Source organism: Vicia villosa, linkage group LG4 (assembly GCF_029867415.1).
Source record: "Vicia villosa cultivar HV-30 ecotype Madison, WI linkage group LG4, Vvil1.0, whole genome shotgun sequence".
NCBI lineage: Eukaryota > Viridiplantae > Streptophyta > Magnoliopsida > Fabales > Fabaceae > Vicia > Vicia villosa.
Genome location: NC_081183.1, coordinates 87,051,147 through 87,123,235, shown reverse-complemented (window position 1 = coordinate 87,123,235; position 72,089 = coordinate 87,051,147). Strand labels below are relative to the sequence as shown.

The 72,089-nt window shown below is 36.0% G+C and overlaps 2 protein-coding genes across 2 annotated transcripts; one reads left to right on the top strand and one right to left on the bottom strand.

Annotated features, from left to right (window-relative positions):
* Positions 1-28,281: 28,281 nt before the first annotated feature.
* Positions 28,282-39,302, bottom strand: LOC131597474 (uncharacterized). Its single transcript, XM_058870171.1, has 3 exons — positions 38,876-39,302; positions 38,244-38,782; positions 28,282-28,485 (listed from the first exon to the last, which is right to left on the bottom strand). Exons 1-3 carry the CDS (start codon positions 39,300-39,302, stop codon positions 28,282-28,284), a joined length of 1,170 nt encoding a protein of 389 aa, XP_058726154.1.
* A 26,920-nt stretch (positions 39,303-66,222) lies between these two features.
* Positions 66,223-67,861, top strand: LOC131597473 (uncharacterized). Its single transcript, XM_058870169.1, has 3 exons — positions 66,223-67,007; positions 67,164-67,518; positions 67,784-67,861. The coding sequence occupies exons 1-3, from the start codon at positions 66,223-66,225 to the stop codon at positions 67,859-67,861; spliced, it is 1,218 nt and encodes a 405-aa protein (XP_058726152.1).
* Positions 67,862-72,089: the final 4,228 nt, after the last annotated feature.

Here is a 72,089-nt window from a genome sequence, read left to right as displayed (position 1 = left end):
TGCCCAGAAATGCTTATCCATATTGGTTTCATTGATCATGGTTCTGGCCATTTCTTGTAGAGTCCTATTCTTTCGCTCTACAACTCCATTTTGCTATGGAGTTCTAGGGCAAGAGAAATCATGGGCAATACCATTTTCTTTGAAATAAATCTCAAAGAACTTGTTCTCAAATTCGCCACCATGATCACTTCTGACCTTTATGATTTTGCATTCCTTCTCAGATTGAATCTAAGTGCAGAAGTCAAAGAACAAAGTATGAGACTCATCCTTGTGTTTCAAGAATTTTACCCACGTCCATCTGCTATAGTCGTCTACGATGACTAATCCATATTTCTTCCCTCTGACAGATTGTGTTTTGACTAGGCAAAACAGGTCAATGTGCAGAAGTTCGAGCGGCCTAGAGGAAGAGACAACATTCTTAGACTTGAATACAGGTTTTGAAAACTTCCCTTTTTGACATGCTTCGCAAAGAGCATCTGATTTGTATTTCATATTAGGGAGTCCTCTGACCAGATTAAGTTTGTTAATATGAGAAATATTTCTCAATCTAGCATGACCTAATCTTCTGTGCCAGACCCACTACTCTTCACTAACAGACATAAGGCAAGTAACCTTCTGATTCTTAAGATCTTGAAGATCAATCTTGTAAATGTTGTTCTTTCTCTTACCTGTAAATAGGATAGAGCCATCCTTCTGACTAATAGCTTTGCAGGACTTTTGATTAAAGATAATGTCATAACCATTGTCACTTAATTGACTTATGGACAATAAGTTATGAGTTAATCCATCTACTAAAAGTACATTAGTTATAGAGGGAGAGTTACCAATACAAATGGTTCCAGAAACAATGATCTTGCCTTTTTGGTTCCCTCCAAACTTGACTTCACCAGCAGATTTAAGCTCCTGGTCTTGGAACATGGACCTTTTTCCTGTCATGTGTCGCGAGCACCCAGAGTCTAGGTACCATGACATGTTTTCCTTTATCTTTTTGGAATCCAAGGATATCTGCAACAGGGATAATCTCTTCCTTAGGTACCCACAATTTATTGGGTCCTCTTGGGTTAGTTCTCCTCAAGTTCTGAATGAACTGAGGGTTAGCATGAAGATTAATAGGAGGTACAATCTGATATTCCTTATTCTGAATAGCATGATGTTTTCTAGGATGTGCAATATACTTATTAGTGTGTGTTAAATGAAAACTCTTAGAATTAGATGTGAGCTTTTATATAATGAGAATGGCCAAACTTGAATTGATCATACAGAGGTTTGTATGTGATTTTCATCTCATCAACCGGTTCAAGTTTGTATGGGGTTTCACCCTCATAGCCTATGCCTATTCTCTTGTTTCCACTAACTCCATATATCATAGAGGCAAGCTGACTTCTGCCAATACCTCTAGATAGGAACTTCTTGAAAATCAAGTCATATTCCTTAATAATATTGTTCACACTTGGAATAGACTTTTCTGAACTAGAAGATGACTCAGCATCTTTAGATAGTTTTAAAACTTTTTCTTTAAGTTCACCATTTTCTATTTCAAGCTTCTTAGTTTCATATGCAAAGAGCTTTCTCAACTTTTTGTATTTGATACTAAGTTTAGCCTTGATTTCCAGAAGTTTTGTTAAGCTGGTAACTAGCTCATCTATAGAAAGTTCAGAAAATACCTCTTTAGAGTCTGAGTCTGATGTAGATTCTGATTCCTCATCAACAGTGGCCATCAGTGCTATATTTGCCTGCTCATCTTCAGAGTCTGACTCTTGATCAGAAGAATCTGAGTCATCCCAAGTAGCCATAAGACCTTTCTTCTTTTCAAACTTTTTCTTGGGCTTTTCCCTCTGAAGCTTTGGACACTCATTCTTGTAATGTCCAGGTTCCTTGCATTCATAGCATGTCACTTCTTCTTGTCAGATCTTCTGTGTCTATAAGATTCTCCTCTTTCAGGCCTTTTGAAGTTCATGAAGTTCTTGAACTTTCTTTGTTTGCTTTTCCAGAGTTGATTTACTCTTCTGGAGATCATGGAAAGTTCATCGTCATCATCTTTTTCTTCGGATTCTGAATCTTCAGAATCTTCTGCTTCAGCCTGAAAAACGTTAGTGCATTTTTTATTATTGGATTTTAATGCAATTGACTTACCTTTCTTCTGAGGTTCATTTGCATCAAACTCTATTTCATGACTTCTCAGGGCGCTGATCAGCTCTTCAAGAGACACTTCATTCAAGTTCTTGGCAATCTTTAATGCAGTCACCATAGGACCCCATCTTCTGGGAAAGCTTCTGATGATCTTCTTGACATGATCAGCTTTGGTGTAGCCTTTATCTAACACCCTTAATCCAGCAGTCAGAGTCTGGAATCTTGAGAACATTGCTTCAATGTTTTCATCTTCCTCCATCTTGAATGCTTCATACTTCTAGATTAATGCTAAGGCTTTTGTCTCTTTTACTTGGGCATTACCTTCATGAGTCATCTTTAATGATTCAAATATGTCATGAGCAGTTTATTTGTTTATTATTTTCTCATATTCATCATGAGAAATAGCATTCAGCAATATAGTTCTAGACCTGTGATGATTCTTGAAGTCTTTCTTTTGAGCATCACTCATGGCTTGTCTTGAAACTTTGACACCTTGAGCATTAACGGGAGGTGTGTAACCATCCAACACTAGATCCCATAAGTCACCATCTTGACAAAGAAAGTAACTTTCGAGTCTATCTTTCCAGTACTCAAAGTTTTCACCATCAAAAACTGGTGGTCTATTACAGCCAATAAAACTATTGCTTCCATTACCATTGTTGTTTTGTTCAGGTGTAGGAGTAGATGAAGTTGTTTCAACCATATTGACTTTGTGTTTTTCTCCTTTAATCTTTTATCTAACATGGTTAAGTGCTTGCACCAAGAACCGGCACTCTGATGCCAATTAAAGGATAGAAAAACACTTAGAAAGGGGGGTTTGAATAAGTGTGACTTCAAAAACTTGTAAGACAAAAACAATTAACACAATTATTTTTATCCTGGTTCGTTGTTAACGAAACTACTCCAGTCTACCCCTTTAGAGTGATTTACCTCAACTGAGGATTTAATCCACTAATCCAACTGATTACAATGGTTATCCACTTAGAAAACTTCTAAGTCTTCTAGAGTATACAGATCACAACTTGATCACTCTAGGAATTCTTCACTTAGAAACCTTTTAGAGTCTACTGATCACAACTTGATCACTCTAGGAACCATTTACAAACAATTTAAAATATTATTTACAAGAGTTTAGATTGCTTCTAATAAAGCAGTAATCACAACAGTGATATTTCTCTTAAGTTCTAAGCTTAACACTCACTAAATATTACAAGAGTTTGTGAGGTTGAAGATGAAGTTCATGAGATTTGATTTTGACAGCATTTCAGTATTTTGCACAAGTGTTCTACTTTACTTCTGATTAGAACTTCTATTTATAGGCGTTAAGAGGAAATGTTTCACACTTTTATAAACTACCTCGAGCCTTGCTTTTCCTGCTTTTACTGACCTTGCCTTTTGTAGCTTCTAACGTTCCTTTTGTCAGTCAGAGATTTGACGTTTCAGTCTTTCATCTTGTACTTTCTTCTGGACTCAGATTTTGAATAACAATGTTTGAATATCAGAGTCAACATCTTGGTGCAAAGCATCTTCTTGTCTTCTTAATTTGAAGAGCTTAAGCGGGATACCAATCCGAACTTCAGTGCTTCTGCTTCTGACTTCGTTCTTCTTATGCTTTCATTTCATGTTCTGATTCTGCTTGACCATCTTATGATGTCTTGCCAGAGCATGTTCTGATGAAGACATCCAGAACTTCCAGAGTTAGTTGCTTCTGAGCGCTGATTTGTGCATGCTCTTTATGAAGGATAGAAAAACACTTAGAAAGGGGGGGTTTTAATAAGTGTAGCTTTAAAACTTGTAAGATAAAAACAATTTGCACAATGATTTTTATCCTGGTTCTTTGTTAACTAAACTACTCCAGTTCACCCCCTTGGAGTGATTTACCTCACCTGAGGATTTAATCCATTAATCTCACGAGATTACAATGGTTTTCCACTTAGACAACTTCTAAGTCTTCTAGATTATACTGATCACAACCTGATCACTCTAGGAACAATTTGCTTAGATACCCTCTAAGACTTTCTAGAGTATACTGATCAACAACCTGATCACTCTAGTTCTTACAACTTAATGTAAACAAATTATTTTAAGAGTTACAATGCTTCTTAGAAAGCTATTATCACAACTGTGATTTTCTCTTAAGTTTAAGCTTAATCTCACTAAGATATTACAACAGTAATGTAGTGAGTTTGATGATGAAGTTTGAGAGCTTTTTGAATTTGACAACGTTTTTGTATAATTGCGCAAGTGTGTTATCCAGCTTCTCATCAGCACTTCATATATATAGGCGTTTGAGAAGATGACTGTTGGGATCATTTAATGCATTGCATAATCCGTACAACATTACATTTAATGTTTCACTCTTTTGTCAACTACCTCGAGCCTTGAAGTTCTCATGGTCTATTGAAGCATCAGAAGAACTTGAGATCAGAAGCAGAAGCACTGAAGTTCTCATGGTATCACGCTAAGAAGCACTTCAAGGTCAGAAGACAAGAAGATGCTCTGCACCAAGCTGTTTGACTCTGATATATTCAAACGTTGTATCTACAAAGATCAGATCAGAAACAAGTACAAGATGGCAGGCTACGCAGACTGACAAAAGGATTGTTAGAAACTATTGAAGACAAAGTCAGTTAAAGCAGGAAAAGCAAGGCTTGAGGTAGTTGACAAAAGAGTGAAACATTAAATGCAATGCTGTACAGATCACGCAACGCATTAAATGCTCCCAACGGTCATCTTCTCAAAACGCCTATAAATAGAAGTTCTGATGAGAAACTGCATACAACACTCTACGCAAACATACAGAAACGTTGTCAAAGTGAAAATCTCTCAAAACTTCATCTTCAACCTCACTTTATTACTGTTGTAATATCTTAGTGAGATTAAGCTTAAACTTAAGAGAAAAATCATAGTTGTGATTATAGCTTATTAAGAAGCATTGTAACTCTTGTAAGAATTTGTTTACATTCATTTGTAAAGAACTAGAGGAGATCAAGTTGTGATCGGATTCTCTAGAAGTCTTAGAGGGTATCTAAGCATTGTGTTCCTAGAGTGATCAAGGTGTGATCAGAATACTCTAGAAGACTTAGAAGGTATCTAAGTGGAAATCCATTGTATTCAAGATTGATTAGTGGATTAAATCCTCGGGTGAGGTAAATCACTCTAAGGGGGTGGAGTGGAGTAGTTTTGTTAATAACGAACCATGATAAAAATTATTGTGCAATTGTTTTTATCTTAAGAGTTTTTAAAGTCACACTTATTCAACCCCCCCCCCTTTCTAAGTGTTTTTCTATCCTTCAATTGGTATCAGAGCACCAGTTCTAAGGTGCAAGCACTTAACCGTGTTTAGAAAAGATTCAGGAAGAGAAAAACGCTAAGTCAAGATGGTTGAAACTTCACCACCTACATCTACATCTGGCTCTGCTGGGCAACACAATGGAAATGGTAACAATGGTTACAGTAGACCACCAGTATTCGATGGTGAAAACTTTGAATATTGGAAAGATAAACTTGAAAGTTACTTTATTGGTTTATATGGTGACTTATAGGATCTTCTGGATCCAATGAAAGCTAGAGGAGTAAAGCTGACAAGACAAGAAATGAGTGATGATGAAAAGAAAGAATTCAAAAATCATCACAAGTGTAGGATTGTTTTGCTGAATGCTATCTCTCATGCTGAATATGAGAAGATATCTAACAGGGAAACTTCCTATGACATATATGAATCATTGAAAATGACTCATGAAGGAAATGCTCAATTCAAGGATACTAAAGCTCTTGCCTTGATCCAGAAATATGAAGCCTTCAAGATGGAGGATGATGAAAACATTGAGAAGATGTTCTCAAGATATATTGAGAGGATGATGAAAACATCCAGAAATATCAAACGCTAACGGCTGGATTAAGAGTTCTTGACAAGCTGATCAGCGCTTTCAGAAGCCATGAAATAGAGTTGGATGCAAATGAACCTCAGAAGAAAGGTAAGTCTATTGCATTAAAATCTAATTATAAAAATGCACTAACGCTTTTCAGGCTGAAGAAGAAGATTATGAAGAATCAGAATCAGAAGAAGAAGATGAATTGTCCATGATCTCCAGAAGGGTAAACCAACTCTGGAAGAGCAAGCATAGGAAGTTCAAGAAATTCAAAAGTTCTAAGAAGCTTGAAAAAGGAGAATCTTCTGGAAGCAGAAGATATGACAAGAAGAAGGTCACTTGCTTTGAGTGCAATGAGCCAGGTCACTCTAAGAGTGAGTGTCCAAAACTTTAGAAGGAGAAGCCCAAGAAGAATTTTTCATAAGAAGAAAGGTCTTATGGAAACATGGGATTATTCTGATTCATTAGAATCAGAATCAGACTCTGAAGGCGAGCAGGCAAACATTGCACTGATGGCCACAGTTGATGATGGATCAGAATCTATCTAGAGAAGAGTTAGTTTCCAGTTTAACAGAACTTCTAGAACTCAAGGCTCATCTTAGTATCAAATACAAAAAGCTGAAAAAGCTATTTGATTCTAAAACTAAGAAGCTGGAAGTGGAAAATTTTGAACTGAAGGAAAAAGTTTTAAAATTATCCAAAGATATTGGATCTCCTTCTGAATCAGAAAAGTCCATTCCTAGTCTGAACCATATTCTAAAAGAATATGACTTGAGCTTTAGAAAGTTCATATTTAGAAGTATTGGCAGAAGTCATCTTGCTTCTATGATATATGTTGTTTCTGGAAACAATAGAGTTGGCATTGGCTATGAGGGTGATACCCCACACAAACTTGAACCTGTAGATGATATGAAAATCACATACAAGCTATTGTATGATCAGTTCAAGTATGGAAACTCCCATGATATTAGGCTCACTTCACATGCCAAACGCTTCCATGTTACACACACTAAGAAGCATGTGACTCAACCTAGAAAATATCATGCTGCTAAACCTAAGGAATATCATGTTGTACCTCCTGTTGTTTATTATGCTAAACCCAAGTTCAATCAGAACTTGAGGAAAACTAACAAGAAAGGATCTAAGAAATTGTGGGCACCTAAGGAGAAGATAATTTCTGTTGTATATATCCTTGGCAGTAAAGAAGACAAAGCAAAGCATGTCATGGCACCTGGACTCTGGTGATCGCGGAACATAACGGGAACGAGGTCTATGTTCAAAGACCTGGTGCTTAAGTCCGCTGGAGAAGTAAAGTTTGGAGGAGATCAGAAAGTCAAGATTATTGGATCTGGAACCATAAGTACTGGTAACTCTCCTTCCATATCTAATGTACTTCTTGAAGAAGGATTAGCGCATAACTAATTGTCCATAAGTCAATTAAGTGACAATGGTTATGACATAATCTTCAATCAAAAGTCTTGCAAGGCTGTAAGTCAGAAGGATGGCCCAATCCTATTTACAGGCAAGATAAAGAACAACATTTACAAGATTGATCTTCAAGATCTTAAGAATCAGAAGGTAACTTGTCTTATGTCTGCTAGTGAAGAGCAATGGGTCTGGCATAGAAGATTAGGCCATGCTAGTTTGAGAAAGATTTCCCAGATTAACAAACTAAATTTGGTCAGAGGTCTCCCAAATCTGAAATATAAATCAGATGGTCTTTGCGAAGCTTGTTAGAAAGGCAAGTTCTCCAAACCTGCATTCAAATATAAGAATGTTGTTTCTTCCTCTAGGCCGCTAGAACTTCTACACATTGATATGTTTGGCCCAGTCAAAACAGCATACGTTAGAGGGAAGAAATATGGATTAGTCATTGTAGATGATTATAGTTGCTGGACATGGTTAAAGTTCTTAAAACACAAGGATGAGTCTCATTCAGTGTTCTTTGAATTCTACACTCATATTCAATATGAGAAGGAGTGCAAAATCGTAAAGGTCAGAAGTGATCATGGTGGCGAATTTGAGAACAGATTCTTTGAGGAGTTCTTCAAAGAAAATGGTATTGCCTATGATTTCTCTTGCCCTAGAACTCTACAGCAAAATGGAGTTGTAGAGCGAAAGAATAGGACTCTACAAGAAATGGCCAGAACCATGATCAATGAAACCAATATGGCTAAGCATTTCTGGGCAGAAGAAATAAATACTGCATGTTATATTCAGAATAGAATCTCTATAAGACCTATTCTAAATAAGACTCCTTATGAATTGTGGAAGAACAGAAAGCCTAACATTTTTTATTTTCATCCTTTTGGATGTGTTTGTTTCATTCTGAATACTAAAGATCATCTTGGTAAGTTTGATTCTAAGGCACAAAAGTGTTTCCTTCTTGGATATTCTGAATGCTCTAAAGGCTACAGAGTATACAATACTGAAGCAAAGGATCAGAAGATCAAGTTGCTGCACCTTAAGAATAATGCAGAATGTCAATTAGGTCTTGTTTCTTTGATCGAGCCAACTTCTGTTGATCAAGCTCTAGAAGATGCAGACTGGATAATTGCCATGCAAGAAGAACTAAATCAGTTTACAAGGAATGATGTATGGGATCTTGTTCCTAGACCAAAAGGATTTAACATCATTGGTACAAAGTGGGTCTTTAGAAACAAGCTAAGCGAAAAGGGAGAAGTTGTAAGAAACAAAGCCAGACTGGTTGCTCAGGGTTATAGTCCGCAAGAAGGTATAGACTATACAGAAACCTTTGCACTAGTGGATAGGTTAGAATCTATTCGCTTATTGATTTATTCTGCCACTCAACATAACATCACTCTATATCATATGGATGTTAAGAGTGCCTTCTTAAATGGTTATTTAGAAGAAGAAGTTTATGTCCACCAACCTCCTGGTTTTGAAGACTCTAAGTCTCTAGAACATGTTTTCAAATTAAAGAAATCATTGTATGGATTGAAGCAAGCTCCTAGAGCTTGGTATGAAAGATTAAGTTCTTTCCTTCTGAATAATGGTTTCACTAGAGGACAAGTGGATACTACTCTCTTCTGTAAAACCTTTAAGAAAGATATTTTAATTTTTCAAATTTATGTTGATGATATTATCTTTGGAACATCTAATGCTACACTTGGAAAGGAGTTTCCTAAGTCTATGCAGGCTGAGTTCGAGATGAGCATGATGGGAGAACTCAAGTACTTCCTTGGGATTCAAATCAATCAAACTTCTGATGGAACATATGTTCATCAAACGAAGTATGTGAAAGAACTTCTAAAGAAGTTTAATCTTTCTGAAAGCAAAGAAGCCAAAACTCATGCATCCAACGTGTATCCTAGGTAAGGATGAGGTAAGTAAGAAGGTTGATCAGAAGTTGTACAGAGGTATGATTGGCTCTCTTCTATATCTCACTGCTTCTAGACCTGATATTTTATTCAGTGTTTGTCTGTGTGCAAGATTCCAATAAGATCCTAGAGAATCTCACTTAACAGCTGTTAAGAGAATTCTGAGGTATCTGAAAGGTACTACTAATGTTGGTTTAGTCTACAGAAGATCTAAAGAGTACAACTTAGTAGGATATTATAATGTTGGTTACGCTGGAGATAGAATTGAAAGAAAGAGTACTTCTGGAAGTTATCAATTTCTTGGAAGTCATTTGATCTCTTGGTACAGCAAGAATCAAGCTACCATTGCCCTTTCAACAACAGAAACAGAATATGTTGCTGCTGCTGGTTGTAGTACACAGATGCTCTGGATGAAAAGTCAGCTAGAAGATTATTAGATTTATGAGAGTAACATTCCTATCTTCTGTGATAATACTTATGTTATATGTTTATCTAAGAATCCTATCTTACATTCCAAAGCTAAACATATTGAGATCAAACATCATTTCATTAGGGACTATGTTCAGAAGGGTGTTCTATCTTTGAACTTTGTTGATACAGACCATCAATGGGCTGATATCTTTACAAAACCCTTGCTGAAGATAGGTTTAAGTTCATTCTGAAGAATATCAGTATGGATTTATGCCCAGAATGAGAAGATGAGAAGTTCTGACGTATGGATTAGTTCTGAAATGATTCTGTTTTATCTTCTTATAAGAAGTTCTGATACTAATCAATTAGAAGTTCTGATTCTGTTATTATTAACGTTTCATTATCTAAGTTGATTCAGAAGTTCTTTTAAAGTAAAACAGTTGTCACCAGCTTTCCAGATGTTGAACACGTGTTCACTCTATTTGGACAAGCACGCGTGCAGTTGAGGAGACGCCTCCCTAGGTAACTGTTCAAATCATTTCAAATTTTACATTATCTCTCCTAACATCATTTCTCATTAAATGCAATTGATTCTATGTTTTTCCGTAATCATATTCATTCAAACACACATTGCATTTCATTTCAAATCCGCTTCTATTTAAACTCATCTTCATATCCATTCATCTCTTTACGTTCTCTATCCTCATTCATTGTCTCTTTCGTTCATCTCTCTCTTTCTCCTTGTTTGCATAAAACCTAGTTCTAAACCGAATCTCACAAGTTATTCATGCTTTCATCTTCAAGTACTCAAAAGAAAATGTCTTCTGCTCATCTTGTTCAACACAAATATGGCTACGCTCCATTGAAGACTTGTTCTATTCAATCAAATGAATTGGAAGTTCTATGCGAAACAATGGTTGACTTTGAAAATCTGTGGGAACATGATTTCAAAGCAAAAGAAGCAATGATGGCACAAGGTTGGTCGAACTACTTTGAAAGACTGATTGGACCAGTGTATCCTCTTTTGGTTAAGGATTTCTGGGTTCATGCAAAGGTTACTCCAACTGCTATCATCTCCTTCGTATTAGGGTATGAAGTTGTGGTAATTGAGAAGATGATTAGGAAGCTGTACAGTCTTGATGATTCTAAAGGAGTCACATGTGGTCTTCCTGGTAGAGTTGACTGGGAAACAGTTGATAAATAAGTGTATACTACTTCTGGTTATGCGTCTCATCAAACTACTTCGTTGAAACCGTTCTACAGAGTTTGGGCTGAGATTATTCTAGGATCTCTTTATCATAGAAAGCGACCCCTTACCTCTATGTATGTGAATCAAGATCAGAAGTATGTTCTCTTTTGCATTAGAAAAGGTACTGAGGCTAATCTCTCAAGCATTCTATTTCAACATTTAAAGACAAATATTGAAGAATCTCGAGATGAAGAACGCAAGAAGTTTATAGATTTCAAGAAGAACACCATTCCTCTTGCCAGAATGATCTCAGACATTCTGATAGAAAGTGACTTGCCGGAAATTTTGAGAACTGTTGGTACGCCCAAGTTCTTAATTGTCATTCAAGGACACATTCTGAATGCTTTTGATCTTCAAAGGATGCTTCTGATTGAGAAGGTAACTTCTGTTCCAAAAATGTTTCTAGATATTCTGACTAGAAGAGCTCCTGTTGAGGATTTTTCACAACTGTTCAAAGAAGAGCTTGACAAATCTGTTAAGCGTTATTTGAAGAACTGTTCCATTGCTCAATCTTCTGTTGATCCTGCGTGGATCAGAGGACGAACTCTTCCATCTCTGGCTGAGTTAAAGAAGAAAGAACAGAAGAAGAAAGAAAAGAGTTTAAAGAGAAAAGCTTTAGAAGAAGCAGCTAAGCTAGCTAAGAAGCAGAAGATTACCTATGATCCTCTCAAGGTATATTCCAAAGAATATTAAGAGAAGCGCATCAGGGAATCTTTCCGTGCATTGAATGCTACTCGTTCCTCTCAGAAAAAGCCTCAATCTTCTGAACCCCAAAATTCGCCCCCCTCCTCAAACAGTTTTCAACCACCTCCTTCTACTCATATTCTTAACCCTAAACCACTAAATGCCATTCCCCCAACACATTCTGATATTCCATATTCATCCACTTTCACAACAGATTATACTCCTTCTCTAACTCATTCTTTACCCTCCAGAAAATCCAAACCCTACTGCCTTCTGTATCCTGACTACAAATTCACCTTCAACCCTCCTGAACCACCTATTGATGTTGATTTTAAGCTGTTTAAGCTTATTTTCAAAAAGAGGATGGAAACCTTGAGAGCTGCTTATAACTTCAAGCTGGATCAAGCTGCTACTTGGAGATTATGGAGAATCTTTAGAAGGGATTTTCAGGTTGATGCTATGAACATCCAGAGGAGATGCATGGCTGAAGCATCTAGTTCTACTGGTTGTCTGTTGGAAGCTGATGATGGTAGGTACTATCATCCCATCAGAAATTGGAGATCTCTTAAGGAGAAGAAGTTTGTAGATGAGTTGGAAGATGAACCATGCGTAACAATGGTCGTATGGAAGCCCCCATATTCTATTCTGACTGGAGACTTCAAATGGCTATTCAACTGGCTACGGGAGAATCCCTATGAGGAAGCACCAGACATGGTCATTCCTGAGGTTGTCTACCCTTCAGAAGTTGCTGCTCCCATTCCTCCAAAGAATCTGGCTGAGATTCTTAAGGCTCTGGAGAACGGAGATTCCGAGATCCCTGCTCCAGAATATTCTGAAGATGCTTCTATGGTAGAAGCTGATATTGAGAAACAAGCTAATGAGAATCATCTTGCTGAGGAAAATCAAGATGAGATTCTCATGATAGATGCTTCTGTTGGATATGCTATCCCATTGAATGATAGTTGTGCATCTTCTTCTGCTGAACCCTCCGTTCTGGTGAACGCTATCAAGGCTCTTCAACAAAACCAAGATGTTCTAGCTTCTCGCTTGGATAAGCATGATGAAACGCATGAGGAATTCAGAACCTTCATGAAGAAGCAGACTGAAAGCACCTCTGAGATTCAAGACCTTCTGGCCAAGATAGTATCTAAACTAGACTAGTCGTACTCCTTTGGTCTTAGTTGTCTCTTTATTCTTGCATCTGTTTTCTTGCATCTCCTTCTGTATCTTCTGATATTTTTTTGAATCAATGCAATATTATCTTCTTCTCTCATATTGTTTGTTTTTCATCTGAATCTTTTATGCTTTTTGATGTTATGACAAAAAGGGGGAGAAAACGTGATAATTGATTTGATTTATTATATCAGTTGCTGGGAGTAAGTCTCAACATTCCTAACAATATTTGCAAGTTCTATGTCTTTGAGATTTTTTGCAGGATTGAAGTCATTCTGAAAAAGCTCAACATGAGAAGCAAAGACATGGGGAAAAGCAATTCTATAAAGAAACATGCTCATGGAAATTGAAGCAAGCTTAGTGTTGTGAAGCTTCAAGATCAGAAGCAAGAAGGAAGAATGTTATGATATTCTTGTGGCAGAATATGATCTAACACATTCTTATTCCTTATATGTTCTGATATATATTTATTTTAAGAACTTACCAGAGTTACTACTCTGATATATGTTCTTCTTAAAAGAATGTTTCTGATTCATTCATGCTCTGACTTTTGTCGTTTAGTTTGTTCTGAAACATTTCAGGATGTAGAGATGCTCTGATGACGCTCTGGTACATTCAAGAATGTTCTGAAACAATCAAAGCATGCAATGATTCAAGAATAAATTCAAAGCTCTGAAGTTGTCCTATGGAAGCAAGAAGTAGAAGCTCTGAATGTTATGATGTTTAAGCAAATGTGAACGTCTCAACTGAAATGGAAAATACTCAGGGAAGTCTTTTATTTTTAAATTCTTCCAGTATTTATTTCAGGGGGAGATTTTTAATCTCAGGGGGAGATTGTTGATCTCCGGGGGAGACATATTCACACACTATGTTTATATGCTTATGCTATAACTGTATAATTGTCTTTGGTCATCTGTGATTCTGATTGCAAATTCATATCAATTATATATGTTTTTGTCATCATCAAAAAGGGGGAGATTGTTAGAACAAGAATTGTTCTGATCAATATCATAAGTTTTGATGATAACAATGTATATGAATTTTGCTTAAGACAATGTGGTACTCTAATCATATGCAATTTCCATTTCAGGAAACATATAAAGAGTATGCACAAAATCAGCGCAAGAAGCACTGACTCATAAGGTTCATCATGTAACATCACAACATGCTCTCGCAAGACATCAGAAGATGGTCAAGCAGAATCAGAACATGGTCTATTGAAACATCAGAAGAACTTGAGATTAGAAGCACTGAAGTTCTCATGGTATCACGCTAAGAATCACTTCAAGGTCAGAAGACAAGAAGATGCTCTGCACCAAGTTGTTTGACTCTGATATATTCAAACGTTGTATCTACAAAGATCATATCAGAAGCAAGTACAAAATGGCAGGCTACGCTGACTGACAAAAGGAACGTTAGAAGCTATTAAAGGCAAAGTCAGTTAAAGCAGAAAAAGCATGGCTTCAGGTAGTTGACAAAAGAGTGAAACATTAAATGCAATGCTGTACGGATCATGCAACGCATTAAATGCTCCCAGCGGTCATCTTCTCAAAACGCCTATAAATAGAAGTTCTAATGAGAAGCTGCATACAACACTCTACACAAACATACAGAAACGTTGTCAAAGTGAAAAGCTCTCAAAACTCCATCTTCAACCTCACTTCATTACTGTTGTAATATCTTAGTGAGATTAAGCTTAAACTTAAGAGAAAAATCACAGTTGTGATTATAGCTTATTAAGAAGCATTGTAACTATTGAAAGAATTTGTTTACATTCATTTGTAAAGAACTAGAAGAGATCAAGTTGTGATCGGATTCTCTAGAAGTCTTAGAGGGTATCTAAGCATTGTGTTCCTAGAGTGATCAAGGTGTGATCAGAATACTCTAGAAGACTTAGAAGGTATTGTTAAGTTCCAAATTGTAGTTATTTTGTGTATGTAAATAGTGGCACTTATCGACGCTTTTTGTTAATACCGTTTGAATAATCCCCCGTTTTTGTGTAATTACGTTTACTTTACGAAAACTTGTATTTTCATACACTTTTATACCATTTGATAGTTTTGTTGTATTTTTGTGTTTTCTTGTGTTTCCGGAGCCTTGAGGAATAAAGGGTCGAAGACACGGCTGCGAGAGCAAAGAGGAAATAATTATGTTTAGGCAAGTTTTTGTTTCGATTAGCTTTAGGACTTATCACTTGTTTGTTAACCGAGCCACATTACAACCTTGAAAGCCCTTGTGATTCGTTTCGTTGCATTTTCGATACTATATTTGGATGAATGCATAATTTTGTCTTTTGTTTGCAAGTTTGTCGGGTGTGTGTCAAAGTCCTCACCTTTCGGTGTTTTTCATCTACCGATGAGTTTTTGCTAGGCGTGATTCATTATTGAGCTTGTTGTTGTTTAGAATGTTTTGTATGATTTGTGTACTTAGGAATCGTTTCATTTTCATGTTGTCGTTGTAGGATAGTGGTAAGTATTTACTTTGTTCGTACGTTTTTGTTTGAACCGTACAATTGTTTCGTTTTTCCAAATCTTGTTGATTCTTGATTCTTTGGATTTTTACTTTTGCGATTTGAGTGTTTGGCCTTGTTTGAGGACAAACAAATTCTAGTTAGGGAGAGTTGTTAAGTGCCAAATTGTAGTTATTTTGTGTATGTAAATAGTGGCATTTATCGACGCTTTTTGTTAATACCGTTTGAATAATCCCCCGTTTTTGTGTAATTACGTTTACTTTACGAAAACTTGTATTTTCATACACTTTTATACCGTTTGATAGTTTTGTTGTATTTTTGTAGGTATTCTTGCGTTTTCGGAGCCTTGAGGAATAAAGTGTCGAAGACACGGCTGCGAGAGCAAAGAGGAAATAATTATGTTGTTCTGGTGCAAGGCGCTTCGCGCGCTGTAGGGCGCGTCGTGCGCTCTTTGAGTTTGAAGAACATAAGGTGGCAGAAGTTTAGGCGCGTCACGTGGTTTTTAGAGCGCTTCGTGCGTTAGGGCGGTTTGGTACATAAGTGAGAGAGCGCTACGCGCGCTGTGCGTAAATCAGTTTGTATAAATAGTTTTAAACAGATTTTTCTAGGTTTTTTATCACCTCTTCTTGACAAGTTGAGCTCTGATCCTTTCTTGGTGGTTTAGAGGTTTAGGAAACACCATTGGGTGCGACGTCATGTGGATTGATCATGGATCTATCTCGATTTCATTGTACCGGTGAGATCTTTTCGGTTCATCTTCTCTCTTCCCTTTGTTTCATTCCAATGGTGGGTGTTGTATGTATATTTCTACTCTTATTGTATGTATATTTGTGGATCTTGGTATCGTTTATATATTCGCTTTACAAATCATCATTGTTGTTGTTATTGATGTTTTTGCTTAAATGCTCTAGATTTGTGTTGTTGCAGACATGGATTCAGAACTAGCAATCGTAGTGGGTATCGAGTCTAATGCCTCCGTTTTGTTTGTGTCGGTGGAGAAATAGCTGATGTGAATAGTACGGTTGAGCTTTCTTCGGTGTTGCAGACATGGACACCGATGTGGCATCTCGAGTGATTCCCGGTGATGTTGATGCGTATTGTGAGTGTCGAGCAATAAATCTTCAGATTTAAGTATTCGACGGGTAGAACGAAATGCAACTCCATAACTCTTTCTCTTAAACTATTGAGATTGTTTATCTGCTTTTTTTTACTTTTCCCGCATTTAGCTTTCCGCATCCAATTCATGAAACTTAGAACGCGAGATAGACGAACGACAGTTCTTCTCACCAATCTCTGTGGACACGATAATTCCCGGATGAATACTTCCAAATCTTTTGTTGCTTGCCGTGGAAAACCATTGTAATCAAGATTGATTATTGGATTAAATCCTCAGGTGAGGTAAATCACTCTAAGGGGGTGGACTGGAGTAGTTTCGTTAACAACGATCCAGGATAAAAATTATTGTGCAATTGTTTTTATCTTAAGAGTTTTTAAAGTCACACTTATTCAAACCACCCCCTTTCTAAGTGTTTTTCTATCCTTCATACGCTACTGTTCATCTCCTTCCTTTTTCCTGCGGATTTGCTTATGGAAACTACTACAGTTGTTGCTGCGGATTTTCCATCTGGTTCTTCTCCTCCATCGGCAACGACTTAAAACCAGCAAAACAACGATCAAAAGAAACAAGAGACGACCCAGTTCACCTAAATCGAGGGCCACGAATTCAATGGTGTGGTTTTCATGCCCTAAAAGTACCTTCATGCGTGAAAACGAAGAGGGTGACCTCTTTTTCCCTAACAATGGTGATTGGTGTTATAGGCCTTTAAGCTTCATTCCAATGGTTCAAGTAACCTCTTGAACTCAAATATATAGTTAGCTTACAGTAAAACATAATCAATTCACAAGTTATGAAATTCATGATATATGGATTCACGTGTCATGGGAGCCTAGTAACGATACCTTTCCCTCTTATATTACCTCCAGGGCAGATTAGTACGATTGCTTTGCTTTGAATAGGGCTGGAAGGACTGATACGAACTCACCCCCTCCTTTTGAAATTTTCTAACTTTTTAAACCCTTATTCTCTTCCAATTTTTCGTCCCCTCCTATTCGGAATATGATGAGTATATATAGGATGCATTTAGAGTTATATAATTGTTCAAATGTTTTGTAGTTGTGAAGATTGGAGTATGAGATATTTTGATTGATTTTTGTATGAAATCTTTCCAATCTTGGCTCAATATTATTTCAATGAAATCCCCTTGATTTGAGTTAGTTTTTATGCTCACTATTTAGTTACAAAGTGATTCCAATCATTCCTTTTGTATTTTCCATTATTTTATTAGATTTAATCTTGAATTTTAATGAATAAAATCCAAAATAAATGGAATAAAAAAATAAAAGAATGGAAACATGGGCCTTATGCAAGCTTACGATCATGTTCAAGGTCCAAAACATAGGCCCATAAGTCAAAAAATGCAAAATTTATTCACCTTCATGTAGCAACCGGCTTAAAATTTTAAAGAAAAGAGTCGCCACCATTTATTTTATCCTAAAGGAAGGGAATTAAACGGATTACCCTAAGTTTCAGAGATTCTATGTTCGTGAGTCGGTTAAACGAAGGGAAGGTGTTAGGCACCCTTCGTCTCCCTTGTATTCAAGGGGACCCCTCTTAGGTTTAGATTATTATATAGATTTAAAGTTTAGATACGGTAAACGTCCATCTACCCATATCAGAAAAATGACTTTTTAAGAGATTTAAACCAAATGTTAGTATTTTTTATAGTTATACTCGCTAGGGTTTCAAAACCCTATACCTACGTATCCTCTAGTGCAATGAGGAAGTCAGAGTACCGTAGTTCATAATTGTTTGGTTGGTGTTTTTTATAGGATAGTGTAATAGCTTTCGAACGATCCTTTGAAATTCGTCTGGGTTTGAAAATTGTGTAATCGTAGACGTGGTTCGAAGTTTAATTTGAAAGCAATTTCACAATCATCTTTTTTGAAAATGATCTTTGAGTTTGTGAATTTAAGTTAGTAGAAAAAAAGAGTTTTTGTTAGTTAGCCATTTTAACCTACACTAAACGAATTTATTTTTATGATTAATTTACACCAAATTAATTACACTAAATTTATCTAATAAGTGAGAAACCGTAATAAACAAGATCGATTAATTAAAACTAACCAAGTGAAATGAAATAGAATACTTTTTTTGTAATTTTGTATTTTTTTTGGTGTTTTTCTAAAACTAAATAAAATGGAGTGAGATTAACAAAAGACTAAAACATATCTTTGTTGCATACATTTTTGTTGCTGTTACTCTTTATTTTTCTTTTATAATGTTAATAATAATTAAAAGTAGAACTAATAGTTAATTTGAATTACGAAAATATTTAACCATATATTTAAAAGCTAACTGTTTATTTGTAAAGGAATGAGTACTTGAAATTAAATTAATATCTATAATCTGTAATTAAATTAAATTGAAGGAGACATCTTAAAACTATATTTCACAAGTTCTACAAAAATATGAAAAGCCAAAACAGGTTTCATTTTTTACCCACACAATATTCTTTTTTTTTTAACAAAATTAACACCATTAAAATAGACTAATTCAACACCAATATTGACCTACCAATAATTATATGACACGTGGCATTAAAATTATAACAAAACAAATAAATAATGCAAGGGAGATATTTAGGAACGTGGGATGCACCTTGGAACAAACTTATTTCTGTTAGGGTTATTAGAGTTACAGTAGAAATTGTCAAAGTGCACTCAGTTAATAATTCCTAGTATTTAGGACATAGTGGTAGTAGAGTCTGACTAATTCTTAGTTATTTACCACGTTATTAGATTCAGTAAAACGTGGGTAGTTTGTTTCCTATTTTTTCTCATTGTAAGGCTTATATAAGCCAACTGTTTTGCTTCAAATCAATAACAATTCATTTCATATATTTTCTGTGAATTGATTTGTGCTTAAGTTTACAACAATCTGGCATCAGAGCTCCATCACGGGGCCTGATTCTGAGAGAAAAGAAACCGCAGTTTCTTAAGGAAGAGTGAGAAGAGAGATTCAAAGCATGGCAGCTGAAAATAACTTTGTTCAACCTGCAATTCCTAAGTTTGATGGTCATTACGATCATTGGTCCATGCTTATGGAAAATTTTCTTCGCTCAAAGGAGTATTGGAGTTTGGTGGAAACTGGAGTCCTTGCTGCAGCAGAAGGAGTGGAGCTTACTGCAGTACAACAAAAATCAATTGCGGACCAGAAGCTAAAAGATTTGAAGGTCAAGAATTATTTGTTCCAAGCCATTGATCGAACCATTATGGAGACGATCCTCAACAGAGACACTGCCAAACACATTTGGGACTCAATGAAACTGAAGTACCAGGGTTCCACAAGAGTCAAAAGAGCACAACTTCAAGCTCTTCGGAAGGAGTTTGAGATTCTACATATGAAAGAGGGCGAGAGTGTTGATGCGTACTTTGCTCGAACACTCCCCATAGCAAACAAGATGAAAATTCATGGTGAAAACATGCAGCAAGTGGTAATCATTGAAAAGATCCTGAGATCAATGACCTCAAAGTTCGACTATGTTGTGTGTTCAATTGAGGAGTCTAATAACCTAGACACCTTAACTATTGATGAGTTGCAGAGTAGTTTGCTGGTACATGAGCAAAGGATGAACGGGCATGCAGAAGATGAGCAAGCATTAAAAGTGGCCTACGATGATAGAACTGGTGGAAGAGGAGGCGGTCGAGCTCGCGGAGTTTTTCGAGGAAGAGGCAGTGGAAGAGGCAGACACTCATTCAACAAGGCTGTGGTTGAGTGTTATAAGTGCCATCAATTAGGGCACTTTCAATATGAGTGTCCTAAATGGGAGAAGGAAGCGAATTATGCCGAGCTTGAGGAGAAAGAAGAAATGTTGTTGATGTCATATGTGGAACTTAATCAATCAAGGAGAGAAGATGTTTGGTTCCTTGACTCTGGATGTAGCAATCATATGTGCGCAAATAAGCATTGGTTCTTGGATCTCGATGAGGAATTTCGGCAATCGGTAAGGCTTGGGAATAATTCCAAGATGGCTGTGCTGGGAAAGGGTAACATAAGGATGCAAATTGCTGGAGTTACTCAGGTAATCACTGATGTTTTCTATATACCTGAGTTGAAAAATAACCTATTAAGTATGGGACAATTGCAAGAAAAAGGTGTAGCTATTTTGATACAAAATGGAGTATGTAGAATTTATCATCTCAAGAAAGGGCTTATTATGCAAATAGCAATGTCTGCAAACAGGATGTTCATGATACATGCAAAAATTCTGCCAAAAGCTTCCACTTGCTTCCAAACAATTCTTGAAGACAACACTCACCTTTGGCACTGCAGATATGGACATCTAAGTTACAAGGGTCTGAGAACATTGCAATATAGGCAAATGGTGAGAGGGCTGCCCCAGTTGAAAGAACCATCCAAAATATGCACTGATTGCACTGTAGGAAAGCAACACAGGGATGCAATTCCAAAGAGGAGTTTATGGAGAGCATCACAAAGATTGCAGTTGGTACATGCTGACATATGCGGACCCATCAAACCTGTTTCCAATAGTAAGAAGAGGTATTTCATAAGCTTTATTGATGATTACAGTCGTAAGGTGTGGATATATTTTCTTACTGAAAAATCTGAAGCTTTTACTATATTCAAGAGTTATAAAAACCTTGTTGAGAAAGAGGCAGGAGCTTTTCTTCGTTGTCTACGCACAGATAGGGGTGGAGAGTTCACATCTCACGAATTCAACGCCTTTTGCAAGGCTAATGGTATTAGCAGGCAGCTCACTGCAACATACACTCCCCAACAAAATGGAGTAGCTGAGCGTAAGAACAGGACAATCATGAACATGGTTAGAAGCATGTTATCGGAGAAGCAAGTTCCGAAGAATTTCTGGCCAGAAGCAGTATATTGGACAACACATGTGCTCAACAGAAGTCCTACATTGGCAGTGAAAGATATAACTCCTGAAGAGGCTTGGAGTGGTGTCAAACCCAATGTTGATTATTTTCGGGTTTTTGGATGCATTGGCCATGCTCATGTGCCAGACAGTAAAAGAAAGAAGTTGGATGATAAGAGTTTTCAGTGTGTGTTGCTAGGGAGGAGTGAAGAGTCTAAAGCATATAGACTTTATGATCCAGTGTCTAAGAAGATAGTTGTAAGCAGAGATGTGGTTTTTGAAGAAAATGAGTGTTGGAATTGGGGGAGAAGTACTGAAGAAGCAAGACTTGATATGCTTGAGTGGGGAGATAGTAATGAAGAAGAAAGTGAACATGATCAAAGTGAAGAAGAATCTGAAGAGGAGGTGACAGTAGAAGATGAAGGGGGGGAGGTTAGCTTGTCTTCAAGTGAGTCACCTAGAGAGAATTCTCCAACATCTGGAGAAAGCTCACCCAAGGAGAGGAACAGAAGAGCACCGTTCTGGATGGAAGATTACGAGAGTGGAAGAGAATTTTCAGAAGAAGAAATTGAGCATAACAATTTGGTTTTGTTTACCCCAACTGCAGATCCGACTACCTTTGAAGAAGCTGTTCAAAGTTCCAAGTGGAGAGCTGCCATGGACTTGGAAATAGAGGCAATTGAAAGAAATGAGACTTGGGAGCTAATAGATTTGCCTAAAGGAATGAAGAAGATTGGAGTAAAATGGGTTTTCAAAACCAAACTCAACGAAAATGGCGAGGTTGACAAGTGTAAGGCTCGGTTGGTGGCAAAAGGGTATGCACAACAGCATGGCATAAATTATACTGAGGTTTTTGCGCCTGTGGCTAGGTGGGATACAATTCGAATGGTAATTGCTTTAGCAGCTTGTAATGGTTGGAGTGTGTATCAACTTGACGTCAAAAGCGCTTTCTTGCATGGAGAGCTAAATGAAGCAGTATTTGTTGAGCAACCACAAGGTTATGAGAAGAAAGGTGAAGAGTATAAGGTGTACAAATTAAAGAAGGCTTTGTACGGTCTTAAACAAGCCCCTCGTGCATGGTACAGCCGTATTGAAGCGTACTTTGTCAAAGAAGGATTTGAGAGGTGCAACTGTGAACACACTTTATTCATAAAAACAGGAGATGAAGGTAAAATTTTGATTATTAGTTTATATGTTGATGACCTAATTTTTACCGGTAATGATGAGAGTATGTTTGTTAAGTTCAAGGATTCTATGAAACTTGAATTTGACATGACTGATTTGGGTAAGATGAAATATTTTCTTGGTGTGGAAGTTTTACAAAATTCTGAAGGAATTTATATCAGTCAAAGAAAGTATGCAAAAGAAGTTTTGGAGAGGTTCAGGATGGAGAAGAGTAATAGTGTGAAGAATCCCATTGTTCCTGGTGTTAGACTAATGAAGGATGAAGAAGGAGCCAAGGTGAATGCTACCATGTACAAACAATTGGTCGGAAGTCTTATGTATCTAACTGCGACAAGGCCAGATTTGATGTATGTTGTGTGTCTCATTAGCAGATTCATGGCAAGTCCAACTGAGTTGCATTTGCAAGCTGCAAAAAGGGTGTTAAGATATTTGAAAGGTACTGTGGACTTAGGAGTTTTTTATCGAAAGAATGGTAATGGAGAGTTGATGGCATATACAGATAGTGATTATGCAGGAGATGTAGATGACAGGAAAAGCACTTCCGGTTATGTGTTTCTACTTAGTGAAGGAGCTGTATCTTGGTCCTCGAAAAAACAACCCGTCGTTACTTTGTCCACTACTGAAGCAGAGTTTGTAGCAGCTGCCTCTTGTGTTTGTCAAGGGATATGGATGAGGAGAGTATTGGAAAAGCTTGGTCATTATCAAGGAATGTGTACCACTGTGTTATGTGACAACAGTTCTACAATTAAGCTATCCAAGAACCCAATCATGCATGGACGCAGCAAACACATTGATGTAAGGTTTCATTTCATGCGTGATTTGACTAGAGATGGAATTGTTGAGCTGAAGCACTGTGTTACACAAGAACAAGTTGCAGACATTATGACAAAACCACTGAAGCTGGATGTGTTCTTGAAGCTGCGGGAATCAATGGGTGTATGTGTGGTACCACGAGTAAACTGAAAGCATTACTGCAATCAGTTTAAGGGAGGAATTTGTTAGGGTTATTAGAGTTACAGTAGAAATTGTCAAAGTGCAGTCAGTTAATAATTCCTAGTATTTAGGACATAGTGGTAGTAGAGTCTGACTAATTCTTAGTTATTTACCACGTTATTAGATTCAGTAAAACGTGGGTAGTTTGTTTCCTATTTTTTCTCATTGTAAGGCTTATATAAGCCAACTGTTTTGCTTCAAATCAATAACAATTCATTTCATATATTTTCTGTGAATTGATTTGTGCTTAAGTTTACAACAATTTCTCTTTCACGGTTCACCTTTCTCTCATCACTTTCCTCTCTCGTGTCTTATCCTAAAAAATTCAGCAACAACAAAGTGGCGGTCTGAGCCGTGAACATGACGGCCTGAAGCGCACCTGGAACAAGATCCGCGTTGTGGCTTCAACGACGGTGTGTGTCGTTGATTGTTGATGTGTTGTCGTCGGTTTCCTTTCTGATTCTTTCCTTTTCGTTTTCTTACAGGTACCGATCGGAGATTTTGTTCACCGGATTTAGGGTTTCAGTTCTGAAACCCTAAATTTCTATAAAAGGGAGTCTCTTATTGAAGGGTGGGGGATTTGCACCGTAATCGTATGAAGAAGGATTCGCCCTTAAATCTCTTCTTCTACTCCTTTTCAATTTTTTTCCCCAAAACCCTCCCCCTTTTCCGCTTTCAATCCTCTGTTCTTATAGCCTAAATCAAAGATGGAATTAAACAAAATAATTTATTGACATCAAGAGCTTTGTCCCATGATTAATTCTCTTCAAAGAATTTTAAGATGCTGTCTTGAAGATGTTTTGGAAGGTTTGAGTGTTTTGTCGTGTAAATATTGGAAAGTTCTTGATTTTGGCCGTGAAATCTTGGTGAGAATAAGTGTTTTATTGCTGTTATTTTTGTTTATTTCGACCGATGAAAATCTAATATATGGAAACCAATTTTTAATAAAAACTATAACAAAACTTATTAGTGAAATCTTATAATAATAAAATCTAATTATAAAAATAATAACTAATAATAAAAATCTACAATTTTAATAATTGGGAAATATGACAAAAAATACAATAAAATTAGAGAAAATGGGTGATGCACAACCAATCATCACCCATGTATCCAATTAAATTATTTTTTATTTAAATTTTTTTAAATGACATGCCACATTTATGATTTTCTATTAGACGATAGTGTAAAACTATTTTACACTGTCAATGCACTACCTTTTAGGACACCCGTTACTCTTTAAATATATCTTCTTGCCAATAGTGCTAATCAATTTATTCAAATTAAATTTACACTATAAAACATGTAAAGTGTCTAGCAAAATTTAATTATTTAAAAATAAAAATAATTCAAAGTAACTATTATATATATATTGTTAAATGTTAGTAAGATTGAATAAAAAAGCTTATAAAATCAAAGTTAAAAGAAATTTAAATGTTAGAAATAAGTCGGGCAAATTTGGGGTATGACAGCTGCCCCTATTTAATTACTCTTTGATTGAAGGGTGCGAAAGTACGCATTTTTCGCACATTCGAGTCGAAGGGTTATTAAATACCGGAAGACCCCAAAATTTGCCTAAAGACTCTTTTTGAGAAGTAGTTTGAAAAATAAAGTAAGTAACAAAAATGGGCAAGGATGATGTGGATCAATGCCTGAGAAAAGCAGTCGTAAATTTCGCACATTTACCACAACCTATGGGGTAGACAATGCCGGTTTTGAAATGATATATTGAAGGCTCACGACTCGAGGGTCGGAAAGAAACGATATATTAAAGACTCACGACTCGAGGGTCGGAAATGAAGTAAACTCACGACTCGAGGGTCAGAAACTCATGACTCGAGGGTCAGAAAGAAACGATATATTGAAGGCTCACGGATCGAGGGTCAGAAAGGAAGCAAACTCACGACTCGAGGGTCGGAAAGAAACGATATATTAAAGACTCACGACTCGAGGGTCGGAAAGGAAGCAAACTCACGACTTGAGGGTCGGAAACTCATGACTCGAGGGTCAGAAAGAAACGATATATTGAAGGCTCACGACTCGAGGGTCGGAAAGGAAGCGAAAAAGTTGAAAACTCGCGACTCGAGTGTCGAAAAGGAAGCGAAAAAGTTGAAAACTCACGACTCGAGTGTCGGAAAGGAAGCAAAAAGTTGAAAACTCACGACTCGAGGGTCGGAATGAAAGCGAAAAAGTTGAAAACTCACGACTCAAGTGTCGGAAAGGAAGCAAAAAGTTGAAAACTCACGACTCGAGGGTCGGAATGAAAGTGATAAGTTGAGGACTCACGATTCGAGGATCGGAAAACAAAACAATCACAATACGAGGGTTAGAAATGAAACAATATATTGATTATAAAGGGGAAAATCACAACATGAGGAATGGAAACTCACGACTCGAGGGTCGGAAAGGAAATGAAATGTGATATAAGGGTCATTATCGTTGGTAGGGTTATTGGGAAGTAGACGAACAGTACGGTACTGGTATTGGTTTTTGGAAAAGATCGTATTTGTGAGACTAGAATTACACCAGCCTAATTAGGGAAGCAAAAGGTGCTTGATAACAACTCGAATATGGCTTATGCTTCGACGTATGTTTGAATTATATTTTTTTATTATATTTTTTTAGCGTAATGCTCCACCTAAGTGGAAATGCTACGCGTTTTTGGAGGATGCAATGCAACATGCAAAGATAACTACCAGGAGCTTAAAGAAATGAGTCTTTTAACATCTGCTGAGGTATGCCAACCATCTGGACTTAAATCTCTAAATAAGCTATGGATAAAGATACATCCCTGATGCTGGAAGGCCAGCAACAATCTGGTTTCTATTGAAGATAACGATCCGAACTTCTCGACATTTTTTTCGAATTCACAAGTTGTATAGCCTGCGCCCGGACTTAACCTGGTCAATCCTTGAAAAGGAGGAAAAGCCCAAGTATACTATCTTGCCCCAGTCTGCAGGGCTTTTGAAGGAATCTGCTTCATGGAGACTTCTTGAAATTTGTACCATCATACGTAACATGCCCCAGTGTCATGAACCGTGGAACACTGCCCATGGTTTGCCCAAGTTTGTGATGGCTTGAATGATGCTTGGGTAACAGACCCTGATTACTCAACAATTTGAGAGATTTGTCTAAATCTTGACCTGACTGCCCCAGATTACTCAACATTATGAGAGATTCTTTAAGTATTGACATAACTGCCCCAGATTGATTGAATCTTTGAGAGATCATATCTCGAATTGATTGCCCCAAAATAACTGAATTTTTTACTCAACGAGTACTATCATTTTCTTCTGTGCCCCTTAGGGTAATCATACTTCGAGATATTTTTGCCCCAACTCGAGGGAGTTATAAAGAAAAATTGTCCTTTGGGGAGGACGCAACTTTTCATTTGAAGCTCATTATGAAAGTTTCCTTGATGCCAAACACTTTTTCATATGCAAAGAATGTTTATCATAAGAAACAAAATTCTGATGCAAAACCTATGTTTGTCTTGAAACTTAAAAGAATTATTATTGAAAGGATGTTGTAACATCGAATTTTTTCTTCTTTTTTTTTGTATGAAAGATGGTGTGATACCAACTCAAAAGTTTTAGCAAGCCTCATAGGAGTCGGATTATTGTACTCTCGTTTATAGTATGCTTTTGAATTAACCCATGCTTCAATTAGGACTTTTAAGGGTTGTAACGTGGCTTGGTTCACGGTTTTAGAAAAAAAAATTAAGGCTCAAAGATATTTGGTGCCCGCCCATTCTCCATGATGTTCTCCAATTCTATATCCAGTTAACTCGATATGAGCACTCATATCCCAAGAGGAATTTTGATGCGATTGAGGATTCGATGAGTTTCTTTGGACATGACAGTCATTCTCCTTTTGTTCTTTGGTGTCTGATCACACGACTTTGTTCTTTGATTAGGATATTTATTTCGTAGTCTTTTTGTGCCTCACAGGCTCTTCACTCTGTTTTGCTTTTTCGTTCCCTAACTTTTTCCTGGTTAAATTCCTTTGAATTTTGATTTTGAAGTCCACCGTGGTGCCCCAATTTTTTTAAGTCACTTGTTTTCATATTTTTGACTTTGAGGACCTTCTTTATTTTCTCTTTTTTTTCTTTCATTCTTTTTTCTTTTTTGAACAAATCGTGTGATCTCAAGTCTTTTGACTTGTTGAAAGAATTGTGACTGTCTTAGTCCTTAGTCGGTGAGGGGTAACCATTGTGGTTTTGATTTTTTTTACCCCTTGACGTGTGAGGGATAAGGTATGGTGATCCCCAAATAAAACACTCCTTTTGAAATTTGAACGCTCGATCAAATTAACTGAAGACTACCCGCCCCATGGTTAAAAATGAAGGGTTTTTTTTTTAAATAGAAACAAAACTTCTACTTCAAGGCTCAAAGGGGTAAACGATGGTCTATCTCCCTTATATCTCCGGTGTTTGGGGATCTGAAACAATGCCTGTACATCATCAACAAGGTTTTATTCAAAAGCGTACCATTTGAAAATCTTGGTATCATGCTCATCATCCTCCCTCCAGAGTTACTTTACTTTTTTAAACAAGAGTTGAGTATCACCAAAAGCAAATAAAAGCGATTAAGAGTGAAAACGAATGGATTGCTTCAAGACAAAAATATTCAATGCATTATGATTATTATTTCAAAAACAAACAAGTTCTGCATACAATAAAGTACTGAACAAAACAAGAAAATTACAAATGAGAGTGCAAAATGAAACAAAGATTGCAAGCATTGAGGAGACTTGATTCCGTCTATACTTATTGCTTCAGAAGATGTGCTTAAGTTTCGACGCTCAGTTGAGCAAGGAAACTTTAATTCTGACCGTTTGGTGTGAAAACAATAGTCTTCGAGTCAAGTAGGTCTTGTACCTTATCTCTGAATGGCTTACAGTCTTCAATTGAGTGACCAGGTGCCCCAGCATGGTAACCACATCTGACGTTGGGATCAAATTTCACCGGATAAGGAGGAATAACAGGATCCAACTGCTTGGTTTCCACTAAAGAAAGTTCGAGTAACTGAGATAACAATTGACTATAAGGCATAGGAATCATATCAAACACTCTCTTTGGCTTCCTGTACCTTTGCCTACCTTGTTGACGATGATCATGTTGATAGTTTTGCTGCAGAGGAGCATACTTAACTGATTGATATGGCTTTTGTTGAACAAACTGAATTGGCGGCTGACTAATAGTTGAAGGATAGAAAAACACTTAGAAAGGGGGGGTTTGAATAAGTGTAGCTTTAAAAACTTGACAGATAAAAATAAATTGCACAGTTATTTTTATCCTGGTTCGTTGTTAACTAAACTACTCCAGTCCACCCCCGCAGAGATGATTTACCTCAACTGAGGATTTAATCCACTAATCGCACGGATTACAATGGTTTTCCACTTAGTCAGCAACTAAGTCTTCCAGAGTCTTCTGATCACACACTGATCACTCCAGGAACAACTGCTTAGATACCCTCTAAGTTTTTTCTAGAGTCTACTGATCCACACGATCACTCTAGTTACAACCTGCTTAGATAACCTCTAAGACTTCCTAGAGTATTCTGATCCACACGATCACTCTAGTTCCTTACAACTTAATGTAATCAATTCTAAGAGTATTACAAATGCTTCTTAAAAGCTATAATCACAAACTGTGATATTTCTCTTAACGTTTAAGCTTAATCTCACTAATATATTACAACAGCAATGTAGTGAGCTTTGATGAAGATGAAGATTCTGAGCTTTGAGTTTTACAGCGTTTCAGCAAGTCTTTTTGAATAATCTTGTTCAGAGTCGTTAACCTTGCTTCTCATCAGAACTTCATATTTATAGGCGTTGAGAAGATGACCGTTGAGTGCATTTAATGCTTTGCGTGTTCCGTACAGCATCGCATTTAATGTTATACGCTTTTGTCAACTACCTCGAGCCTTGTTCACGCTGTGTCTACTGACGTAGCCTTTAATAGCTTTTAAAGTTCCTTTTGTCAGTCAGCGTAGCCTGCCACTTGTACTTCCTTCTGATCTGATGTTTGTGAATACAACGTTTGAATATCATCAGAGTCAAACAGCTTGGTGCATAGCATCTTCTGATCTTCTGACCTTGAAGTGCTTCTGTGCGTGATACCATCAGAACTTCAGTGCTTCTGATCTCATGTTCTTCTGATGCTTCCATAGACCCATGTTCTGATTCTGCTTCGACCATCTTCTGATGTCTTGCCAGACCATGTTCTGATGTTGCATGCTGAACCCTTTGAGACAAAGCTTCTGAGCGCTGAATTATGCATACTCTTTATATATTTCCTGAAAAGGAAATTGCATTGGATTAGAGTACCATATTATCTTAAGCAAAATTCATATTATTGTTATCATCAAAACTAAGATAATTGATCAGAACAATTCTTGTTCTAACAATCTCCCCCTTTTTGATGATGACAAAAACATATGTAAATGATATGAATTTGCGATCAGAAAGAGCAGACGGCAAAAGACAAATTACACAGCTATAGCATAAGCATATGAATATGTCTCCCCCTGAGATTAACAATCTCCCCCTGAGATAAATAATCTCCCCCTGAAATAAATACTCGAAGAACTTTAATAAAAGACTTCCCTGATTATTTCGGTAGAGACGATCACATAAGCTTCTGTCTTCAGAGAATTCATAGCTTCTGACTTCTGCTTCCATTGGACAGCTTCAGAACTAGAATTTCTTTAGATCCTTAGAACACTCACAGCTTCTGATTCCTGCTTCCATCTAGGACAGCTTCAGAACTTGAATTTCTTTGATCTTCAGAACATTCACAGCTTCTGATTTCTGCTTCCATTTAGGACAGCTTCAGAACTTGAGTTTCTTTGATCTTCAGAACATTCACAGCTTCTGATTTCTGCTTCCATTTAGGACAGCTTCAGAACTTGAGTTTTCTGGATCTTTAGAACATTCACAGCTTCTGACTTCTGCTTCCCTCGGATAGCTTCAGAACTTTGAATGTCTACCAACATCACTTCATGCTAGATTTGTATCAGAACATTGTTGAATGTACCAGAGCATCATCAGAGCATCTCTACATCCTGAAATGTTACAGAACAAAAACTAAACGACAAAAGTCAGCATGAACGAGTCAAAATATAAAATGTGTATTATAACACATGATATGTATTAGAGCCATATATATCAGAGCCATATAGGCTAAAAATAGTGTATCAGAGCAAATAGAATTTTGTCAGAGCAAATAGACAAATATTAATCAAATTCTATTATCAGTGCTTCTGATTCATTCTTCTTTCTTGCTTCTGATATCTGAAGCTTGACAGCACTAAGCTTGCTTCAGTTTCCATGAGCTTATTCTTTTCAGAATAACACTTCTTATGGTTTTGCTTCTTGTGTTTGCTTCTGAAGATTCTCTTCACTTCTTTATCCCTGCAAAACACTTAAACCATATAGAACTTGCAGTTCTTGTTAGTAAATGTGTGGGAGCTTTACCCAGCAACTGATAGATTAATCAAATCATTTATCATTTATCTTCTCCCCCTTTTTGTCATAACATCAAAAAGAATATCTCAAAAGATTCAGATGAATAAAACGTCAAATAAAAATCACTGGAATGGAAAAACAAAGAAACTTTTCATTGATAAAAAAAATATTACAAAAGGTTCCTATGTTTAACAAGATGAGAAACATTCCTAGCAAATACATAAAAAGTCATCCCAAGAGGAAATGACTACAAAAATTAAAAACACAACCCTAGCAAGACACATTCTATGTCAACCCATCAAGAATCCCTGAGGACTTCTTGTCTTCCAGACTAGAACCTCCACTGTAGGAGAGATCCCAGAGACCAAAGAGGAAGAGAGGGACAGTTCACAAGCAGAGAACTGCTGATGCAAACGGGGCTTTCCCTTAACATAGAAGTTAAGAATATCATTCTTAACCTCTTCCCATAACTCAAGAAAGTCTTCTGTCTTTGGGTGAAAGTTGATAACAACATCAAAGAAGAGGTCTGACTTGAGAGGTATTAGGAGAGCCATCCCGAGATATGCAGAGATCTGCCGCCTTTGAGTCATAGATCCAGACAAAGGTTTCAAGATGAACGCAAGGTTTGAACTAGGATTTTTTAAAGGAAAAAAAAACTTTGTTTGAGCAAAAAAAACGGGAGAGAGAGGAAAAAAAAACTCGATGAGGAATGCAAAGAGATAGAGAAAAAAAAAACGTTTGAAGAATATTTAAAAGAAAATAAAATGAAGCAAATGATGGATAGCATTTAATGTTGCGTGACATGAGGAGAGATAATAAAGACAAATGAGGTGACTAGCACAGTTACCTATGGTCGGCGTCCCTTCAACTGCACGCGCGCTTATCCATGAATAGTAACGACAGGTTTACCATCCCGAGATAAAACGATACAGCTGTTTTGCTTTAAAAGAGGTTCTGAATCAACTTAGACAATGAAACGTTAGTAATAACCGAATCATAATTTCTAAAAGATTTCAATCAGAACTTCTGATAAAAAAAAATTCATTTCAGAAGATACTCATACGTAAGAACTTCTCATCTTCTCATTCTGGGCATAAATCCATACTGATGTTCTTCAGAATGAACTTAAACCTATCTTCAGCCAGGGGTTTTGTAAAGATATCAGCCCATTGATGGTCTGTATCCACAAAGTTTAAAGATATAACACCCTTCTGAACATAGTCCCTTATGAAATGATGTTTAATCTCAATATGTTTAGCTTTTGAATGAAGAATAGGATTCTTAGATAAACATATAGCAGAAGTATTATCACAGAACATAGGAATGTTACTCTCATATATCTGATAATCTTCTAACTGACTCTTCATCCAGAGCATCTGTGTACTGCAACCAGCAGCAGCGACATATTCTGCTTCTGTTGTTGATAGAGCAATAGTTGCTTGCTTCTTGCTATACCAGGAGATCAAATGACTTCCAAGAAATTGACAACTTCCTGAAGTACTCTTTCTTTCAATTTTGTCTCCAGCATAGTCAGCATCGCAGAATCCTACTAAGTTGTATTCTTTAGATTTTCTGTAAACTAAGCCAACATTAGTAGTACCTTTCAGATACCTTAGAATTCTCTTAACAGCAGTTAAATGAGATTCTCTAGGATCTGATTGGAATCTAGCACACAAACAAACACTGAACAGAATGTCAGGTCTAGAAGCAGTCAAATATAGAAGAGATCCAATCATACCTCTGTATAACTTCTGATCTACCTTCTTACTTACCTCATCCTTACCTAGGATGCATGTTGGATGCATAGGAGTTTTGGCTTCTTTGCAGTCTAGAAGATTAAACTTCTTCAGAAGTTCCTTTACATACTTGGTTTGGTGAACATACGTTCCTTCTGATGTTTGATTTATTTGTATTCCAAGGAAATACTTGAGTTCTCCCATCATGCTCATTTCAAACTCAGCCTGCATAGACTCAGCAAACTCCTTTCCAAGTGTAGCATTAGATGTTCCAAAAATAATATCATCTACATATATTTGACAAATTAAAATATCCCTTTTAAAGGTTTTACAAAAGAGAGTAGTGTCCACTTTTCCTCTAGTGAAACCATTATCCAGAAGGAAAGAACTTAAGCGTTCATACCAAGCTCTGGGAGCTTGTTTCAATCCATATAACGATTTCTTTAGTTTAAAAACATGATTAGGAGACATAGAGTCTTCAAAACCAGGAGGTTGATGGACATAAACTTCTTCATCTATATAACCATTTAAGAAGGCACTCTTAACATCCATCTGATAGAGAGTGATGTTATGTTGAGTGGCAAATGAAATTAATAGACGAATAGATTCTAACCTGGCCACTGGTGCAAAGGTTTCTGTATAGTCAATCCCTTCTTGCTGACTATAACCCTGAGCCACCAGTCTGGCTTTGTTCCTTATCACTTCACCTTTCTCACTGAGCTTGTTTCTGAAGACCCATTTTGTACCGATTATATTGAATCCATCTGGTCTAGGAACAAGATCCCAAACATCATTCCTTGTAAATTGATTCAGCTCTTCTTGCATAGCAATTATCCAGTCTGGATCTTCTAGAGCATGATCAACAGAAGTTGGCTCGATCAAAGATACAAGACCTAATTGACAGTCTGCATTGTTCTTAAGGAATGCTCTTGTTCTGATCGGATCATCCTTCTTTCCAAGAATGACATCTTCTGAATGACCAGAAGTGAGTCTGGATGTTCTTCTGACAGATGGTTCTTCAGAAATGCTTAGATTGTCCAGAGAAGCTGATACTTGATCTTCAGATTCTTTGCTTCTGAGAAGCTCTGCTTCTGATGCGTTGCTTCTTGGCTCAACAACTTCTGATATATCAATATCACAATCTGCAAAATTATCAAACTGCTTTGGTTTTTCAGAACCAAGCTTATCATCAAACCTGATATTGATTGATTCTTCCACAATCAATGTTTCAGTATTGTATACTCTGTAGCCTTTTGAGCGTTCAGAATATCCAAGAAGGAAACATTTTTGTGCTTTGGAATCAAACTTACCAAGATGGTCTTTAGTGTTCAGAATAAAGCATACACATCCAAAAGGATGGAAATATGAAATGTTGGGCTTTTTATTCTTCCACAATTCATAAGGAGTCTTATTTAGAATAAAGTCTGATAGAGATTCTATTCTGAATATAGCATGCAGTGTTTATTGCTTCTGCCCAGAAATGCTTAGCCATATTGGTTTCATTGATCATGGTTCTGGCCATTTCTTGCAGAGTCCTATTCTTTCGTTCTACAACTCCATTTTGCTGTGGAGTTCTAGGACAAGAGAAATCATGGGCAATACCATTTTCTTTGAAGAATTCTTCAAAGGATCTGTTCTCAAATTCACCACCATGATCACTTCTGACCTTTATGATTTTACACTCTTTTTCAGATTGAATCTGAATGCAGAAATCAAAGAACACTGAATGAGTCTCATCCTTGTGTTTCAAGAATTTTACCCATGTCCAGCGGCTATAATCATCTACGATGACTAATCCATATTTCTTCCCTCTGACAGATGCTGTTTTGACTGGGCCAAACAGATCAATGTGCAAGAGTTCTAATGGCCTTGAGGTAGAAACAACATTCTTGGACTTGAATGCAGGTTTGGAGAACTTGCCCTTCTGACATGCTTCACAAAGAGCATCTAATTTGAATTTCAGATTAGGGAGTCCTCTGACAAGATCCAGTTTGTTAATCTGAGAAATCTTTCTCAAACTAGCATGACCTAATCTTCTGTGCCAGACCCACTGCTCTTCAGAAACAGACATAAGACAAGTTACCTTCTGACTCATAAGATCTTGCAGATCTGTCTTATAAATGTTATTCTTCCTCTTGCCTGTAAATAGGATTGAGCCATCCTTCTGATTTACAGCCTTGCAAGACTTTTGATTAAAGATTATATCATAACCATTGTCACTCAATTGACTGATAGATAAGAGGTTATGTGTTAATCCTTCTACAAGAAGTACATTAGAGATGGAAGGAGAGTTACCAGACTTTATAGTTCCAGAGCCAATTATCTTGCCCTTCTGATCTCCTCCAAACTTGACTTCTCCTCCAGACTTAAGCACCAGGTCTTGGAACATAGACCTTCTTCCTGTCATGTGTCGTGAGCATCCAGAGTCCAGGTACCACGACATGTTGTGCTTTGTCCTTTTTGCAGCCAAGGATATCTGCAATAGGAATAATCTTATCCTTAGGTACCCACATTTTCTTGGGTCCTTTCTTGTTAGATTTTCTCAAGTTCTGATTGAACTTGGGTTTAACATTGTAAGCAATAGGAGGAACAGCATGATAATTTTTAATGTGAGTTTCATGATATTTCCTAGGTTGTGTCACATGCTTTTTGGTGTGTGTTATGTGAAAACTTTGAGCATGTGAAGTGTGCCTAATATCATGGGAGTGGCCATACTTGAACTGATCATACAATGGCTTGTATGTGAATTTCATTTCATCAACAGGTTCAAGTTTGTATGGGGTTTCACCCTCAAAACCAATGCCAACTCTTTTGTTTCCAGACACAGCATATATCATAGAAGCTAGCTGACTTCTGCCAATACTTCTAGATAAGAACTTCCTGAAACTTAAATCATATTCTTTCAGAATATGGTTTAGACTAGGAGTGGATTTTTCTGAATCAGAAGGAGATCCAACATTATTGGATAATTTTAAAAGTTTTTCTTTTAATTCAGAATTTTCCAACTCAAGCTTCTTTGTTTCAAATTCAAATAGCTTTTTCAGCTTTTTGTATTTGAGACTAATCTGAGACTTGAATTCCAGAAGTTCAGTTAGACCGGAAACTAACTCATCTCTAGTAAGTTCAGAAAATACCTCTTCAGAATCTGATTCTGATGTAGATTCTGATCCGTCATCTTCTGTCGCCATCAGCGCACAGTTAGCCTGCTCATCTTCCGAGTCTGAATCATCTTCTGACTCATCCCAGGTTGCCATAAGACCTTTCTTCTTATGAAACTTCTTCTTGGGATTTTCCTTCTGAAGTTTTGGACATTCATTCTTGAAGTGTCCTGGCTCATTGCATTCATAGCACATGACCTTCTTCTTGTCAATTCTTCTGTCATCAGAAGATTCTCCACGTTCAAATTTCTTTGAACTTCTGAAGCCTCTGAACTTCCTTTGTTTGCTCTTCCAGAGTTGGTTTACCCTTCTGGAGATCATGGACAGTTCATCTTCTTCTTCAGATTCTGATTCTTCAGGATCTTCTTCTCTAGCCTGAAAAGCGTTAGTGCATTTCTTGATATTGGATTTTAATGCAATAAACTTACCTTTCTTTTGAGGCTCATTTGCGTCCAGCTCTATTTCATGGCTTCTCAAGGCACTGATAAGCTCTTCCAGAGAAACTTCATTCAGATTCTTTGCAATCTTGAATGCAGTCACCATTGGACCCCATCTTCTGGGTAAGCTTCTGATGATCTTCTTTACGTGATCAGCCTTGGTGTATCCCTTGTCAAGAACTCTCAATCCAGCAGTAAGAGTTTGAAATCTTGAAAACATCTTTTCAATGTCTTCATCATCCTCCATCTTGAAGGCTTCATACTTTTGGATTAAAGCGAGAGCTTTAGTCTCCTTGACTTGAGCATTTCCTTCATGAGTCATTTTCAAGGACTTATATATGTCATAGGCCGTTTCCCTGTTAGATATCTTCTCATACTCAGCATGAGAGATAGCATTCAGCAAAACAGTTCTGCATTTATGATGATTCCTGAAAAGCTTCTTCTGATCATCATTCATTTCTTGCCTCGTCAGCTTTACGCCACTGGCATTTACTGGATGTTTGTAACCATCCATCAGAAGATCCCATAGATCACCATCTAGACCAAGAAAGTAACTTTCCAGTTTATCTTTCCAGTATTCAAAGTTTTCACCATCAAATACCGGCGGTCTAGTATAACCATTGTTACCGTTGTGTTGCTCAGCAGAGCCAGATGTAGATGCAGGTGTAGACTTTCCAGTTTCATCAGCCATCTTTTACTGAAGCGTTTTTCTCTTCCTGAATCTTTTCTAAACACGGTTAAGTGCTTGCACCTTAGAACCGGCGCTCTGATGCCAATTGAAGGATAGAAAAACACTTAGAAAGGGGGGGGTTTGAATAAGTGTAGCTTTAAAAACTTGACAGATAAAAATAAATTGCACAGTTATTTTTATCCTGGTTCGTTGTTAACTAAACTACTCCAGTCCACCCCCGCAGAGATGATTTACCTCAACTGAGGATTTAATCCACTAATCGCACGGATTACAATGGTTTTCCACTTAGTCAGCAACTAAGTCTTCCAGAGTCTTCTGATCACACACTGATCACTCCAGGAACAACTGCTTAGATACCCTCTAAGACTTTTCTAGAGTCTACTGATCCACACGATCACTCTAGTTACAACCTGCTTAGATAACCTCTAAGACTTCCTAGAGTATTCTGATCCACACGATCACTCTAGTTCCTTACAACTTAATGTAATCAATTCTAAGAGTATTACAAATGCTTCTTAAAAGCTATAATCACAAACTGTGATATTTCTCTTAACGTTTAAGCTTAATCTCACTAATATATTACAACAGCAATGTAGTGAGCTTTGATGAAGATGAAGATTCTGAGCTTTGAGTTTTACAGCGTTTCAGCAAGTCTTTTTGAATAATCTTGTTCAGAGTCGTTAACCTTGCTTCTCATCAGAACTTCATATTTATAGGCGTTGAGAAGATGACCGTTGAGTGCATTTAATGCTTTGCGTGTTCCGTACAGCATCGCATTTAATGTTATACGCTTTTGTCAACTACCTCGAGCCTTGTTCACGCTGTGTCTACTGACGTAGCCTTTAATAGCTTTTAACGTTCCTTTTGTCAGTCAGCGTAGCCTGCCACTTGTACTTCCTTCTGATCTGATGTTTGTGAATACAACGTTTGAATATCATCAGAGTCAAACAGCTTGGTGCATAGCATCTTCTGATCTTCTGACCTTGAAGTGCTTCTGTGCGTGATACCATCAGAACTTCAGTGCTTCTGATCTCATGTTCTTCTGATGCTTCCATAGACCCATGTTCTGATTCTGCTTCGACCATCTTCTGATGTCTTGCCAGACCATGTTCTGATGTTGCATGCTGAACCCTTTGAGACAAAGCTTCTGAGCGCTGAATTATGCATACTCTTTATATATTTCCTGAAAAGGAAATTGCATTGGATTAGAGTACCATATTATCTTAAGCAAAATTCATATTATTGTTATCATCAAAACTAAGATAATTGATCAGAACAATTCTTGTTCTAACAATAGTTGCAGCACAAATTTGTGGAGCATCCTGATTAGGAGTAACTTCTGTCATCTGATAACAAGGGATCTGAACTGGAGAATAAGCATGACCTTCTTCTTCAACTTCAGAAATTGTACTTGTTTCTTCATCATCCTGCTCTGGGAATTCAAAAGTAGTAGCAACATCCTGAATCTTACCAGTCTTGAGACCGTTCTCAATTCTTTCTCCTATGACAACCAAGGCTGAGAATTCAGAAGCGGTACATCCAACCATCCGACTCATATAGGGGTCTTGCAAAGTGCCCATGAACATGTCAACAAGTTCTCGTTCCAAAACGGGGGGTTGAACTCTGGAAGCTAGCTCTCTCCATCTTTGTGCATACTGTCTAAAAGACTCATCAACTTTCTGAGTCAAACCCTGAAGTTGAAATCTGGTAGGAGCCATATCACTGTTATGCTTGTAATGCTTGAAAAAGTCTTTGGCTAGATCTTTCCAAGTTCGGATGTTGGTCCTTTCAAGCTGGGTATACCATTCAAGAGACGCCCCACTAAGACTATCTTGAAATAAGTGCATTAGAAGCTAATCATTTTTTGCATAGGGAGCCATCTTGTTGCAAAATGCCTTTATGTGTGTCATCGGGCAAGTGGTACCCTCGTACTTCTCAAAATTGGGGACTTTGAACTTAGGAGGAATCTTTATACCAGGTACCAAGCATAAACTAGCAGCATCTAAACCAAGGGAATCACGATCCTCAATAGCTTTTAATCTCTTGTCCAAAAGACGAAACTTACCCACATCTTCATCCGTTGGGAACTTAAAGGTATCATAAGACGAAACAGAAATATTCTCAAGGTGTAGAATCTCGTTGATAGGATTTTGAACAGTGTTTCTAACATTCTGATTCAAAGGAACCTCTTGGCTAAGATTGACACCTTTTCGATGAACGTCACTTGGATCATCAATAACATCTGGCCTCTGAACAGGATGCCTTAACTCTTCTTGTCCATGGGCGATGGCTTGAATAGCTTCCATAAATGGACCCATATTAGTCCCCATCTGAGCCCTAATCTCTACCATCTCTGTCTGAAATTTTTCCATGATAAACCTCGAATGTCGTAAAATCAGTTTTGTTGTCGTCTGATTCTAAATAACAAGTCAAGTTGCAAAATGAGCTCCTGGTAGAAATGCATGAGATGCATGAATGATAAGAGAAATAAACTCATATGATGTTTGATGTAATGGTATGCGAATATATACTTTATTTTTATTTTTGAGGATGCTACAATTTTCATGGACATGCAATGCAATGTGGTGTAGGGTGAAGATTACCATAAGGATACCCCCCACTATTTAAGGGATAAACAAATAGAAACCACTTAAGGGTTATGGATAATGTCATACAAAAAAAGAACCCCTATAGGCTAGGTATCATAATATAAAAGAGGAAATCCCTACAGGCTAGGGAATACGACAAAAAAACTGACGCATATACGGGCTAGGGCAGTACTGCTCTATAACAGTTTGGATTGTAGTAATAGACAGGAGGTGACCCTTACGGGTGTAGGATTATAAAATAATGCCCCTTATGGGAGGCTTCTTATGAAGGATGGTATGGTAAATGTATCATTTGTATGTGGACTCTTAGCTCGTCCTACGGATATTATACCCTCCCCATAAAGGTAGTTTTCCCTAAGGGTATTATGGATAATACGAAAGGGAAAGACAAGGGTCTCCCTTAAGTAGAGCCTCATTGTAGACCGAGACTTCGTCTCTTAGATCGTACAAAGGTCTCACCATAAAATTTTGTTTGGGTTTTACAAAGAGTCGTAGGTCAAATCCCAAGTCCTACCTCCGAAAGAATATTCTTTCCAAAGGTATTTCTTAGGATAAGACTGACTCTAGGTGAAATAGTCGCAACAACGCACAGGGGGCAGATTAGCCCTCGTGCCCAATTGACATTTCGTTTTTCTAGGGTTCCTTCCATTTCTCCACACTAAGAAGTTCCACCAATAAAATAATGATATAATAATAAATAATAAATAAATAAAATAAAAGTGAAATATAATGATAAGGTCCAAACGAAATAAAAAATAGAAAATAATAACAATAAAAGCGCCAACAAAAATAAAACCAAAATATAATAAAACCCAAAACCTAAACCTAAAAGTAGGGTCGACTCTAAGCTTAAGGTCCCCAGCAGAGTCGCATGTTGTAGCAAGTGTAAGGCTCGGTTGGTGGCGAAAGGGTATGCACAACAGCATGGCATAGATTATACTGAGGTTTTTGCGCCTGTGGCTAGGTGGGATACAATTCGAATGGTAATTGCTTTAGCAGCTCGTAATGGTTGGAGTGTGTATCAACTTGACGTCAAAAGCGCTTTCTTGCATGGAGAGCTAAATGAAGCAGTATTTGTTGAGCAACCACAAGGTTATGAGAAGAAAGGTGAAGAGTATAAGGTGTACAAATTAAAGAAGGCTTTGTACGGTCTTAAACAAGCCCCTCGTGCATGGTACAGCCGTATTGAAGCGTACTTTGTCAAAGAAGGATTTGAGAGGTGCAACTGTGAACACACTTTATTCATAAAAACAGGAGATGGAGGTAAAATTTTGATTATTAGTTTATATGTTGATGACCTAATTTTTACCGGTAATGATGAGAGTATGTTTGTTAAGTTCAAGGATTCTATGAAACTTGAATTTGACATGACTGATTTGGGTAAGATGAAATATTTTCTTGGTGTGGAAGTTTTACAAAATTCTGAAGGAATTTATATCAGTCAAAGAAAGTATGAAAAAGAAGTTTTGGAGAGGTTCAAGATGGAGAAGAGTAATAGTGTGAAGAATCCCATTGTTCCTGGTGTTAGACTAATGAAGGATGAAGAAGGAGCCAAGGTGAATGCTACCATGTACAAACAATTGGTCGGAAGTCTTATGTATCTAACTGCGACAAGGCCAGATTTGATGTATGTTGTGTGTCTCATTAGCAGATTCATGGCAAGTCCAACTGAGTTGCATTTGCAAGCTGCAAAAAGGGTGTTAAGATATTTGAAAGGTACTGTGGACTTAGGAGTTTTTTATCGAAAGAATGGTAATGGAGAGTTGATGGCATATACAGATAGTGATTATGCAGGAGATGTAGATGACAGGAAAAGCACTTCCGGTTATGTGTTTCTACTTAGTGAAGGAGCTGTATCTTGGTCCTCGAAAAAACAACCCGTCGTTACTTTGTCCACTACTGAAGCAGAGTTTGTAGCAGCTGCCTCTTGTGTTTGTCAAGGGATATGGATGAGGAGAGTATTGGAAAAGCTTGGTCATTATCAAGGAATGTGTACCACTGTGTTATGTGACAACAGTTCTACAATTAAGCTATCCAAGAACCCAATCATGCATGGACGCAGCAAACACATTGATGTAAGGTTTCATTTCTTGCGTGATTTGACTAGAGATGGAATTGTTGAGCTGAAGCACCGTGTTACACAAGAACAAGTTGCAGACATTATGACAAAACCACTGAAACTGGATGTGTTCTTGAAGCTGCGGGAATCAATGGGTGTATGTGTGGTACCACGAGTAAACTGAAAGCATTACTGCAATCAGTTTAAGGGAGGAATTTGTTAGGGTTATTAGAGTTACAGTAGAAATTGTCAAAGTGTAGTCAGTTAATAATTCCTAGTATTTAGGACATAGTGGTAGTAGAGTCTGACTAATTCTTAGTTACTTACCACGTTATTAGATTCAGTAAAATGTGGGTAGTTTGTTTCCTATTTTTTCTCATTGTAAGGCTTATATAAGCCAACTGTTTTGCTTCAAATCAATAACAATTCATTTCATATATTTTCTGTGAATTGATTTGTGCTTAAGTTTACAACAATTTCTCTTTCACGGTTCACCTTTCTCTCATCACTTTCCTCTCTCGTGTCTTATCCTAAAAAATTCAGCAACAACAAAGCGGCGGTCTGAGCCGTGAACATGACGTCCTGAAGCGCACCTGGAACACGATCCGCGCAGTGGCTTCAACGACGGTGTGTGTCGTTGATTGTTGATGTGTTGTCGTCGGTTTCCTTTCTGATTCTTCCCTTTTCGTTTTCTTACAGGTACCGATCGGAGATTTTGTTCACCGGATTTAGGGTTTCAGTTCTGAAACCCTAAATTTCTATAAAAGGGAGTCTCTTATTGAAGGGTGGAGGATTTGCACCGTAATCGTATGAAGAAGGATTCGCCCTTAAATCTCTTCTTCTACTCCTTTTCAATTTTTTTCCCCAAAACCCTCCCCCTTTTCCGCTTTCAATCCTCTGTTCTTATAGCCTAAATCAAAGATGGAATTAAACAAAATAATTTATTGACATCAAGAGCTTTGTCCCATGATTAATTCTCTTCAAAGAATTTTAAGATGTTGTCTTGAAGATGTTTTGGAAGGTTTGAGTGTTTTGTCGTGTAAATATTGGAAAGTTCTTGATTTTGGCCGTGAAATCTTGGTGAGAATAAGTGTTTTATTGCTGTTATTTTTGTTTATTTCGACCGATGAAAATCTAATATATGGAAACCAATTTTTAATAAAAACTATAACAAAAATTATTAGTGAAATCTTATAATAATAAAATCCAATTATAAAAATAATAACTAATAATAAAAATCTACAATTTTATTAATTGGGAAATATGACAAAAAATACAATAAAATTAGAGAAAATGGGTGATGCACAACCAATCATCACCCATGTATCCAATTAAATTATTTTTTATTTAAATTTTTTTTAATGACATGCCACATTTATGATTTTCTATTAGACGATAGTGTAAAACTATTTTACACTGTCAATGCACTACCTTTTAGGACACCCGTTACTCTTTAAATATATCTTCTTGCCAATAGTGCTAATCAATTTATTCAAATTAAATTTACACTATAAAACATGTAAAGTGTCTAGCAAAATTTAATTATTTAAAAATAAAAATAATTCAAAGTAACTATTATATATATATATATATATTGTTAAATGTTAGTAAGATTGAATAAAAAAGCTTATAAAATCAAAGTTAAAAGAAATTTAAATGTTAGAAATAAGTCGGGCAAATTTGGGGTATGACACTTCACTTTCATGCATCTCTTGAAAATTGACCAACTTGTGAAAGTCATAACTCAATCAATATTTATCCTATGGAGATGATCTATGAGTTTTTGGAAAAACCAAGATGTCCTCTATAAGCCACTTTGGAACCTTTTTTGCATTTGAAGATTTTATCTTGATGATATGGCTCCTGACAAAAAACAGCTTTTTGCGAGCTTTTAGTAGGACCTGTAATGTTTTGGTTCATATCTCCCAAATGAAGCATTTTTGGCCTTGGCTTTAGAGAGGCAAAGTTGTATAGAATTAAATTTCCTTCAAAATGAGCTTTGGTTGGGAAATTTATGATGAACTATGTGAAAGTTATGGCTGGTCAAAGTTCAGTTGACTTTTAGGTCAAAAACCCTAATTTAGAAACTTTGAGTTTTGTTGATTTCTGAACTTTCCTTGATGAATCATGATCAACCCTTGATCAAATGATGAATGTTACTTCAAAATAAGGATGTTGAGAAAAAATCAGGAATTTCGACTGTATTTTGACCACAATTGACTTTTAGGTCAAACTAGTCGACTGTTGACTATTTGAGCTTTTGTCTGGGCAATCTTGTGAATCAGATCTTGAAACTTGATGGGAGGATTCTTTGAGGCATATGAGAGGCCATGGGATCCATTTTAGGACTTGATTTGATCTTGAGAGAAGCAAAACCCTAGTTTAGGAGCCTTTGATTAGGAGAGCGTGTACTCAATTGCGTCTTGAGCTTTTGATACTTGGATGAGTCTTGCATGAAAATATGGTGGGCAAATTTTAGGGTATGACCGAGGTGAAAATTACGAGTCTCTCAAGTTAGCTTCCATAGATGACCAACTAATTGAGGGTCGATCCTCAAAACCCTAGCTTTAGGAGAGGTATGGATACACTTGGTTAACCACCTACAATGCACAAAGCTTTAAAAGAAAAAAACATATTTTTTGGAAATTTGGATAGTATAACATAAAAAAGAGATATTCACAAGTTTAAACAAACACGGGTGCTTAGTGATCCCCTTAAAGATAAGGTGGAACAAAGAAAAAGATGAACCTCAAGATTGTGATCTTGTTATGATTGTATTGTAAATGATTATGAGGATCTTATGGCCAAAACTGGGCTATTATAAGGTGTCCTTTCATCCTTTTTCTAAAAAAGCTCCCTCAACACAGTACATTTGTGGTTTCGGCTGATTCACATCAGGGAGATTGTCCAAATAATATTTTTTTGCTAGATATAAATATATATAAACACACACACACACACACACACATATAAATGTTTATCAAGATCAAATGTATATAAAGTATGAACATTTTTTAAATAGGAGATAGGATTGAATTCTAGCCGTTGGATTAGATATTTGGTCTTGATGAAATCATATGTAACCATAGCTAATAAATGTTCATCAATATCAAATATCCAATCCATTAGCTAGAATTTAATCCTCTTATCTCCTATTTAAAAATAATATGTAATTAAATATTGAGTATTATTTATCTCTCTCCATATTTAATTACTTATTAATTTTAACCATTAGATTGAAAAAAGTCAATGGTCATGATGAGGAGTAAGTCTTGATAACTTACTCTTGGAGTAAAAATATCCCTCCTCATATATATATATATATATATATATATATATATATATATATATATATATATATATATATATATATATATATATATATATATATATATATATATATATATATATATATATATATTGAGAAAGGGTAATCTTAAATGACAGTGAGAGGAAGAGAGAACAACCGTTTGATTAAAATAAATAGTTTAGATTTAATATCTCGTCACATGATTCTCTTTTATCTCAACTAAAAAAAGTTAAGAAAAAAGAGAGTCACGTGAATAATTTTAACGAAATGTTAACCGTTTATTTTAATCAAACGGTCGTTATCTCTTCCTCTCACTCTTGTATAAGATTACTCTTTCTCACCAGATATGTAGCATATATAGTGAGAATTGATATCTATCATGTCAAACGAGAAATATCAATATCAATCATAAGATATAATTGAGGTATAAGATTTAAAAATTTCATAGAAAGAACAACAATTAATTTCTATTAAGTTTAACATTTAAATATTCCATAAAAAAATTCTTACCATAAATATTTTTATTTTTTAATTAAATCATTATTAAAATATTTTTTATAAACATACTTAATATTTATTTAGAATATTATGAGTACAAAATATAACTCACATGTATTCAATATATTTATTTAAAATTAAAATTTTCTAAACTTTAAATATTTTTCCAAACTAAAAGAAGAATTCAAAAATAAAAAATCTGAAAACTAGTATTAAATGTTTTTGTTTCTTTTTATTTTCTTAAAAGGGCCAAAATTATATTAATTTTAAAATAGTTAGAAGCATAAATTATTTACTACTTTTCCTAGTGAAAGCATTTTTTTTAAAATTATATCATTTAATTTTATTTTTAAAAGTTAACTCAAATAAAATTAATTTAATTAAAAAAACTAATTTATCATTGTATTTTGAATATTATATGTAAAAGTATATATTTCCATAATTTATTTTATTGAATAAATTGATTTAAAATTACTTTTTAAATCAGACTCTCAATATTTTAATAACAATTTAATCATCACAATTAAGATTACTAATAAACATTTTACCACTAATTAAACATCTTATTCCTTTAATTAACAGTAACTTAAAAAAATAAAATAATTTGATTTTTTAAGCTATTGTTTTTATATATCAATGTGAGTTTTTTTTTTTTTTGTAAGCAAGTATTATTGAAGTAGAACAAAAGTTCTAAAAACTCGATTACAAAGTAGGCGATGAGAGCCTATAAGAGAAAATTATCCATCAAATAGAACCTAACTTAAGTAAAATAATGAACTTTTGTTAAACTCATAAAAGTTACAATTGGATCGAGTAATCTTCTCGATATACGACCACCTCCAAATTAACGCTTCACAACCCCAAACAACATCCCTAGTATTCCAAACGGTATTCTTTAAGATGATACCATTCATACACAGCCATAGACTCCAAACAATAGTCAACCACACTCATCCCACCTTTCCTCTTTTGACTTTCTTATGTAGACAAAAGGAACTCCAAAGGCAAAAGCTCTCTTTAAAATCTAGCGCTATATGGTATTTCAAACCAATCCACTCTGCCATTTCCTTCAGAACTTATACCGCATTACGACAAAACAATAAGGAATGGGACGAAGTTTCACCAACCTCATCTCAAAAAACATAAGAAATATTTGAAGAAGAATTAAGAATACCTCTTAAAACTAGCAAATCCCTAGTAGGAATCTTGTTATTGAAACATCTCCCCCTGAAGGCTTTGAATTTAAGAGGGACATCCACCTTCCAAATAGAGGAAAAAACATTATCAAACCGACTTGTCAGACCAAACAGAAAACACCTATTGCTCAAGACCCGATAGCAAGAAGACACGGTGAAGGAACTGTCTTCCGACAGCAACCACACAGTAGAATCCTTACGGTCTTCTATAGGAATAGCCGTGGGTAGCAGCTGGCGAAGGTTGAACAGATCCGAGACCGAGACTGATTTAGTTTGGCTTGGAATTCCAAAATTACCCCAATGCCACTCTCCAACTCTACATCCTCCCATGTCGGCTATAGAAACACCCTGCAAAAGAGATAAAGCAAACAAAACTGGAAAAACTTCCTTAAGAATCCCCACTTCCAACCAATTAGCATGCCAAAAGGAAATGGAATAACTTAGACCAACTCAAAATTTGCAATTCTTCGCTAAAAGCTCCTCCACAAGCTTTTTCCCCAAAGAAGAAATGTTCGAACACCAAACCGACCTAGAGCTATTTTTATATAACTTCCCTCCTCCAATCACGCCTCTTAATTTGACATCCATATACGGCACCTTCAACATACAAAACCACAAAGAATTAGAAGCTTCCAAGATCCTCCATCTCCACTTGAAAAGGAAAGCATTATTAAAATCTTTTAATCTCCTAAAACCGAGGCCACCCTTATCGACCGAAAGAAAAACTTCTTTCCAACTAACCCAATGAGTTTTCGTCTTCTCCTCCGACCCCCCCCCCCCCCAACAAAAAGTTTCTTTGCAATTTATTAATCTTCGCTATTATCTTCTTGGGAGCTTTGTAAAACGATAAAGTAAAAATAGCTAAGCTACTTAAAACCGATTTTAATAGCATAATCCTCCCCCAAAACTAAGCCACCTCCCGTTCCAAGAAATAAACCTCCTCCTATTTTATCCAAAAGCGGTCTCCAAACTGAAATCCTTCTAGGATTAGAACCAATTAATATACAGAGGAATTGAAACTCTTTCAACTGCGTCCTACAAGAAATAAATTGATACAAAGCCCCAACACCATTTCAAAACCTCTCTATGCCGCCTTAATAGCCCAAAGGTGTTTCCAACTCCCATCTCCTACCAACAAAGTGTCATCTGCGAATTGTAAAATGTTAACAAAACATCTACCGGTCACATTGCAACCTACAAAATCACCATTTCCACCGCCTTATTAACCAAAACTTTTAATCCTTCTGTTAGAACAAGAATTGTTCTGATCAATATTCTTGGTTTTGATGATAACATTATATATGAATTTTGTATAAGACAATATGGTGCTCTAATCCTATGCATTTTCCATTTCAGGAAATATATAAAGAGTAGGCACAATTCAACACAAGAAGCACTGACTCAGAAGGTTCAAGTATGCAACATCAGAACATGCTCTCGCAAGACATCAGAAGATGGTCAAGCAGAATCAGAACATGGTCTATGAGCATCAGAAGAACTTGAGTTCAGAAGCAGAAGCACTGAAGTTCGTATGGTATCACGCTAGAAGCACTTCAAAGTCAGAAGACAAGAAGATGCTCTGCACCAAGCTGAATAACTCTGATATTCAAACGTTGTATCTACAAAGATCAGATCAGAAGCAAGGACAAGATGACAGGCTACTGTTTACCCAGAATTGTGGTAAACAATCGCTAGTTTCCTTTTTAAAGGTTACTTTTGCGGAATCAACTAGAATATTCCAGGACTAATTGCTTTTCTTTGTCTGTTACGTGTATCTAATTTGTATTAAATGTAGCAATAACTTTACAGTAAAGAACACACTGAAATTTAAGGCTTTAAAGTAAATGAAAACGACAAAATGCAGTAAATTTGCACTGAAAATAAAGCATAACGTAAAATGATTGCATAAAATAAATTGGTGCGTATACATACATTCCAAAGCTGCACTCATTACTCATTTTGCACAGAGATTTGAGTTTTACTTGTGTTTTGTAGAAAATGTGGACCCTTTTCCTATTCCTAAAACTTGCTTAAATAGTAAAATACAATAACTGCTAACGGTCGACTGATTATCACCCAACACGTGTCTTTGACATGCAGCATATTTGCCTAAAAAGCTTCCACGTATCTCTTGAAACTGCTGCGAACTGTCTAAAACTGTTGCTTTTGACTTCTGATGTCTTCCGACTTCAAATCTATACTTGGCAAAACTTCTAAGTTTTTTCTACATGTTTTAGTCGACTAGACATGGCAATTTGCCAATTTAGTCGAACCACCTCGACTGACAGGAACTCTTTAGTCGAACTGTTTTGACTCAAGACATTAATATCTTGTACTTTTCTCAAAGATAAATTATTAATATTTTATTAATATTTTGTACTTTTCTTAAAGATCAATTACCATCATTAGTAGGTCGAAATCTTAGGGTAACAAATTGCCCCCCAGACGGCTTCTTTCGACTGATATTTCAAAAGGAGAAAGATGGTGTTTTGTCTTTTTTTTTAAGTTTCGACCTTTCTTATCTCTTTAACGCCATGATTAATTTACGCATTCCCAGACACTAATTATTACCTAAATACTAGGTAGTGGGCTATAACTGCTCCCCACTTTCTTGTACCAGTTCCCAAAGCATTTTGACATGACTCTTGATTCAACAACTTCCTTCTTCAAGTTTCACTGACGTCATTACACTCTCCTATATATATAGGCTTCTCTTCTTCCCTTTTTCTTTCTTCACGTTTTCTGCTCTTCACAAACACTCAGAACCTCTCTTGTTCTTCTCCAAACCCTAAACGTCTCTCTCTTTCTCGTTCTTTGACCATGGCTGCCAACACTGCAAACACCACCATTTATGATACAGGTTATAACCCTCTAGGAGCCATTATCTCTCATGAAGAAGAAGAGAGAGGGCTAGATTTTGTCCCTCAACCAAAACTCACAGAAGCTAAAGCCATTATCTGGCAGAATCAGATGTTGATTCCTTTCCATATCACTGATAAGTTGGTGGCTTTCTCAGGGCCTCTTCCAAATCATCGTTCTCACCCAGAAAAGATTATTGGTTTCTTCCCCTCGTTTCAAACCACAATGCCTATGTCCTTTGATAAGCAACGCCCTCTCGACCTAAAGTTCATGGATCCTTCAGTGAGAGTATTTCGTTCGACCCCAGCTCCTGGCAACAAAGAGTATCTAGCTTGGCTCAACAAAGTCCAAGCGAAAAAACAACAACGGTGGGAGGAATTGGGCATCTTCGACGCTATCCAATTATCCAGAAATGGTCATAGGGTTTTTCCCCCTATGTTGCTTGCTTCGTTGTTCTTCTAGGAAGGTTCGACTAACACCTTTCATCTCCCTTGAGGAATGATGACTCCCACTCTTTTCGACGTGGCTGCTATCACAGGGCTTTCGCCTTTGGGTGAAATCTTCGACCCAACTCTCCCAACAGAGATGAACTTCAACTTCACCAATGCTACTATCACTAAATATATGCAGGATCACCATGACAAGTCCATGGTCGAAGTTTCTGACGAAGAACATGTTGCTTTCCTCACCTATTGGCTTTTGTATTACTTATTTTGTCCAGGATCTGTTCAGATAGCTAAAGCTTATATACCCCTGGCTATTCAGATCCATGAAGGTCGAAAGGTTTCCTTAGGTAAGCTTTTACTTGCCTATCTTTATCATAGTTTGGGTATAGCGTCTCTAAGAATCAAACGCCTTCATGAAACCCCAAAGTAGCTATCTCTGTCAGGACCTTACTGGCTTTTACAACATTGGTTGAATGCCACTTTTGAGTCACATATTGGTTACACTGTCTCTCGATCTGTTTTAGAAGTCATGTTTGACCGGAGGGTCGAAGGCATCAAACTTGCCTTATAAACTCCTCAAGACGAGTCTAACAGGCCCAACCTTCTCAAATATGTGAAAGTGTTTTCTGAATGTAAAACATTCATAGATTCTATGGCTCCTTTTTCAAATCGATGCTTTGGGCCAAGTTGGTTTAAAGCCATTTTTCCTGGAAACACTCCAACTCTTCGAGCTCAATTGAACGCCATTTGGGATGCTTTTCTGACTCCAACACTCATCTCTCATCGCATTGAGTCGACTGGTAAGTGTTATGGGTTCGTGGGTTATCAACCAAATCTGGTCTCACGATAATTTGGCTTGAGCCAAATGTTACCAAAAAGCCTGTACATCCATGATGCTGACATCTGTTGGTCTGGTCGACCCTTCACATCTCTCAATCATCTCGACTGTTTAAAATTCCACAATAAACAATCTTTGGAACACCCCACCTTTACTTTGCAAAACTCTTATTTTACCGCTAAAGAGTTCAATACTTGGTGGTCTAATTATTATCAATTGTATGATGGAGATTCTTTTATCAAAAAACTGAACACTGCGTTCAACGTGCTGGAAGATCAACTCACTATAAGTAAGCACTTTCATATTTAACTTCAGTTATTTATTACAATCTGCAGTGTTCTAATTTCAATTTTAGATCTTTCAAGGCCTGATCCTACCAACCAAGTCGAGGTCCCTGCTGCTAAACCAAGTCGAAAACGTCCCAGTACGTCGAACACCACTACGACTAAGAAAAACAAAGTTGTAAGAAAGGTATTACTTCAACCTTCATCTCTTATCAATACTCATCCATTAATTGTTTATTCTCTCTTTAGTTGGTAGTTCCTGAGGATTCAGACAAAACTACATCTCCACCAAATCAGGAAAGCGAAATTTTCTCACGACCTCCTCTTCCGACTCCAACAAAAAAACGTAAGGTTGTCAGAAACATTCCTAAAGTTATCGTCCAATCACAGACAATCCCAACAATAATCCCCTCTTCGTCTCAAATTCCTCCTGAGGTAGAACTTAGCATTATCTTCTAGTGTACTTCTTTCAAAAGGTTATATTCTAATACGTTTCCTCTAAACAGAGTGCATCGGCTGTCGACCGCTCTCAAGAGAAGATCGTCGAGGTTGCTGAAAAGATTGTTGAGGCTACTCCTGACTCAAGCCTTCTTAGCCCTCAAAAGACTGACGCTTTTGGAAGCACTACTGATTCGGCTAATACTCCAGGTTGGAGTCGAACTGACCCACAAGACAATCCCATCATCGACCAACCTCAACATGCAATTGAAAATGTTGAAACTGCTAACCACGCTTCTCATCCAGAGCACAATTCCATTTCTCAGTCAAAACAACACTTTACTGTTGAAGACAATAACTCCAACAGTTCTCTTAGTCAAGAGGGAATTCTGAACTTGAAGAAAACAAATCCTCTAGAGGCTCTCCTTCGACTTCAAAAACTTAGGGAAAGTTCTCTTGATAACCCTGTTCAATAAGCTAATCTTGATGATGAGATCGATGCCTCTCTTGTCGACGCTGTTTGCCAACTTCGAGCTCACTTGAATGAACCTGAATTTCTTGTTGTCCTTGAAAGCTCTGAACATCTTGGTGGAGAGATTTGAAAGTTACTGGATTTACTCGTTAAAGCTTCTCTCCCAGCAGTTGTTGCTCAATTCTTTTTTGATTTTGAAGCATATTTCGACCAACTCTGGAGTGACCTCATCACTAAGAAAAACATTGATCGTCAAGCAAAGAATAAAGAGCTCGAGATGGACAGGGAGTGGGATGCCAGTGCAGCCTCGACTAAAAAGATTGAAGAGTTTCAGGAAAGAGCTTTAAAATTTTCTGACAAGGAAGGGAAAATCAACAACAAAATTGCTGATTATAAGGCCTAGATTGATGCTCTTAACCAGAAAATTCAAGATCTTGAACAAGAGAAAATCACTTTGGCTCAAACTGAGAAGATTCCTTCGCCTGAAACTGTCAATCAAGAGATTTTGAAGGGTCTTGGTCATGGTGAAAACACTCTCAAACTGAAAAATAGCGTTCGACAACTTAGACAAGGCTTGTCTCGACTTGACTCTAAGATTGACTTTGAGTCGGCCAAGCTAGCCTATTTTAGAAATATCTTTCCTTCTTTGTAATTCTGTTTCCGTCTGACTATTCACGTGCTTTGTAATGAACATTTTGTAATGACTGACCATATTTTTAGCCATTTTAATATAGTATTTTGATTCTATTCTATTATACGAATTTCTTGAAGTATAGGTTTATATTTTTTCAAATATTTACCATTTATCCTCAAGATTCGACCATCTGAATTCAATTCTTCGATCTCGTATGCGTTGTTTGAAAATACTTGCAAAATTTTAAACGGTCCTTCCCAACTTGGGGACCATTTGCCATGGGTAAAATAACCTTCCACGTGTAATCACTCACCATGAATGTTTTCTCTTTTACTTTATTGTTATAAGCTTTCGCCACCTTTTGCTTCTGTCTAATCAATCTATCCAACGCTATTAATCGTTCTTCGTCTAACTCTACTAATTCATCTAACATCATACTCCAATATTCATCTGTCGAAAGATCGCTTTGTCGTTGAATTCTAGCCGACTATAGATGAATTTCTGCAGGCAATACAGCATCATGCCCAAAAGTCAAATAGAATGGGGTAGTATTTATTGCTTCTTTTGGTGATGTTTGACAGGCCCAAAGGATTTGGTCGAGTGTTTGATGCCAGTTTCTTGGCTTCTTCCCTACATGCTTTTTTATCACGTTTATAATAACTTTATTAGCTGCTTCAACTTGACCATTAGCTTGAGCATAATAAGGAGTTGATGTTAACAGCTTAAATCCTGTCTCTGCTGCAAAAGCTTGCATCTTTCGACCAATAAACACTGATCCCTGATCAGTGGTAATAGTTTCTGGAATCCCATATCTGTAAATAATATGTTTTTGTATGAAACTAATCACTACTTCTTGATCAGCATTAACCAGTGGAATTGCTTCTATCCATTTAGTAAAATAATATATTCCTACTAAAATGAACTTTTGTTGTTTAGAAGATGCAGGTTTAATTTCTCCTATTAAATCCAGAGCCCATCCTCTAAAAGGCCAGGGTTTGACAATAGCATGCAACTCACTAGCTGGAACATGTTGAATACCTAAAAATTTCTGGCATTCTTGACACCCTCTTGCGTATTCAATACAATCTTTTAACATTGTCGGCCAATATAAACCTTGTCTAAACAATAACCACTTTATTTTATAGCCTGACTGATGGGCTCCACAGACACCACTATGGACCTCTGATACAACCAAATATGTTTCGGCTTAACTTAAGCATTTTAACAATACACCTTCAGCCGTTTTCTTGTATAATTCATTTCTCAATATCACATAGTTTAAAGCTCTGTATTTAATCTTTCGATCAGTTCCTCCGACTGGATTATTTAAGTATTGGACTAATGAGTTTCTCCAATCAGAAACTGCCATATTGTCGATGGCAAAAATTTCCACAATATCCAAATCTTCATTTTTACTAATTTTGTCTTCTACCCCCCCAAGTTTTGGTGTCGACAATTGTCCTATCTTATCCAACACTTCATGAGTGTCCTGAAGCAATTTGTGCCAATTCATTGGCGACATAGTTATCAGATCTTGGTACATGCAAGATCTCAACATATTCAAATTTCTCCAACAAGCGTACCACTATTGCGTAATAAACTATTAAATTTTCTTTGATGCATTTTTACTCTTTCTTAATTTGTCGAATCACAAGCTCAGAATCACCTCGGATTTTAACTCGCGTTTCCCCCAAGTCTACTAGAGCTTTTAAACCTTTATCAAAGCTTTGTATTCGACTTCGTTATTAGAACATACACCATTCATTCTATAGTGGAACTTAGTTGGAAGTCCTTGAGGAGAAATAATTAAGACTCTAATTCCTGATCCATTTTTATGACTGGAACCATCAAAAAACAACTTCCAGTTAGGTTGATCGACCAGATTTTCTGATAGTTCAACTAGCCCATGTTCGACTATAAAATCGACCACGATTTGTCCTTTCATAGATTTTAAAGGAACATATGTTAAGGAAAATTCAGTTAGCGCCAAGGCCCATTTACCAATTCGACTATGCAAAATTGGTTTAGACAACATATGTTTGATAACATCATAATGAGATGACACATACACATCAACAGACTTTATATATTGCTTAAGTTTATTACATGAGAAGTACAAACATAAACATAATTTTTCAATATCATTGTACCTAGCTTCAGCATCTGCTAAGGTTCGACTTAGATAATATATAGCTCTTTCGACGCCATTATCGTCCTCTTGAGCTAACATACTCCCAGTTGTCGAACCAGATGCAGCTATATACAACTTCATACTCTTTGTCCTATTGGGGGGTAAAAAATAAGAGGCTTAGTTAAATATGCTTTTATTTGGTTGAATGCCTGTTGATGTTCTTGCTCCCATTTGAATTGATCTTGATTCTTGAGCTTCACAAGTGGTGAAAATATCTTCGTTTTACCACTTAGATTTGAGATAAATCTTCTCAAGAAATTAATCTTCCCCAACAATGACTGGAGTTGTTTCTTTTTTTTTTGGCGACTTCAGCTCCAAAATTGCTTTCGTCTTGTTCGGGTTTATTTCAATACCTTTCTTGTGAACTACGAAACCTAGGAAATCCCCTGCATGTACACCAAAAGCACATTTTAAAGGATTCATTTTTAATCCATATTTCCTCATTCTTTCAAAGGACTGTCGAAGATGGTCTAAATGACCATTCTCAGAATTAGATTTTATTACAATATCATCAATATAAACCTGCATAAATTTGTCAATAAAATCATGAAACATGGAATTCATAGCTCGTTGGTACGTAGCTCCAGCATTTTTTAAACCAATAGGCATCAATACCCATTCATAAGTACCTAAAGCACCTGGGCATCGAAACGCCATCTTAGGCACATCTTCGTCAGCTATAAAAATTTGGTTATAGCCTGAATATCCATCTAATAAGCTGAGATATTCAAACCCTGCTGCAGAATCGACCAATATCTCAGCCACAGGCATAGGATATTCATCCTTAGGGGTAGCACTATTTAAATCTCTGAAATCTATGCATATACGAAGGCTACCATTTTTCTTTATTACAGACACTATATTAGCTAACCATTCGACGTACCGCGTAGTTCGAATAAACTTGCTTTTCAGCAACCTTTCAATTTCTACCTTGATTTTTTCCATAACCTCTGGTGCAAATCTTCTAGGAAGCTGCTTGATAGGTTTCTTTCCTGGGTTTAAAGGTAATTGATGTTCTACCACAATTCGACTTAAACTAGGCATTTCATTGTAATCCCAAGCAAAACAATCTTTATATTCTTTCAAAAGTCGAATCAACTTGATTTTTAAATCACTTGCAAGCTTCGTACTTACATACGTAGGTCTTTTAGTAATTCAATCACCCAAGTCAATCTCTTCAAGAGGATCTTGAGCTTGCATTCTTTTTACTGATCCCAAAGGATCCATATCGAAGCCCAAGGGTCCGTCATCATATATCCCATCAAATCTTCCGATTTGGTGATCGACTTCTTGATTATTTTCACTTTTTACAATCATGGACTCAATAGCCATATTTTCTTCCAGTTCGGCTTCCAAAGCCGCTTTTATCTTATTTTCGGCCAAGTAAGCCGTTATTCGAGCCAAGTATTTTGACTCAGTGGTCATCATCTTTGACTGTTGTCCCCTGCTCTAGAGGACTTTTATGATTCAATGGTTCATTGGGATCTTCTCTATTCCAAATAAAACCATAATTTGGGTCTAAGTTCAAATACTTAGACACACTCTCGTTAGAAGAATACACCTTTCCCGCTTTGTAGCAAGGGGCTACATTTGCTAGATGCTGGTCGAAATGTTTGCGACCACTCTCAGTTTTATAGTAACTTTGATCAGCCTCAATATTTTCTACTATACCATCTGGCCTCCAAATAGCCACACGCTGATGCAAAGTAGAGGGAACCGCCCCTATGCCATGTATCCATTCTCGACCCAGGAGTAATTTGAAATTGGCTTGAGATGCAATCACCATAAAGATGGTTGGCCTGATAGTCGAACCTATAGCCAATTTAACCTGAATTACCCCAAGTATTCCGCTGGTCTTACCTTCATAATTAGACAACACCATATTATGGGGCCTTAAATCTTTGTCAGATTTTCCCACTTTCTGAAGTGAAGAATAGGGCATTAAATTCACAGCAGCCCCACCATCAACAAACACTTTATTTATTGGAACACCATCTACCTTTTCCCTTATGAATAAGGGTTTCAAATGATACATCATTCCTCGACCTGGCTTCTCAAACACAGCCCTCTGATCTTCCACTACTCCTTTTCCCATTACATAATAGCAAGCATGTGTTTCTTCCACATTTTCGTTTGGAAGAAAATCATCTTCATTTTCAGACACCTCAAATATTCTGTCGAACTCTGCTGGAAGCACAGATACAATTCCACAGTCAATTAACAACTCACCTGATTCTATGTCAAAGTTGTCATCAACCTCTTCATCTGACAGTGGGGAATATTCAGCTTCTTTTCCTGTATTGAGAATCGGAGTATCATTGTCGACTAACTCTTTAATGAGTTTCTTTCCCAAGATCATTCCTGCAGCGAGTCTCTTATTTTCCACCTTGGCCTGTTCTTCAGTCAACTTCCTCTGAAAAGGTTTTGGCTGATAATGAGAAAAACCCGCCTGCATCATCTTCGAGCTTTCCTGCCCATTCTTATAGCTTCTCTGATAACGCCTCCACTGAGTTCGAGTCATAGGGTTCTTTCTTTTGTAGTTTGGAGATATATAATCTTTCCTCTTGGATCCACTATCAGTCCAAGAGCCTTCAGCTTTTGCTCCAACACCTTGGATCTGCCATTCTAGACGTTTGCCTCCTCGGAAGTTAATAGGTTTCACCCACTTATCTTCAGGGACATCCGTCTTAGGGCGAAAAGTCTTCGGCTTTTCGAATAGCTTCAGCTTCCTGTAATCTCCAGCCCTTCGACCGCTGCTTTCCCCCATATACATGAACTGACGATTCTTACCTCGACGAGGATCGAACCTCACTTTGTTTGCAGCGTCAACGTTGAAAACAACATCACACCTTGGACATAACCCAACTTGAGAATTGTTGTTGTGACATCTCTCAAGGAATTTCAGAAGACTCTCTTTTGGTTCAGGATACACCATGCTCAAGACTTTGCCATCAGTAGCACCGTCTTTCTTTTCACCGAAACCATCAGTAGTATCGACCATCATCACATCAGCAAGCTCACTATAGTGGGCTTCTTCGACCTGTAAGGGATCAGTATCAACTTGCATTGATGACTTTGGTTTTTCTCCAAACTGTAGCCTTCCTTCTTTCAAAGCCTTTTGCACCAAATCCCTGAAAAGGACACATTGAGAAGTCTTATGACCCACGAAATTATGAAATTTACAAAATCCTCTTTTTTTCTTTTTTTTCAAGAGGAGGATTTTTAAGTCCTGGGGGTACTATGATTTGCCCATCAGTTACCAACAAATCAAACATCTCATCACATTTTGTTATATCAAACGAATACGTTTTATTAGAAAAATTTTCATTTTTACTTACGATTGGATTTTTATCTTTTGAGGGCTTGAGTAATTTACAGATATATGGTGGTCCTGGCTTCAATTCAGCCACATTAAACTCTCCTTCCTCGTATTCACTATCACTATCAGAGTCGAACTCATTGGTAGTAACATAAGCTATCTTTTCCTTTTTATGATATTTACTAACTCTGGCTTTTTCAGCTTTTAGCCTTTCGACTTGACGCACCCTGACTACCAGTTGCGCCATATCCCTTAAATGTTGGGTATCTAATTTCTTCCTTATGGAATAATCTAACCCACCTGCAGCCATTTCGACTAACTCATGCTCAGGGATTTGGGTGAAACATCTAGCTTTCAATAACCTAAAACGGTTTAAATAATCATCGACCGCTTCCGTACCCTTTCGCCTGACTCCGACTAATTCTTTCAAACTAATTTTCGACTGTCCCATATAAAACTGTTCATGGAACAATCGTTCTAACTGGTTCCATGAAAAAAAATATTGTGGAGGTAAGGTCATAAACCAAGTAAAGGCATTTTTTGTCAAAGAACTTGGGAAATATTTCATCTTTAAATTCTCATTGTTTGCTAATTCTCCAGCCTCTGTCTGGAACCTAGCAATATGTTCGACTGTCGATTCGCCAGTCTCACCAGCAAATTTGGTAAATTTTGGGATTTTCCAACCCCTAGGCAATTCTGTTTGCCTTACATATTTTGATAGTGGGGAAACAAAATTAGGTCTATGTAATCCCACATTTATTCCATTCTGAACTAAGATTTGTTCGACCACGTTTGAGATATTATTGTGTCCAACATTGGCATCTTGCTGGATATTTCTAAGAACCTGATCAGCATCCTGATGCCGTTGTATTACTCTAGGGATCTCTTGTTCAATTTGTTCCCCATGTCTCGTGGTTTCGACTACTCTTATATTCGACCCTTAGGGAGTTGGAAGGTTTGGTTGTGGGGGCGCCCCAAAGAAATCTGCTATTCTGGCCATTTGTCCGGCCAATATCTCATAACTTTGGTTCGTATTGTTTATCATGGGAGTAAAAATAGTTCCCATTTGTTGAGTAAGGGCATTCACCATTTCATGGTTACTTTCGTCTATCTGTTGTCGGATTGACAACATTGACGTAGTACTTAGAGATGGCAATGTCTGGTTGATGTAACCTATGCCCGTAGGTCGACCCCCTGGGTTTGATGTGCTGGTTGCCATCATATTATCGGAATGTAATGAAGGATTCGTGTGCAAACCTTGCATCATTGACGTAGGCATTCCAAATTGAGGGTTAAAACCTAGTGGAGGTATTATTCCTTGAAACGGCGGTCGCAATGGGTTAAACGGTGACCGTACATTCATTGGTGATGACACTAATGCTGCTGTCGTCGGTCCACCAATACTTGTTGTTCTATCTGGGGACGAATTGGCAGCATCTTGTGACGTTGTTATGGTTAGAACAACTCCTTGATTTCTAGAAAGGTCAGAATCAATGACATTAACTTCAGACATGTTAATTAATTTTCGACCACTTCTTAGTATCGTACATAACTTTTACACTAACAAATACAAAACAAATAGCAATTGACGAGTCCCACCAAGTGTGCCAATTTGTTTACCCAAAAATGTGGTAAACAATCGCTAGTTTCCTTTTTAAAGGTTACTTTTGCGGAATCAACTAGAATATTCCAGGACTAATTGCTTTTCTTTGTCTTTTACGTGTATCTAATTTGTATTAAATGTAGCAATAACTTTACAGTAAAGAACACACTGAAATTTAAGGCTTTAAAGTAAATGGAAACGACAAAATGCAGTAAATGTGCACTGGAAATAAAGCGTAACGTAAAATGATTGCATAAATTAAATTGGTGCGCATACATACATTCCAAAGCTGCACTCATTACTCATTTTGCACAGAGATTTGAGTTTTACTTGTGTTTTGTAGAAAATGCGGACCCTTTTCCTATTCCTAAAACTTGCTTAAATAGTAAAATACAATAACTGCTACTAACGTGTCTTTGAGATCCAGCATCTTCGCCTAAAAAGCTTCCACGTATCTCTTGAAACTGCTGCAAACCGTCTAAAACTGTTGCTTTTGACTTCTGATGTCTTCCGACTTCAAATCTATACTTGGAAAAACGTCTAAGTTTTTTCTACATGTTTTAGTCGACTAGACATGGCAATTTTCCAATTTAGTCGAACCACCTCGACTGACAGGAACTCTTTAGTCGAACTGTTTCGACTCAAGACATTAATATCTTGTACTTTTCTCAAAGATCAATTATTAATATTTTATTAATATTTTGTACTTTTCTTAAAGATCAATTACCATCATTAGTAGGTTGAAATCTTAGGGTAACAACTACGGTGACTGACAAAAGGAACGTTAGAAGCTATTAAAGGCAAAGTCAGTTAAAGCAGGAAAAGCAAGGCTCGAGGTAGTTGACAAAAGAGTGAAACATTAAATGCAAAGTTGTACGGATCACGCAACGCATTAAGTGCTCCCAACGGTCATATTCTTAAAACGCCTATAAATAGTGAAGTTCGGATCAGAAGCAAGTTTAAGAATTCACGAACAACTCTTACAAACTTGCTGAAACGCTGTTGAATCAAAAGCTATCAAACTTCATCTTCAACCTCACATTACTTTTGTAATATCTTAGTGAGATTTAAGCTTAGAACTTAAGAGAAATATCACAGTTATGATTATATCTTATTAAGAAGCATTGTAATACTCTTGTAAGAATTTGTTTTACATTAATTTATAAAAGGTTCCTAGAGTGATCAAGTTGGGATCAGTAGACTCTAGAAGACTTAGAAGTTTATCATAAGAAAGTTCCAACTAAACTTATCATACGCTTTTTTGAAGTCCATTTTAAAAAGAAGAAACTCCCTCCCTTCCTTAGTAGCATAATCCACCAACTCATTAGCTACTAGAACCTAGTCAATAATTTGTCTTCCCAAAACAAAGGCACTTTGACAATCAGATATTATCGAAGAAAGAACCTTTTTAATCATATTAGCCAACAATTTAGAGATATTTTGTAAATACATCCCACTAAGAAAGTAGGCTGATACTCATCTAACCCCAACAGATTAGTAGACTTCACAATATGGGTTAGAACAGAGAAGGTAATACACTTGGAAAAAATCATCCTGGAGTGAAAATATTTAAAACACGAGAAGACATCATCTTTTAAAAAGAACCGACAACTCTTTTCTCTCCTCCTTTGAAAAGGGAACCTTAAGAGACAAACTATCCTCCCGGCTCAACGAATTAAGAATAATCCCATATAAATTTGGTTTATCGAAACAAATCTCTATGACTTTGTCTTCAAAATACATTTTCACCACTTCCTTAACCTCCCTAACCGAATTCACTACTCCTCTACTAGTGATAATAAAACTAATATGGTTCTTTCTCCTCATCTCCTTCATGACTCTACCAAAAAAATTCTATTAGAGTCCCCATCATTCAACCACTTTAATCTAGACTTTTGAATAAGCATGTTCTCCTTAATCTTAAGATTAATTCAACTAGACTCTTTTGCTAGCCTTTCTTTTGAACGCTTGCACCCCCCCATTCAACACCTCCATGTCATCCGATTCATTCAAATCCCTAACAATTTCCTCGACTTCCTTGTCGTACTTACTGAAGATCGTTTTGTTCCACCACTTCAATCTCTCTTTAAGTAAGCGAAATTTTTCTTTCAAAACAAAATCACCTCTCCCATACACCACCAATGCCTTCCACTCCTTCTCAACAAAAGGAATGAAGCCCTTATTGGAAAACCACTTATTATTGAACTTTAACGGTTTAGGGCCCCAATCCTCTCTATCTACTATCAACCAAACCGAAAAATGATCTGACACATCCCTCAATCAGATAAAATGATCACCAAAACCCAAAGACGAAACAATATTATCAGACACAAGAAACATGTCAATCCTACTTTTCTATTTCCCATCTCCACTAAACCAACACTACTTCTTTCCTTTACAAGGAACATCCACCAAACTACTTTCTTTGATAAAATCCAAAAATTCCTCCCATTCCACATTACTTCTAACCATAGATTGACCTACTCTCTCATTCCTCTTCTTAACCGCGTTAAAATCTCCCCCAAAAATCCATTCCCCATCTTGATATATTTGTTTCAATTCCAATAATTATGTACAAAGAGCTCGTTTCAAACCTATTGTGCAAGGGGAGTAAATATTAACTATGTAATAGGTACCATTGTTCGAATCAACCTTATTATCTAGATAGCCATCGCCTCAAAAACTAAAAATCATTGAAAGAGATTGTGTCTTCCATCGAGTCAAAAGACCACCCGACATACCTTCCGCCTCTAAATATGAAAAACCAATTTCTTCCATCCCCTACAAACTACTAGCTAAAGAACCTGTCACCTCCTCCAATTTAGTTTCTTGAACTAGACATATGTCCTCATTCTCTTAACCTTATTGTCGCCTCCCCTTATGTTAAAAATTCCCACAATTATTTAAATGAATTTAAATGCACCTCCCGTCCTTCCCTTCTCTTTAATTCCACTCTATTCATGTCTTCAAGTTTCTTCTGAAAATCCCTCCTGGAGTATCCCGATACCACTCCTAAATTGGCGATAGCATTCCACAATTTTCGTCCAAAATCGAACCAAAATTAGCAAGAATCCTATGGCTACATCTTTGAATATCAGACTCAGAAGGATGTTCACCAAGAGAGAAAGTTGCAGAACTAACCCTGCGATCCGATGCTGCAGCATGAATAACGCTGGAAGGAAAAAACTATGTTGGACCTTCAATTTCATCAGAAACCGAAAGAATTTTTGTTTTAGCTTGCAAAGAGATTTTCCTTTTGGGCCTTGACAGAATCTCATTCAAGGGCCCACCAAAATCAACAAAATTTTTAAATTTCATTTTTTTCCCTTTCTTATTCTTTCTGACTTATACAACTTTATTTGCAACAGTAAAAGGTGAAGTATCGTGAGGAGTTGCCAAAATATAAGAAGAATCCTTCAACAAATAATTAACTTTATATGTAGAAAAACTAGGTTAAAAAAAGTCAGAATGACCTTTACCCTTTTCGTGACTTAATGTTTTAGCCTCTAAAGCAAGCAATAAAGCTGCATCGAAAGAAGAAACACTCGTCCCTATCTCTTCCACCTTTTCCCTATCTTCCACTTCTATTACTGCATCTTCCCCACCCGCTCCAAGTATGTCCTTCCCTAACCCCCCAGACCCTTTCTGCCTTTCCTCCGCCTCAAGATTCTCCAGATCAACTACAATTTTGACTCGTAAGCGCAAGAACTCGTACACTCTTCTTCTCCAATGGAGCTCTCTTCATGAATAAACCAAATATCTCTAAAATTAAAGGATGAAGAATGTTTACTCTTCGTAGAAAAATGTTGCTTTGCTGATCACATAGGACCGTAAGAATCTTCTCGTAACACTAATGTATAATCAACTCCATGAATGGCTACCACCAACTGTTCCTTCAGATAAAAGATAAAAGGAACTCTAACCATCAACCTAGCAATGTCCATGTTACAAACCGACAAGGTGTTCTCATCAACATAAATATATTAACCAAGAAAGTTAGAAATATGTTCAAAAAATTCCAAACACCAAGCATGGCAAGGCACCCGTGAACTGTAACCCAAACAACCTGCTCTGAATCTACATCACTCTCCTTCCAAGGTATTATCGATCGAAAACATTATTTCCACCATGAACTCCCTTCGTTGATCAAATCCTTAATAATACCCGCCTCCATTTCCACCAACAAACAAAGATTCGCCCCCAAAAAGGATGGACCTTAATAGAGAAAAAAACTTCTATTTCTAGGTGAGTTTGGATATTATAAGACGCACCTAAGAACAAAAGCTTCCCTATGTATGCCTTCTTCCAACAATCCCTGACTTCAGCTCATCCTCAAGTGGTGATGGGGGACCAAAAGTGACCAAAAGTTTAAGAAACTACTTATGTGTCACTTTTTAAAATAGGTAGCTCACCCTCAAGTGGTGATGGGGGACCAAAAGTGAGGATGGTGGACCAAAAAACGGATTTTAAAATGTGACATAAGCGTTTTTTGTAGCCAAAGTGAGGATAAGTGACCAAAAGTGTTTAAAAATAAAATAGGGGGGCTAAAATCGTGAAAACACAAAAATAGAGGACCAAAACTATAATTTAGCCTTTTTTTTGTGTAAGCAATACTTTATATAAGGGAGAACTAGGGGTTCTCCAACCGTGGTACACAAATAAACGGTAAAAAAATCAACAAAAAGTTAAATTATAAACCAATTAGACTTAAAGACATAAAACCCAAAGGGTCTTTACTAAATTCTTAAAAATTAAAATTGGAGTGAGTAATTTCACCAAAAGAAGACCATCTCCACACCAAATTTTTAATATTACACGCCATGTTGTTAATATTCAAAACATCATTTCCAAAACAAATCTCATTTCTTGTCAACCAAATAATCAAGAAGCGAGCCAAAAGACTCCAAATTTACCTTATGCAATCTTTTTTACACAGCAAAGAGTAGCAATCTATACAATTCGGAAGACACATTTCCTCTCCAAAACAAAAAAAAATCCACCTAAAAAGCTATCTCCTCCAAAAATATATTTATATAAAATGCATAATACAATGTTAAAACATGTTTTTCATTAAATTAATTATATAAGAGTTTATATTTAAAAAAATTTAAATGACATAATTTTATTTAAAAATAGTTTTAATACTAAGAAAATGAGTAAATAGTTTATGATTCTAACTATTTTGAAATTAATAGTTTTTTTTTGGAAATTTTATTTTAGTAATAAAAAATAATTTAAATAGTTTTATTAGGAAATAGTTTATATAATTTTAATTTTAAATAAAAATAATAAATTCATTTAACTTGTTTTATATTCATATCTTAACTATATATTTATATAAAGGAGGGATTTATTTACTCCAACAGTAAGTATTGAAAACTTACTCCAAATCTTAACCATTGATTATCATTAAATAATTTTTTATTTTTTATATAGAAAAATATTTTCAAAAATAATTAGATTAAATGATTAATTAAAACCGTTAAATTAATGATAATCAATAGTTAAGATTTGAAATAAGTTTTCAACACTTGCTCTGGGAATAAATATATGTCTCCTCATATATTAAATATGTTTATAACAAATATTTTGACAATATTTGTATTACGATTTAATAATCAAATAAAAATATTTATGGTAAGAATATCTTTTTATATAATATTTAAAGCTTAATAAAACATAATTCTGAATGTTGTTTTTTTATAGAGCGTATCCGGTAAGAGCTAATAACTTTTATCAGAAACGAGAATTAATAATATTAACCGTTAGATTTAACTAACGACTGTGATTTAAAAAATTGTAAATATATCCCTCCTCATATATATATATATATATATATATATATATATATATATATATATATATATATATATATATATATATATATATATATATATATATATATATATATATATATATATAGGGCATATCATATGAGAATGCCATATTTATATGAGAATGTGAGAATGAATCTGAACCATTGGATTTTAAAATAAATGGTGGAGATTATGGGTGTATCTTTTTTTTCTCTCTCCTACATTTTGAAATAAATGATGTATGAGAGAGAAAAAAAAGATACACCCATAATCTCCACCATTTATTTTAAAATCCAATGGTTCAGATTCATTCTCACATTCTCATATAAATATGGCATTCTCATATGATATGCCCTCATATATATATATATATATATATATATATATATATATATATATATATATATATATATATATATATATATATATATATATATATATATATATATATATTTTTGAAATCTTTTTATAGAATATAATGAAATAAGTGCTTATTTATAAAAAGATTGTTAATGTTAATGGCAAATGAAATAAAAAGATTATACATTTTTTTTTTGAGAGGGAAAATAAAAAGATTATACATAATATCTAGTAATCCGTGATTTGTGTATGAGAGGTTAGAATCAATTTTAAATATAAATAATTTCCGCTAACTTTAGAATTGATAGACTAATGCTTCAGAAACCCTAGTGAGTTACAATGGCTCCGGCAGCAACTACAAACGGAAGAAGAAATAGAGTTCCACCTTCCACACCAGAGGTTATCGACCTCGGCTCGTTCCGCTCATACGGCAAGCGAAAAATCTCCGCTATCATCAACCTTTCGGATGAAGTCAACGACGGCATTAAGATCCTCGATTTCATTCCTAAGCACATTCCTTTAAGAAAACGTAAGAGAAATTTCGAAAAAGGAGAGTGTTCAAATTCAAGTAACATTCCGTTCATCTGCGAAATCTGCACGGAAACTAAAACAATGAAGGAAGCTTTCTACGTCAAGGGCTGCTCTCACGCGTATTGCTCTGATTGCGTTGCAAATTACATCAGTTCCAAGCTTGAAGATAACATTATCAACATCTCATGTCCAGTTCCAGAATGCAAAGCTTCTTTAGAAGCACAGTTTTGCCGGACTATTCTTCCGGCTGAGGTTTTTGAAAAGTGGAGTAAAGCATTGTGCGAGGCTTTGATCAATGCATCGCAGAAATTCTACTGCCCTTTTGCAGACTGTTCTTCTCTTTTGATGTATGACAAAACGGAATCTGTTACAAATTCAGAATGCCCTAATTGTAATAGAATGTTCTGTGCACAATGTAAGGTTCCTTGGCACGATGGAATCGAATGCAGCGATTTCCAGAAGCTGAACGCGGGCGAGAGGGAGAAAGAAGATATTATGTTGATGCGCCTTGCACAAAATATGCACTGGAGGCGATGCCCTAATTGCAAAATTTATGTTGCCAGAACAATGGGCTGCAACATCATGAGATGCAGGTTTCTTTCGAATTCTTTTCGTCTTACAATCATCAAGTTAAGAGATGATCAAATACAAAACAACCACTAGCTATCAATCAACCTTGGTATTTTTAGGTATATGTTCATCCTAATTTCATCTAGAAAGAAATTTTAAAATTTTAACTTTTATTGCAGGTGTCAATGTCAATTTTGTTACAATTGTGGATGTGCCTACACTGATAGAGGCTGCAATTGTTGCAAACTCAATAGGACTCCACAACAACATCCACAGGTTTTTTCGGGAAGAAGGAATCTCATTTATGAGGAGGAGGTCTATGATGATGATGATGATGATGATGATGAGGAGGAGGTATATGAGGAGGAGGAGGTATATGAGGAGGATGTTGAGGAGGAGGTCTATGAGGAGGAGGTATATGACGAGGAGGATGTTTATGAGGAGGAGGAGGAGGAGGAGGATGAGGTATATGAGGAGGAGGTATATGAGGAGGAGGATGTTTATGAGGAGGAGGAGGAGGTATATGAGGAAGAGGTATATGAGGAAGAGGAGGAAGAGGAAGAGGAGGAGGTCTATGAGGAGGAAGAGGAAGAGAAGGAGGTCTATGAGGAGGAAGAGGTATATGAAGTGGAGGAGGAGGAAGAAGAGGTCTATGAAGAGGAGGAGGAAGATGATGATGATGATTTCTTTTGACACTGTTACAGCCATTTAGTATTTATATTGACCTTGTTTTGTGTTTAGTAAATTTGGCCATGCAACTTTTGAGTTTTCTTTGATGTCTCTTGTTTTGCTAATATAGCTGAAGGAAAAGCTTGACAAAGTCTGTTTAACCACAAGTGAGAAAAGTTTCTTCATAGATTCAAGAGGATTCATTTGAACTTGTGACTTAACCATAAATGATTTATCTTTAGAACTTGGAAGTTTCTGTTAAGAGTAGAAACCAAAAACATATTTTGAATTCTGCTGCAAGCAAAAGACTTCTAAGAATAGACTGCATTTGAAAAAAACATAATTGACTGTGCAAAATCTTAGATATATTATTTAATAGAAGTTGTTCTTATATAGTTAATCAATTATATTATTTTTGTTAAAGTTTTTATTACGAGCAATTAAGCTCTTATATAAAGCAAACTTTTAAGTTCTTATATTATTTTTGTTAATCAATTATATTATTTTTGTTAAATTCTTATATAATGTATGCGGATTTTTTACCTACCTGCCACCCCTTTGAAATAAAAATCTGCAAATGCCACCCTCCAAAAATTATATCCCAAAATGCCATCATTTTTTCACTTTTCAGACTTTTTGTATTTTTTTTTTTTTGAACGCAGCAGGTGGCCTCCGTTTGAAACGGAGGCCTTATAAAGCCCTTCATGTGGCCGCCATTTCAAATGGAGGTCACCTATTATTTTATTTTATTTTCGTTTTTTGTATTATCTAAAAACTTATAAATAATTATTAAAAAATATAATTTAATTATTTAAATTATTAAAAAAATAAAAAATCATAATTATAATTGTTGACAAATTTAATTTTTTATTTTTCCTTCCAATAATTATGCCGCCATTTCAAAAGCAGCAAATGAAGTTTGCTTCATACTGCAAAATTTTACATATGAAGCAAACTTCATTTGCTGCTTTATTAAAATACTAGTTTATGATTTTTTTATTAAAATAATGATTTTCAGGCACACTGCTACATAAATACTTGTATGCAGATCCATAAAAAGTACTGTCATATCAACTGCAACAAGCCATAATCTTTTAACTAAAGGGTACAAGATACATAAAATGTGTCACTTGCTATTGTTTAACTTACTGCCTATTTCAACTATGTCTAGATAAAGGTACTATTTTATGCTCCAGATTTGAAAAGGAGATGTCTACATCACTTTCTTGAACTATAGACTTACGGTTTGCATTCTTTCCTACACCAGCTGCGATATAGAGGATGTGTATCACCAATAAATGCATCTCAAACCATATTGTTACATTTCAATTATGTCCAAGAAACTAACAATTAAAATTTGACTTTTAGCTGATGTGGATAGTTTCAAATTTTTTGTGTAAATTAAATTCAAAAATAGTTACACATTTTAATTGACTTTTTTTAATTGAATGATAATTTAATTTAATTTTATAGTGTTGATATTGAGTTATAAATAGGGGTGGGAATAGGCCAAACTGACTAACAGGGGCCTACAGTCCAGCCTACATAGGCCTAGGTCATGTCAGGCTTTTTAGATAAATAAAAAAGGCCTAGGCTTTTTTATAAGCCTATTTAGCTAAAAAGGTTAGGCCACAGGCCACATAAAAAGCCTTTTAAGCCTAAGAGGCCCGCTTATTCAAATAAATATGAATAATTTTATTATTATTATATTATATTTTTTACTTTAAATTAAAAATATAAAAATAAATTTTAGTTATCTTGAAGAAATTATGAAAATAAGATGAAAAGAATCTTATGAACAATGTCCTAAGTTTTTTCGATAAGTTATCTCAAACAAATAATATCACAAAATTTATGCTACTAGATAAACTCAAATAAACTAATGCAAACAAACATTTAATCTCACGGATCTTTTAATTTGTTAGTCTATATAAAGACGAGTTGAATGACTTATTTACAAATGTTTAAATGAAATAGGCTTTTAAGTAGGCTAATAGGCCAATCAGGCCTTCAAAAAGGCCAGACTCAGGCAAAAAAAATAAGCCTATAATAGGCTACAGGACAGACTTAGGCTTTGAATATTATAGCAGGTCAGACTCAGGCTTGGCAAAGCCTAGCTCGGCCCAGCCTATTTCCACCCCTAATTGTAAACTATCAAGTTTCATTGGCGTGTATTTCATGTCAAGATTTAGACTACTCCACTCTAAATCTCCTCGTAGCTGGCCTCACCTGTTATCTAAGAAAATTCAATTTTGAATGATAATGTCATGCTTGACTTGATCACCAAATTTTGAAATTTTAGCTAAGTAAATACTATAAATGCTTGAAGTTTGAATTTACAGAAATTAACATTAGAGGTTTGTTTTCCCAATATTATTTGAATTCTACCTGCATTTGAAAACATAAATAATATTAAGTTAATTGAAATTCAAACATAACACATGAAAAAAAATCAAGAATATTCCTATAATGGCTAACAAAATATGAAATATCATTGCTATAAGGGTGTAAAATGACTAACATTAAACTTGACTAACATTAAACTTTTTACGACTTAGAGAACTTCTATAAGGGTGTAAAATGACTTTTGAAAAGAGTTTATGTATTAGAACAAAATGCACTTTTGATATGTCTTTTGGTATTTAGATTTATCTGATGATATATAAAAATTGTTGTAAAGTATTTTTTAATCAATATTTACTAAATGTTCTAAAATGAGAATGATCAGTATTTACGAAATGCCTCGGAGAATGTCTATTGAATTAGTTCCCAAACCTCCATATGTAGTTCTTACTTTTATATCAATAGTTAAATATAATATTAATGGTTGATTTGTAAAATTTAATATAACCCTTAGGAAATAAAGATATTTTGGAGGTTCATGATTTTTTTTGTCTTTTTTTAATTGATTATCTCCATCGTTAGATGTTAGTCGTGAGGACTTAATGTTTTATATTATCCTTAAATGGAACTATCATACTACAGCATAATCTATGCACTGGATAAGATATGAGAATTATAATTTTGTTTATAAAATTCGAGTATATTCTTTTCGGAGTGTATTATGCATCACATGCTACAGCAGCAACACAATTTTAAATTCTTCCTGATTTACTCATACACATTGATTTTCATTTTTATTGTTGATGAAAGAGCCACTTGTATTTAACAACACATTATTTAAAAATATATTATATGTTATGAAAATTTATGTTAGTGGATGTCCATCCATCTCCTAGTTCTTCATCTTCCTATTTCATACTTAATATGTGTTTAATATGTGTGATTTTCTATCTCCCTTGAGTCCTATAAATAGAGACTCATATTACAATGTAAAGCACACTTGAAAGAAGATGATAATACAATATTACTTTTTCTCTTCTTTTCTCCCATTCATCTCTTCTTCATATCTATATTGTTTTGGTTAATTTCATAACACGTTATCAGCACGAAGCTCTCAGGTATATTTTTCTTTGTTTGATTTAGTTTCAAGCTATTGTATGTTATTTGATTAGGATAATATCAATTATAATTTTCATACATCCTAGAAGGATTGCAGGAAGAATACTAAAATATCCCAAAAGGATTTCATAAAGATTTTTTGATTTATCGATCTAAAATTTTATAACTTGTAATATGCTCATTAAAAGATTGTCATTCCAGAAGAATGACACACATAATGTTAATGCATCCTAGAAGGATGATTATATTTTTTAGATCATTGTTTATAACAAATTATTTATATAGTTTCTGAAGAACTTATCAAACATCCCTGAAGGATAGCAAGACAAATTATTAATATAGTTCTTGAAGAACTTATCAAGCATCCCTAAAGGATAGCAAAACAAATTATTTATATAGTTCCTGAAGAACTTATCAATCATCCCTGAAGGATAGTAGAACAAATTAATTATATGATGATATAATTTTAGTAATATGATTTTGTATGACTAAATATGTTTAATTTTTTAAGGGATAATTTTTTGATAATTATATGATAATATGTTCATATGCATATGTATGATTAAAGTGTTTAATCATGAGATACTATTATATTGGTTTTGAATTATATGGGAGGTACTGAATATCTCTGTATTACACACAAATGAATTTGGACATAAAATGTATAATAGAAAAGCTATCGGCTTTTTCCTCGGGCTTGTACTACACTTATATCAGTACAATTTAAGCACATGTCATTGTAAACCAGTAGTTTACAAATTACACTTAAATGTGTCGTTGGTAAAACCGGTTGGGTCATCTCGGATATAATATGATGCGAATAATTTGTATTGAAGAACCAGAAGTTTCTTCAATCCATTAAATTTTTATGTGTTTCTAAAGGAAAATAAAAATTTGAGAAATTGCGATTTTATGACATTAAATGTTGCATCAACTAAAATATCATGCATATGTCTCTATTCACAACCAGAAGT

Bases quoted from the DNA above. Each gene is read 5' to 3' on its own strand.
- LOC131597474 (XM_058870171.1), bottom strand. From the start codon at position 39,302: ATGGTAGAGATTAGGGCTCAGATGGGGACTAATATGGGTCCATTTATG. The intron at 38,783-38,875 runs GTACCACTTGCC...ACTTATTTCAAG, and splicing joins CAATTTTGAGAAGTACGAGG to ATAGTCTTAGTGGGGCGTCT. The intron at 28,486-38,243 runs GTTAGAACAAGA...TTGTTATCTCAG, and splicing joins AAATTTGTGCTGCAACTATT to TTACTCGAACTTTCTTTAGT.
- LOC131597473 (XM_058870169.1), top strand. From the start codon at position 66,223: ATGGCTCCGGCAGCAACTACAAACGGAAGAAGAAATAGAGTTCCACCT. The intron at 67,008-67,163 runs GTTTCTTTCGAA...CTTTTATTGCAG, and splicing joins TGCAACATCATGAGATGCAG to GTGTCAATGTCAATTTTGTT. The intron at 67,519-67,783 runs GTATATGAGGAA...TTGCTAATATAG, and splicing joins AGGAGGTATATGAGGAAGAG to CTGAAGGAAAAGCTTGACAA.